This window comes from Cynara cardunculus, assembly GCF_001531365.2.
Source record: "Cynara cardunculus var. scolymus isolate 2C chromosome LG 9, CcrdV1, whole genome shotgun sequence".
In the NCBI taxonomy this organism is placed as follows: Eukaryota; Viridiplantae; Streptophyta; class Magnoliopsida; order Asterales; family Asteraceae; genus Cynara; species Cynara cardunculus.
Genome location: NC_037536.1, coordinates 14,673,892 through 14,736,585, shown reverse-complemented (window position 1 = coordinate 14,736,585; position 62,694 = coordinate 14,673,892). Strand labels below are relative to the sequence as shown.

The 62,694-nt window shown below is 32.8% G+C and overlaps 4 protein-coding genes across 6 annotated transcripts; 1 reads left to right on the top strand and 3 right to left on the bottom strand.

Moving 5' to 3' along the window:
- Positions 1-3,288: 3,288 nt before the first annotated feature.
- On the bottom strand, positions 3,289-19,562 carry LOC112518466 (histone acetyltransferase GCN5). 2 transcript variants are annotated; one of them, XM_025126167.1, is made up of 14 exons: positions 18,892-19,562; positions 18,683-18,747; positions 17,623-17,703; positions 16,457-16,528; positions 15,215-15,383; positions 14,336-14,379; positions 14,167-14,229; positions 11,213-11,312; positions 10,835-10,903; positions 8,823-8,877; positions 7,868-7,983; positions 5,977-6,070; positions 4,492-4,633; positions 3,289-3,654 (listed from the first exon to the last, which is right to left on the bottom strand). In XM_025126167.1, exons 1-14 carry the CDS (start codon positions 19,459-19,461, stop codon positions 3,588-3,590), a joined length of 1,707 nt encoding a protein of 568 aa, XP_024981935.1. In that variant the 5' UTR covers positions 19,462-19,562; the 3' UTR covers positions 3,289-3,587. The 2 variants fall into 2 exon arrangements, with proteins under 2 accessions (XP_024981935.1, XP_024981936.1); XM_025126168.1 differs by lacking the exon at positions 14,167-14,229.
- A 2,869-nt stretch (positions 19,563-22,431) lies between these two features.
- LOC112517822 (protein ELC-like) lies at positions 22,432-32,291 on the bottom strand. The gene is made up of 3 exons (XM_025125194.1): positions 32,127-32,291; positions 28,473-28,606; positions 22,432-23,717 (listed from the first exon to the last, which is right to left on the bottom strand). The coding sequence occupies exons 1-3, from the start codon at positions 32,289-32,291 to the stop codon at positions 22,646-22,648; spliced, it is 1,371 nt and encodes a 456-aa protein (XP_024980962.1). The 3' UTR covers positions 22,432-22,645.
- A 7,575-nt stretch (positions 32,292-39,866) lies between these two features.
- LOC112518628 lies at positions 39,867-42,775 on the bottom strand. Its single transcript, XM_025126395.1, has 3 exons — positions 41,717-42,775; positions 41,425-41,617; positions 39,867-41,044 (listed from the first exon to the last, which is right to left on the bottom strand). The coding sequence occupies exons 1-3, from the start codon at positions 42,140-42,142 to the stop codon at positions 40,542-40,544; spliced, it is 1,122 nt and encodes a 373-aa protein (XP_024982163.1). The 5' UTR covers positions 42,143-42,775; the 3' UTR covers positions 39,867-40,541.
- A 14,011-nt stretch (positions 42,776-56,786) lies between these two features.
- On the top strand, positions 56,787-60,990 carry LOC112518117 (probable histone H2A variant 3). Of its 2 annotated transcripts, none has more exons than XM_025125694.1 (3): positions 56,787-56,905; positions 57,313-57,440; positions 60,576-60,990. In XM_025125694.1, the coding sequence occupies exons 2-3, from the start codon at positions 57,321-57,323 to the stop codon at positions 60,870-60,872; spliced, it is 417 nt and encodes a 138-aa protein (XP_024981462.1). In that variant the 5' UTR covers positions 56,787-56,905; positions 57,313-57,320; the 3' UTR covers positions 60,873-60,990. The 2 variants fall into 2 exon arrangements, with proteins under 2 accessions (XP_024981462.1, XP_024981463.1); XM_025125695.1 differs by lacking the exon at positions 56,787-56,905 and adding an exon at positions 57,006-57,030.
- Positions 60,991-62,694: the final 1,704 nt, after the last annotated feature.

Below are 62,694 nucleotides of genomic sequence, written 5' to 3'. Positions count from 1 at the left end.
GGTGGTTTGCACGGTTTACACAAATGAGGGCGGTTTTCATATGATCACTCTTATATATATATATATATATATATATATATATATATATATATATAAGAGTGGGTTCACGTGAGACTAACATGTTTTCATGAGACAATTTTTTTTATACTTAAAACTTCACAACTAAAAGCTGTGAAGGTAAAAAGAAGTCGAACATTCATAGCAAAGTTTCAAGTATAAAAAAATGGTCTTACAGGTCACATAAAAACAGACTGGTTTCACGTGATCCCAAGTCTCTTTTTATGTATAAATATAAATTTATTGAATGATTAGATTTGTATTTAATTACCGATCTATATATAAATTTTATGATTTGATACTTGATCATTCATATGTGCATACATAAATGATCATTGAATAAAAGAAAAGGCAGCTTTTGCAATTTAACAATAATTTAATTTAAAATATTTAAATCATTATTTATTTATTTTTGTTTTAAATAAATTATGAATAATAGAAAAAGAAAACTACATTTCACTAAAAAAAATGAATTTGAAAACAAAAATAATTGCTTTAACTTTTTACCAAACTTATCTGAAATTGATTTATTCTTGTAAAATTTCCAAATATTATTTTTGTAATTTCATAGATGTTTAGTTCGAACCCAGACGTTATCAAAGCTCTTATATCTGTGCAGGTTCACTTGCGAGAACTTCAGGTCATTCGTGATCGCCTCAAGAATTGGTCGATGCACATAAGCTATCCCGAAAGCCTATAATTATCCAGAGAAAATCCGGTTAAATATTATATTTCAGTGTTTTTGTTTTTTAACTGCTACAATAATTCCATCCAAATAAAAACGATAAATACGATAATTAGAAGAAAAAAAACTCGCTTTATATGACAAGTGTACTCAATTAAGTTGAACCCAATTCAAGTTTTATATGATATGTTCCCATATATAATTTGATACGTATTTTCAATGTTTATTCCTGAAAAGACAGTATGGGTTTTCTTTATAAAAGTCGTGTCCAACTTGTTACAAAAGTCGTCAAAGGTGTTTGTTTTTCAATTCAGATATGAAAGAAAGCATTATTATTAGATTTTGTATGATTACATATGTTTTGTCTTGTTTTGGATTAGAAAGATTCAAACAATTACGAAACTCGTGCATCAAAAAGACTAATTTCGGATTTGATGACAACGATGCAATACCCTCAAAGAACAATACCAGAGCTTATTTAGCCGGAAAACGATCAAAGCCTTCCACAATTTTGATTTGGATATTCCTAATGATAACAAAAAAAACCCAGAACAGACGTATAGAAGTATTACATCGTACTTTAGAAAATTTGGTTAAGTTATTTTTACAGATTCCAGGGGAAGTTTATTTTTCTATTTATGGTATAAATCAGAATCTATAAGAGCATTTGCAACATATTCTCTGCAACGTAGAAAATCAAGATTTCAGTATTTTTATCTTCAACAAATTCTTTTAAATCTTCTCCAAAATAGAGAAAATATGAGAGAATAAAATTTTCAAATTTATATAAACTAAACATTCAAGAAAGAAGAGAGATCACTTTTTTATTGTTCCCATCAGTGAGATTAAATGTATCATCATTTTTATATAAAATTTTGTTTAATATTAAATATATGTTTGGTTGTTAACAATTATTATAAGATCTTGATAAAAATTAAGAGACTGTTTACCAAATACTTATTCGGGTAAGTACTTATTTGTAAAATTTAACTCTGTTACTTATTTATCGGGTAAGATTTTAGTCCACCAAAATGGTATTGTATGCAACAATTTAACTATAAACGCTAACCATGGTAAGAGTAATCGTCCTCACTTACCGGGTAAGACTCTCGTCTTTGCCTTCGCTCTTACTGGGTAAGATTTTTGGTCCTTGTCATATTTATCCAGTAAGGTAATGCCACTTGATAAACGCTTACCCGGATAAGTGTTTTGGTAAAAGTCCCCTGCTTTACAAGTATTCTCAATTTCTTCAAGGAAAAAAAGACAGTTTCTAGAATTTAATAATCAATTTAAAGACATTTTATCAAGATACATGACAAAATAAAATATTTCAATTTTATAAACTAAAGGAAATAGTATTTTTATACCAAGTCTTGATATCTCGTATCTGTCCGAGCCTTCCAGGTCCGTTTTTCATTAAACATAAAGGGCCCCCTTTCAACCCCAAAGGTGGTTAGGGCCCGAAAAAGGCCCGACTTTTTTTTGCTTACTCAGGTCAGGTAGAGCTTTTTGGTTTGTTTATGCCGGATTTAAACGGGCCTTGAGAAAAGGTTGGCATGAACGGGCTTGTCGATCATACCAAGGCTCAAGCTTACTAGTCTCGGGCTTTTTCAGGTCGGGGCTGGACTAAGCATCAGGCTTGGGCTTCTTTTTTATGTCTACCCAAATCCCATCTCCGGGTGGAATATACAGGGCTCATGTGGTTTGGCTTGTGACGGGAAACGCACAAAAATCTCGAAGCCCAAGTTCAAGCCAAGATCAAGACCAAAAGCTTGATCGGGCCAAATTTTTTCATAATCCTAGAAAAGCCAAACATGAAAAGCCCGATTACGCCTATTCTCATACTCAAAACTCATCAAAACCAGGCTCTTTATTTTCTTTACTGAAAATGGATTTGGAAGGCCTAATATAGGTCTGAAGAATCTCAGGTCTTATGCATCTCTATTCCTAACACGAGGTTCATAACAAAATGGCATTTTTCATACGGACATGATCGTTTAAAAACCAAGAGAACCAATTATTCATAATGAATACCACGATAAATATTTATGACATGAATATTCATGAATGAAAAAACAAAAAACTCGTGATAAATAACATTTTTAAATATTTAAATATATTCATCATGAATAGACAGTTCTCATGATTCACGAAATGAATTTTCCCTTTTATCACATAAACCGGCCAAAAATACGGGGTTTATATAAATACGACGGTTATAAACGTTCAACCTTCACATAATTCAATTCTTTTTTAGCCTAGCCGTTTACTAAATACTTATTGGGAAAATGCTTACCAATGTCACTTACCTTACCGATTGAAACATGGCAACTACCAGAAATCTTACCCGTTAAGTGAAGGAAAAGACTCTTATCCAATAAGCACTTGTTAGGTTTAAGACGCTTACCAACGATCCATTTTGATGGCCAAGAATGTTACACGATGACGTAAGTGCGGGTGATGTTTCTTGCCGGTAAGCGCTTTCCCAATAAGCGTTTGGTAAACGGCAAAACGAAACTAAAAGTACAATACGATGACTAGAAAACAGATCCAATTTCTGTCTTTTTAAGTACTAGAAAATTATGGGGTAGGAGTTACCTGGTTTCGACCAACATACCGTACACACCCGGTTAATAAAAAACTGATCTGGACCAACAGGTCTACTGGTCAACCTAAACCCGATCTTTTGTGCATTTCTAAACCTAAACCAGTCTACCCTCACAAGGACCAATCTTTCTCTCTGCATTTATAGTTATGTTCTTTATCTAATACATTGCAAGATAACAGAAACATACCAGAAACACGATATTGTAATTGGACCAATGGATCTTTCGATTTCCGCTTGTTATTGCTGAATTTTCAGAAAGGATTGCAGACCTGACTGAACTCTAGTCGAGAAGAAGGCTTCTAGCCTGCATAATATGTTTCAACTCTTTTTAAGCGATGTTGGAATGAACGATATGCTGGAAAAGATGTATAAACATGTCTCGTGTGTGTGTAAAACACACTCGCACAGATGTCACAAGCAGAGATACACGAGGCCTGGGATTTTCCGGACCTGGGTCAGGCCTTCTAAGTTCCATGCCCATTTTCTGTAAGCAAAACAACAGAGCCCGGGATTTTTTGGGCCTAGGCTTTGAGTATGAAAATAGGCCTAATTGAGTTTTTCAGGCCGGGCATTTCCAGGATTTTGAAAGAAAAAAGAACTTGGCCCGATCAAGCTTTTAGGCCTGGGGTTCGGGCTTTTTGTTAATCTTTAGTCACAAACCAAACCACATGAGCCCAATATATCCCCGCCCGGACGTAGTTGGGTAGAGATGCACAAAAAGGCCCAAGCCCGAACCCGCTCCAGCCTGAAAAATCCCGGGCCTAGTTTCGAGTGTATTCTTGGATAGTTGTAGCGCCCCCATAGGTGCAAGATGTACCTTGCTGCTCAAACTACAGCGAAAATGCTATTCGTACAGTGTAAGCCCGGGCCTACTTTTTTCCAAAACCTGGTTAATGCCGAATAAGCCCAAAAGGCGCGGCCTGAAAAAGCCAATTGGGCCCTCTTTCAACCCCAAAAGCCTGGCTGAGGTTGCTTACTGAAATATGGGCTTGGAAGCCTCAGGCCTTGTACATCTCTAGATCCGAGGGTGGAAGGTATCCAGAATTGTCCTTTACCCCAAAGAGTAGAGTGGATGTTTCCCGTGAAGACCCACACACATCTTACAAACAACAAATAGAAAGATCTGAAATGAAATGAATACCTGGTGGAACATTTGAAGTAAATAGTTTCCGGCGAATTATAGGTTCGAGCATTGGCAAACATCCTCCTTGCATCAGCCAGGAACATCTCGAGTGTTACGTAATATTGCTCGGACTCCACCCGTCTCGACATGGTTTTGAGATCTATGATCAGTTAAACATCCATTAATCATTCCAAGGTTGTTAAATTGATGTTTGATTTGCAAAAACAGTAAGCCAAAGCTTCAAAACCAGCAGAATAATGGCTTTCTCACCACTTGGAATCAGTGATTTCTATGAAGATTAAAGTTATCAAATGACGATTTTTTTTGTAACGGTTGGACTGCCACATCAGCTAGACACGGTCAATCTAATCTCTATATATGTTGGATCATCCCTTTTCTCTATAATAAAGAGAATTTTTAGGGGTTCCACATATTCTAAAATGGTATCAGTCAGTGTTTAGTACTTCCCGGATCCCAAAACTCTCAACCGAGCCTCCGCTCAAGCAAACGTCTCCATTGCAGGAAGCGTCTCCGCTCAAGGGGGTGTCTAGCCTCCGTTTGAGGGGGCTTGTTGGAGTCCTACATCGACTAGACACAATCCATCTAAGGTTTCCCCATATCTTAATAATAACATGAAAAAACTTGAGTAAAATAACGTTACTCTCTCAGTGGTAATAAAAATCCACTTAGAGCATGTTTGTTAGCAGCTTAATGAGCTTCATGGGACTCACAACTTATTCGATCAGCTATACATGACTGTTTGGTAGTGACTTAATGATATATAAAGTGGCTTATTCAGTAAGTTTCTAGGAGGAGCTTTATGCAGAAAGCCAAGATTTTCCAAACTTGTCCCTCCCACTTACAGAACATACTCATTCCATCTATGAGAAAACTCCTCCAAACAAAAACCTTCGCAATCTATACAGACAGATTAATCCACAACATCCATACAGAACTTAATTGAAAACCAACCAAACAACCCCTTAGGCAATTAAATAGAGACTATTGGTTAATTAAATATCTAGAATACTCTTTTGTAGAAACTAGAATCTTGTGGACACGCATCAAAAACACCAAATTAGATGACCAAGATATTGATCCTATAAATAACTTTTATATTAAAAATTCCAAGAAAAGAGATGTTGCAATTTTCATAAAATATCCTCATAAGGAAAATGTTGCAATCTTCAAGGGACCCGCAGGGATATACTAATTTGTGGATACTATTACCCTGGATGAGTAATGTAATGTCAAATGTGTCTAAAGAAAGCAAGCAGAATGTTTTTATAGTAAATAATATTTATAATGGTAAATACTCACACACACTCTTCATCCTTAACCTCCTAAAAGGTTGGACCTCTACTGGTAACCCGGGAACCGTTGGGCTAATGACCCTTTGGTAGCAAGCAGAATTTGCAAAAGAAACAAATTTAGGGACCAGAATCAGAATATACAAATAAAATGTGTGGTTGAAATGTAAAACTTGGATAGAATAGAAATTACCCATTGGATCTCTAATGATGTCATAATAGTCTGGAACGTCCCGAACATCAACGGGTTCTTTAAAAGGCCACGCATCACCGTGGTCATGCATTGCCTGCTCATAACAAATTCTCTTGATCAGATTAGAAAAACACTTGTCACATGAATGAATTAGAAGAGCAACAAAAAATTTGGATGTTCAATACAGGGGTGTTAAAAAACCTGGAAAATCAGGAAACCGTGCCAAACCGTTTACGAAAAAACAATAACTGAAAAATCCAAAAATAGAAAAAACCAGGTACTCATGGTCAGTTTCGGTTTTGGATTTTAGGTCCCACGGTTACCCAAACCGAACCGGATATAATTTATATATAATTTTTAATATTTGTACTATTACTTACTTATTTATTAACCTAAAGGTAAATGAGTAAAAGTTTTTTACGTTTTATTGTCAAACGTTAGAGTGGATGATAAATTTGGCGGTATGAAGTCATGATGGACTCGGCATTCACCGAAAAATGGATGTTTTAAACAATTAAACTTATTTCAATTTGAAGCGTTTTGATTATTTTTATTTATTTGTTATGTAATTGTTTTGAATGTTAGATTTCGGAACCATTTTTATATTGTAAATGATATTTCTTTTATAAATTCAGGTAACCGTGAACCAAACAGCGATAACCGCTTATTTCTGTTCGGTTCAACCTACAGTTTGGTTTAGGTCCGGGTAATCGGGTATCTGCCTCATGCGGTGCGTTCACAATTTTCCTTATTAACCGAACTAAACCGAACCGTGAACACCCCTAGTTCAATATCTCTAAACTCCACATTAAATCACACGAAATTTTGAAAAAAAAGAAGTCCAAACTTGAGGAATTCCTTGGGTTTGTCCTGCCTACTTATTTTTATCAAAGAAGATGATCAATTGATTGTGAAGTACAAAAATGAAGTGCTGATGTATGAATAGCATTCAGAAGAGACACATTGACACACAGCAAGAATGATGTTAAAGATCAGTCTCTTGCACCACCACAACAGCCTCAAGAAGTCAAGATGGCAGTGGCTGATCAAGATCTTTCCCTACTACTCCTTCCATTCCAAAATAAATGTCTACGATGAAAAAGGCATAAAGCTTTAGTAGTGTATAATTCTTACATTTTTTAATTAACTAAATGACAATTTTACCCTGACTTGAAATCATGTGAGAATAACAGTTATGGCGAGAATGGTGAGAACAATTATGAGCCTTTGGATAAGTTACTTTTTGACCTAACTTCATTTACCTTCAACTATCTTCAACTACCTTTATGGATTTATCTTCCCTTTTAGTCACTTTCACAAAAAATATTAATAATTGGAAGGGTGTCCCATGCTCTGCCTGGACTAATCCCGGAAAATTGTAACTGTAAGAAATCAGCCCTGATAAACTCAGTAGCCACAATTGTTGTGTACGCCTGGAATCGGACCCTGGGCAAATGAGATATTCCACCAGATCCTCCAGGACCTCAACCACTACCACAACCCTTGTGGTTACCTTTCACAAATTTTTACATACATGTAATCACTTTCACGTGCATGAATTTGTTAAAGTTTCGGTCATGATGATAAAGATAGGTAAATAAAGGTAGTTAAAGGTATATAAATGTATATGAAGGTTTTGTTCCCACGTTCTCACCATAACTCGTATTTTCACCAAAACCCAACCCATTTTACCCTTAATAATAAAGGGAATGAATGCCTACATCCCGTAATTAAGAATAGAATCGAAAAGTGGACACTTTTGAAAGTTGACACTTATCTTGGGACAAACTAAAATAGAAATATGGACATTCATTTGGGGATGGCGGGACTAACACTTTAGAAATTGCTTTCAAATAATATAGAGAAGGAAACTTTCTATTTGAGAACTTGCCTTTAGAATTGATCGCATGAAACCCGTCAATTTTTGATTTGAGGTACCGTCTGGAGAAGCATTCACAATTTTAAAGCGAGAATGTCCCCATTGATCAGGAGTCCACCCAGCTTCCCCTGCAATCCGACTTCAGTTAGTAATTCTTAGAAAGCAAAAAGAAAAGGGAAAAAAATAAACTCCACTCAAAATAACATTTAGAAATCTGATTACCGCATAAAGTGCAACGGCATGAGAGCTACAAGATGTACAATATTCAAATTCAGAAAGATAAATGGCATCTAAGGGCCTGTTTGTTAGCAGCTTAATAAGCTTAATGGAACTCGCAACTTATTCGGTCAGCTATACATGACTGTTTGGTAGTGGCTTAATGATATAGAGTAGCTTATTTAGTAAGCTTCTAAAGGGAAGCTTTATGCAGAAAACCAAGTTTTTTCCAAACCTGCCCTTCCCAATTAAAAAACATGCTCATTCCATCTATGAAAAAACCCTTCAAAACAAAAACCTTCCCATTCTATACAGACAGATTAATCCACACAGACAACTTTATCCATACAAAACTTAATGGAAAACCAACCAGACAGCCCCTAATTCTTGTATCTTAAGAGGGTTATCCTTTAGACCAAAAAACATAATTCTTCATGTGTTGATTGTCAATATCAAAACTTTGGTTACAGATGCACAAACATTGCTATTTGACATTTTCAAATGACCCTCTATATTCCATCAATTAAAAAATCCTAAAATAAATAATAAGAAAATAGATGTATAAAAGGAAAATTAACAAAAATTAAGAAATTTCAATAACAAAGCATTTTTGTTCATGTCTACAAGATACCCAGAAATGCAAAAGAGTAAACTCAATTCAATCTAAAAGATCAAGAAACTTCATGGCTAACAAAAACGTTATGACACACATTAAATGAACTGTTAAAACAGCAGGGGCTAAAGAACTTACTAAAACCAGGAATATCTTCAAGTTTCAAGATCCTTTTTGGAATTCCAGCTTCTTTCTGGAAAGCAAGTTGCAAATCAGGTAGGGAGATGAGAGGATATCATGAACACAATATGCAGCATATGAAGAAGATTACTACCTAAACCGTCAGCAAAATTCATTTTGACACAAGTACAGCCACTATTTTATCATTCGTTAGGTGGACATGGTGTACTAGGATTTGTACACTCAAGTAGCTAAATAATATAGATTTTATTTGCATCATTGGTAAGAATCACAGTTGTTAAAAGCGTGCCACTTAGGCTCTGAGGCTCATAAGACTCAAGATCTTGGGCTTTTTTAAAGTACAAGCTAGGCGTATTCACGAGACTTGCTAAGGCCCATGCGCCTTGCCCGAGGCGCCTTATGGGCCTAGGCGCGCCTCATAAAGAGTTATACCAAGTCAAACCCCAATACTAAATAAGTTTTCTCATCTTCTTATCTCCCGGGCTTCTTAAAAAAAGGGGTTATTAAATAGATGATATAAGTCAAACCTAATATTAGGTACCCAGTTCTTATAACTTCAAGCCTCTTTCTCTATAAGTACCAAAACCCTTAAAACTACTCCCTCATGTCTCACGCTATGAACCCTTCTCCCTTCTGGTTGTTGCACTAGAGTACTTGCTAGATATTTGAGTTGTTATAATTGTATGTGTGTATATATATGCTATTTTTTATAAGATGCGCCTCACATTCCTGAGGCCCGCTCCTCACGCCTAGTCCCCGGGACCCCTTTGCGCCTAAGTGGGCCTTGAGCCTTTAACAACTTTGGTAAGAATACAGTGTGATTTAGTTCTGATCTTAAGACAGACAATAATCTCTAATGTCATGCACCTCCTTAATAAATATATGAACGTGTGGAACTTTGAAGGCACCTTGCACCTTACATTTCCTCTTTGCCTTCTTATGGGTAGTAGACTTGTCTTGACAAATGAAAAGATTGAATGCATTTAAATCATTTAACTTATTTTTTCAATGGCATCGATAGTATAGATAAAACACAAAAAAAAATGGAAGCTAAAGCATGCAATGTGGATGAACATCAACTTTCCTAAAGTAATCAATTCTTGAAGAATTTAAGGTGGATATTATAATGATAAGCTCAACATGGAGGATATTGTTATGATATAGAGGTATAGTTGGTAAGCCATGAAATGAATAACTAGACATGTTTGGGGGTACCTACAGGCCAAATGACAAATATAGGTAAGTCATATACATTTATAAGGATCCATGTTTTAAAAAAAAAGAATCCTGCTTGGATGAGTCACCATCCAGCAACTAATGTAGATTGTATGAAAAGGGCTGCTTCTTTTAGGGTCTGTTTGTTAACGGCTTAATGAGCTACATGAGACTCGCAGCTTATTCAGTCAGTTATACATGATTGTTTGGTAGTGGCTTAATGATATAGGAAGTTGCTTATTCAATAAGCTTTTAGAGGGGATCTTTATGCAGAAAGCCAAGTTTTTTCCAAACCTGTTTCTCCCAATTAAAAAACACGTTTCTTCCATCTATGAAAAACCCTCCCAAACAAAAACCTTCCCAATCTATACAAACAAATTAATCCATACAGACAGCTTTATCCATACAAGACTTAATAAAAAACCAACCAGACATCCCCTTAGTGGTATATAACTTAACCATACAAGTCAGGAATACACACACACAAACATCCTACAGTCAGAAGTCAGAACCAATGGGGATTCAGAATATTTGATTTCTGGCAATTTATTCATCACTTGATAATGGTGAAGGAATCTAGCGCTTAACTTTTATCAAGAAAACTGAAGTGCACAGAAGAGCAAATGGGTTCAATTATATGACCAGCAGACCAGGTCAACCATCAAACCAAAAGAAAACATGATATCAATTCTTTACATACATACACGCATCTATATCCATAAGAAAGTTATGACTGCTTCCTAGAAATAAATATGGCTTCTGATGGTAAAGTGGCAAGTGACTATCAAGTGTACCTTTTGGAAATCAATTCCAGGGTAGACAATGTGACAATTTGAGAGCTCTCTTATTTTCTCATCAATTGCCTGAAAGACAAAATGCAACCGAAGATTCTTAAAGATAACTATACGTACTGGCGAGCTATTAAAAGATCATTCATTAATGAACTCATCAATATGTTTTTCTGTTGTCTTGTGTTCCTTTAACTACATTCATTCACCGTATTAATTAAGAAAAAATTTAAAGATATTAACAAAATTCTGGGTAAACCCAGAATGGGATAGACATGGGACCCCCAAAATTTTGAAGAATAAGATTTATGAACCAAACTGCCACCGGGATGTTTCCTACAGAGGTAACGTACAGCAGCCCAGTTCACATTCAATGACTTTTACCTGCCTCTGCCGGTGGATCATGGTTGACAAATCAGTATATGGAAGCTTTGGATCGATTTTACATTCCATAAGGATCCCTCCATCATAATCTTTTATATACCTAAAAACAAGAAGATTGTCACTAACGTCATGAAGTAAAGAAGAGAATATGAAAACAGATCTAGAGAACTATTACGGGCAGATATAATGTTACAAGTTTCAACTTACAACACTCTGATTTCAGTATTTCAGTAATGAGAAGAATGATGTTCTAAGCATGGTGATTAAGTTACAAGTAGGTAGCTTACAGCTAACAGGCCAGTAGCTTACAAGTTACAAAGCAACTTTTACCTCCATATAAATAGCAAACAACATAGTATTTTTAACCATCATCAGAAGTAGAAAACCTCCAAAATAAAAGTTAGGATTGAGGAGGTAAGTGATGCTAGTTGAAGGTGCCAAGTTGATATACAAGTAGGATGTAAAAAGGAAAGTAAGCAAGTTCAAGTTAAATAAACAAGGTGAATACGTTATGTTGTTATCTGATTTATTGGAATACATTTGTGCTATATAAATGTTTTTATGCATGATGGATAGTTTGGAATGATGTTTTGACATGTTGCCTATATGTTTATATAGCAAAAGAAAATATTTTTGATGCATTCATGATAACGGCATGTGTTATACATGTGACCTATGAAAGTTATTGTGCGTGTGAAAGGGTGGTTATGTTAAATCCCTGATGGAATATAGTGATGGAGGCTATCATACAAAAGGACCTAAGAGGGAAGACCTTTCGCATAACCCTAGGGATCTAGGATCCTATTGATGAAAGTTTGGCATACCTGCACATACGAGATCTCGTACTGAGTATAATGTTTGATGTTACTTATGTTTTACTTACGTTTTATGAAAGATGTTCTGTTCATGAAACCATAACTGCTCACTAAGCTTCAAGCTTACGTATTCCATGTATGTATCTCAAGTATATCAGAGTAAGGCATGAAAATGACAAGCATGAAGAGTTATAGTTCTTTTGATAGTTGTCATATATATGTGAGGCTATTTGAACTAATGTTAGAATGCTTCCGCATATGTAATTTTATGATGTTACTGCATTGAACTACAACGAAATGAAAGTAAGGGGTTGTTTGGAAAAGCCTTAATGAGCTTAATGGGACCTCTAGCTTATTCAGTCAGCCATGTTGAAATGTTTGGAAGTGACTTAATGATTTTCACAAAGAGCTTATTCACTCAGCAAAAAAGATGAACTCCTCTGCTTTCAGCCATTAAATGAGTCATTTCTTCCCCTATTGCCCTTCTCCCTTTTTCATCAAATCCCATCCCTCTCGATAAAGTGTTTGCTCCTCTCGATCAAGATAATCATTAACCAACAGGCCAGAAGCATTCTTGACAAAGAATGCAAGCATTCTTGTCGGTGGCATCCCGGTAATGGGGTTTTCTGAAAAGATAAGAAGACCGTAATAGATGAAGTGAAGAAGATGAAAATTGTCAAGAGATTGGGTTGAAGAGCAGGGAAGAAGATGAAAGTGAAAGGTTTGTTGGTAACTGAAGAGGTGAAGTGAAGACGAAAATTGTTTGAAGATTAGGTTGAACAGGTGAAGAGCAAAGAAGAAATAATGAGTCTTCACTCACGATTTATTCTTGAGGTTTTGTGGCCCATGTTTATCATTAGCATTTTTAATCCTTCTTATTTAATATTATTGCTCCCTTTCTAACTGAGGTTGGTCACTGAATATGGAACCGACGGTGATGTTTATGTGTCAAAAAACCCAGTAAGGTTTTTGTTGAGTTGTTAGTATGCATAAACATGAAACCAAATTGATGTTAATTGTTCAAGAAATTCACCTCTACGTTCTTTTGGTTTTGGGTTATGTTATTAGTGGTTTTTTGGTTTTGGGTTATGTTATTAGTATCTTTTTTGGTTTTTGTTTATGTTATTAGTGTTTTTTTTGGTTTTGGGCTATGTCATTAGCGTTTTTTTTTTGTTTTGGGCAAAGTTGTTAAAGGCTCAAGCCGCACTTAGGCGCAAAGGGGTCTCGGGGCCTAGGCGCGAGGAGGCGCGGGCCTCAGGAATGCAAGGCACATCTTATCAGTATACACACACACACAATTACACACAAGAAGTCTCCAACGCAGCAACCACAGTAGTTCGATAGAGGTGAAGGGTTTAAAAAACGTGAGCCATGAAGGAGAAGTTTTAAGATCCGGGTATTTATAAGGGAGGCTTCAAGTTCTAAGGACCGAGTATTTAATAACACTCTTTTTAAGAAATCTAGGAGATGAGAAGATGAGAAAACTTATTTAATCTTAGGGTTTAACTAGGTATTTAATAACTTTTTATGAGGCGCACCTAGGGCCACAAGGCGCCTCAGCCAAGGCGCAATGCCTTTGTGAGCCTTGTGAATACGCTGAGCCTCGACTTGGAAAAAGCCCAAGACCTTGAGCCTTACAAGCCTCAGAGCCTAGGCGCGCCTCAGGCCCGCTTTTAACAACTATGGTTTTGGGTTATGTTATTAGTGTTGTTTGGTTTTGGGTTATGTTATTAGTGTTTCTTTGGCATTGGGTTATGTTATTAGTGTTTCTTTGGCATTGGGTTATGTTATTAGTGTTTTTATGTTGTCTGATTTCTTTTCGTTCCGAGTTGAGTTGTTAGTATACATTGAATGCACATACGATGTTTGATAAAATGTCGGTTATACAGGTTTAATGAAAAACAAAAAACAAATAATAAAGGGTAAATCGGTCAATTATATCATCCAGACAGTTCATTCAGCATAACAAACAAACAACCATTTAATTTAATTCACACGGACAACTTAATTCATATAGATAACTTAATCCATAAAGGACTAAATGAAAAACCATCCAAACTGCCCCTAAGAAGTTGTAGGTTATGAAATTTTGAGTTAGCATACAAGTCATAGGAAGAAATTAAAGATAGTTGACGATACCTAGGGAACGAGGCTTGACATATAAACTGTATTGTAAGTGAAAAACTGTTATCTTTTCTGTATCTGAGATAGATATGAAGCACTACATACTTTAGATAAAGAGACAACATATGAACTTTAAGACAGCCAATAAAGTAGGCGAGCCTTCTAAATTTTCACATATACTTACCCATGCCACCGTTCTTTCTCCAAGAAAATATCTTTTGTAAAGCCCTACAAATGGATAAACAGACTTTTTAATTAGTTCACTAAAATGATACTTCCAGACTAAGTTAAAGGTGACCCACAAAATAAAGTTCAGAGGTCAAGAAAGAGTAAAACGTCAAGCAGAGAGACCAACATATGATGCAAATTATCAGAAGTGAAGAAACTAATTAGCTCCACAGAAGCCTGAAGATGAAAATCTTTAGGGTAAGGTGTGTTTGGTACATTGGACAGGACATCACAGAATAGGGATCATTGTTCCACGTTTGGTAGGACTTCTATGTGGAACAGACAGGAACAAAGTGGAACAGGCATGTTCCACCCCCACCCCATGGAACAAGCTGGAACAGATTTACGTTACCAATATAACCTCAACATAAAACTTAATTCTCTTCTAAAACGTCATTACGCCTTCCTCTTTATATTTTGGTGTTATTTTAATTGTCTTGACGAAGACTTTCTAATTATATATTTTGTTATAAAACATATTTATATTATTATAACTTAATAAAATTATATAACTAATCAAAATATATAAACAATTCATTAGGAGTAAATTGGTCATTTTATCTGTTTTGTCCTGTCCAAATTCTATATACCAAACGCTGAACAATAGTTTTGCCCCGTTCTATCATGTCTGGATACCAAATGCACCCAAGGTTAGCATGCTACACCTACAGGGCAGAAAGAGAACATTATGCAACATTTGTTCTTGTCTTTAAAACAATTCAATGCAAAAAGGGTCTGGTGGAAGAAAGTAATAGGCACGCAAGGAACATATTAATTGAACAGACATGTCTGCTTAGGAAAGAAGAATACGTCAAAGCAGCTAAAAATGTCTAACCTGTTTATTAAAATAACCAACAGCATTATTGTCAGCATATGTCAGAAAATGCGTAAGCCCGTCCACATCTCGTGCATGTTGCTTTAAATGATTCATCAGTCTAGTGCCATAACCCTTTACTTGCTCATCCGAGGTGATTGCACAAAAAGCTATCTCTCCAAACCTTTGACTAACATGTCACATAGACAATAAAGAACAAAGTCAAAGAGAGTAAAAGCAAAATCAGACAGTAAATAAATGCACGTCATTTGATCTCTAGTGGGAGATATGCCAACTTGATATCTAAACCTCAGAAATACACCACTACAACTTATCGAAGTACCATATTACACTCACAACTAAAGCACAGAGGGATATTGCACGAACTTATGGCAGGAGAGAAGAAGAATCGATTGAATTATGAAAAGAATTCAATGAGATATAAGGAAATTTTACTATGAAGACAATATAAGAATATAACTTGCAAAATTGGCTGGACTAAAGTTGTTAAAGGGTTGAGGCACACTTAGGCGCAAAAGGGTCCCGGGCCCAGGCGTGAGGCGCGTATTATAAAAAAGTGTATATATGTATACACAAACACACACACACAGTTACACACAACTCAAATATGTGGCAAGTACAAGCCTCCAGTGCAACAACCAACAGTACTTGGATAAAGGGAGAAGGGTTTAAAGCGTGAACCGTGAGGGAGAAGTTTTAAGGTCTGGGTATTCATAGAGAAAGAGGCTTGAAGTTTTAAAAAACTGGATATTTACTATTAGGGTTATCTTATCATCTATTTAATTCCTTTTTCAGAATCCTAGGAGATAAGAAGATGAGAAAACTTATTTAATATTAGGGTTTTGACTAGCTATTTAATAACTCTTTATGAGACGTGCCTAGGCCCACAAGGTGCCTCAGCCAAGACACAGGGCCTTCCTGAGCCTCATGAATACGCCTAACCTCGACTTTAAAAGCCGAAGACCTCCAGCTTTATGAGCCTCAGAGCCTAGGGGCGCCTCAAGTACGCTTTTAACAACTTATAGCCTCAAAAAGAAGAAAGAAAAATCTTATCGGTGGAAACAAGTAGTTTACCTTTCATAGCCCATTACTATATATACAGATGACAGAAGAATATACAACCAATAAAGACTAGGTACATAAGCAACCAAAAAGGAATCTAACCAACAAAATATCTTTCCAGGATGTGATCCTTCCAAGTAGAAAACAAAGTAAATCATGTCAGACATATAGCGTTTCTACCTGACATAAGGGCGGTATGTAATGCCACCAACAACTGTATTGCGCCTGACGACCATTACGGATTTGTGGCCTCTGCATCATATGTAATTTTGATTGTTATTTAGGGTACACCCTGAGTTCAAATATTACTACAAATAAAATGAAAAGCAATCATGTTAGAACCACACAAAGCTCAGACAGACAAAATCCAGCAGCTTAGAATGATTTAGCTTATGAGTCAAATATAACAAACAAACCCTTGGAGAATATTTTCTGTTTTATTAAGATAATCAGTTTATATGTATTCCCTTAAACTCCCATGAGTCCCATCATGTTCAATAAAACACAAAACAGGTACATTAAAGTCTAAATGCAAAACGAAGCCCCAGTTTTCAACACCTAACACCTTTCTGTTTTATTTGTAATCTTACACAAGCATTTCTTCTAATCAGTCAGCACCAACCAAGTTTACGATTTTCGGTTTGGAATTGTCTCCCTCCATAAGGGTGCATTTAGTACACTGGACAAGACAGGATAGACTGAACAAGGATCATTGTTCCATGTTTGGCAGGACTTTTAAGTGGAACAGGTGTGTTCTATCCCCACCCCATGGAACAAGGTGGAACAGACTTAAACTTTACCAATATAAACTCAAAATAATACCTAATTCTCTTCTAAAACATCAAATACGTCTCCCACTTTACATATTATTCATTTTTTAAATTTTATTTATCGTATTTTATGCTATTTAAACTTTCACCTTACTGTCCTCAAAATATTGTTTTTATATGCCTTCTATATTTTTGGTTAATTTATGTAATTTATCAAATATTAACAATAATAAAATAATGTAGAAAATGTATAATATAAAAATAGGAAACTACATTCACTTTTTATTTTGGTGTCATTTTGATCGTCTTGACAAAAGTTTCCTAATTATATATTTTGTTATAAAATATTTATTTTATTATGTTTAATAAATTACATAAATTAATCAAAATATATAAAAGATATAAACAACTCATTAGGGGTAAATTGGCCATATTATTTGTTATGTCGTGTCCAATTCTGTCTTACCAAATGTTGAACATTTGTTTAATCCTGGATACCAAAAGCACCCTATATGTAACTCAAGTTACCACACTTATTTCCTAAGAAGAAAACATAATGCATTGCTTACAGCATACCTATCCATCACAAGACGAACAATGTATTCCTTAGGCATGTTAGGTAGTTGCCTCGCAAATATATTTTTCAGTCCAATTAACCTGCCAGAAACACAATAGATGTACAATTAAAACAATATTTGTTTCTCAATCTTTTACTAGTTTACAGAGCACACTACATATATTAGAAGGTCTTTTATTTGAATGAGTACATTCCTACATGCATTATTTCACAATTTACATACAGAACCATTGACCACTAGTTAAAGATTCAGAGAGGCATCGCATGATTGAACTCCGTACTCACTATCTCAACCTCAGTAATTAATATATCTTCTCTAGTAAAATTCAAACAATCTGGGTATCCCGCAAATATCTCTATCATTTCATTAAAAGGATTGAGTGTCACACTGTGATCATGCTCCAGTGCACACTACCTCTTCTAGAATGGAATCTCATTCCTGATTTCCTATCACAACATAGTTGCAGGTGATTGTTTGGATTTCTTGAGTTCATGACATACAATGGAACATGCAGCAAAAGATGCTCCACTTTGTCATGCATGGCTTTATTCAAGATGGTTCCCACTTCCCTGCTAGCCCTTCTATGTGAGCTAACTAGACATCTCTCTCGTGAATAACAGATGACCAATCAACTTCCTGAAAATTTGGAGGACTTATGGGTACACTTGATGATTTGAATAAGGTTTCATACTATTTCTTCAGGCTCTGTGTCAACCGGTTGGTCTGGTGAATTGGCTATCTAGAGAAATGGCAGAGGAGATCAGTGCAAATTATCTATTTTACAAAACAAGGCATTGTACTTCTTTAGTCGTACCATCAAGCTTTCCTTGTGTAAATATAATCTTGAAAGATTGGAAAAGCTTGCCAGTGCTATGAACTTGCATAGTTGACGAGCTTGGATTAGGGTCCAATCCCACAAATGGCAGGCATCATATTAGTACTTTAATGTTATGAACTAGCTTCAGGAGGTTGGAGTATCTGGTTTAGCTATATTAAAGGTACTTGCCCTAACAATGGGAAAAAAGTTACAGTATGCAAGTAAGGGGAGAAATGTATACCAAATCATATGTTGATCGTTACCATCATTTGATACACATACAAACTTGAGTTTGTCCGCTTCCTCCTGCATATATCAAAAACTTGCTAACTAAATCTACAACTATAAGATATATCAAAAGCAAAAGGTATTGATAATTCATTGTCTGGCGAGGTGGTTAGAAGTAACATTCCACTTGTACAGAAATCAGAACTTCAGAATTGTATTTACCTCTCTTTTTAAACTCTCTTCTCTCGCACAATAAGCTCCGCTGGTCTGCAAATTCTCCGTAAATATACTTTTGACTGTATCCTCCTTCACCACAATTCCCGGAACCGAAGCTGGAGTTGAAGCAGCCGCCGATCCAACCGCCCCAGCGACACCGTCTTTCCCTACTTCACTAGGTTCAACCTTCACCGGATTTTCCGTCTTTGGCTTCGTGTTTCGCCCCGCGGGTCCCACATTATTCTCCAAACGGGAGGCAGTAAAGTTCCTCATCGAAGAATCGTCGTATTCTTCCTCGTCATCATCAACGACGTCCTCGAATTCTTCAGAGTCATCGGAGTCAGCACCGCCGCGCGCACTGATGCTCTCGAGATCGTCATTGGAGGTAAGCGCGCCATCGCGAGTGTCGGAGAAGGAGGAAGGGAATGGAGGCGCGTGGTCTTCAGGCGCGCTAAGCTTCCGTTTGTGGATGGAAGAGGTGGCGGAAGCAGAAGCGGATGCGGAGTGCGACGGCGACGGAGACTGTGAGCTACGTGATCGGAGCGGTGCCGTTAAGTGAGACGAATGTGCATCCATGGCTGTTCAAAATTCAAATCCTTCAACTCACTGCACAGTTGTACAAGAAAGACGATATAATTCAATTATGGTTGGATTTATCGATTAGGGTTTTGCAAGAACATCAGGGCTAATTTCAATCAGAAGTGATTGAATTCAAATTTGGTGGGATTTATCGATCAGGGTTTTGAAAGAAAATTAGGGCTAATTTCAACAGATATACGAAGATTCAGAGAATCCATGGCTGAAACATCTGCCTACGATTTTCGAATTAATTACGAATTTGGTACCAATCGACGGTTGGAACAAAATTTTTGAAACTGATTTTCAAATTCTTCACAATATTCAATAAATATATTAGATTAAATTTATAATGTTTAAATGATAAAAATATTAAAAATAAAAATACAATCTTGTAATAGAATTTGATGATATCATAATAAAGTAATTTTGAAAATACAATGCTATAATAATAAATGTTATGTTAGCATTATCATACATGTGGACAATCTATGTGGACGATGAGGTGGTAAAAAAACATGTTATAACGGGTAAATTTAATTTAAAAGATTACCTAATGCTATAACAGGTAAATTTTTGAAAGTACGATACCCTAATAAAAAATATTTTGAAAATACATTGCGGTAATAATAAAAACCGAAAGTAATAGCTATACTAAAAAAAATTGTAAAAATAGGTTGTTATTTCACGCATTTTGCTCTTATTTTTATTTAGTTTACATAAATATTTAAATATTTGTTGGTTTCGATATTCCTACATCCAGTGACCGATCCAAAACTGTCAGCAAGGTTGCTGGCACGATTGGTTAGGGAAGGAATTTTCTTTTTCTGTTAGGGTCGAGTCGGAAACCCCTTATTTAAAAGATCTGTCACTGTCCACTGCCTGCATATTTGGTTCCTTCGGAACCATATCACATCCCAAATCTGATAAAATAGGATGAATTGATACAGTATTTTATAAATACGTAATTATTAAATAGACTTGTCATTTCTGACCTCTCGGTAGGATTCGAACCCAAATGAAATTATGTCCATCTGTCATTTTTGTAGGATTCCCAAAAAATTGTCGATTTCTTACGAAATCATCTACTTTCTCATATTCCGTGAATAGTCGGGTCAACCACCACAACAAACTTCATTGTTATACCCTTATATTAACGTTAATGTAAATATTCGTTTTTGTCAACTTCTTCCTTTGTTTCGATGTCGTCGCGTTGACACTCACACCCACAACAAGCGATTTCATCAATTTCTCGTTGTCAATGAACTGATTTATGCTTCCTCCGTCATGATACCTGTTTCGTCCTTGAATTTCATTGGATGGTAAACAGCTGTCATTGTAGACGGAACTGTTTCACCATGATCTTAAAATACAGTGTTAAAGTATTAACTTTCGAACATTAAATTTAAATGAATTTAATTTTGTATATATTTTTTCAATTTAGGTTGATTTTAATGTATAAATTAAATTTTTTTTTTCTTACAAGCTTTGACTTTAATTTTATTGATTTAATTATAAGTCAAAATTATCCATTTAAGATATATGTCTCGGTTATCTATTTCCTCGTGAACGAGTTCGAACAAATACAGATCTTTAGATTGGTTTAAACGAACATCAATCGAGCATACAACTTGACGTATTTATATTAACTAGAAGGGTACTCGCACAATGCAGCGAGATACATCTTGATTTTATTTTTTTATCTCAATCGATGTTATAATATGGTCTCATGATTTTGAAAAAGTGATGATGTTTTTATTTTTGAATAAAATATATATTTGTGTAATTTTTTAATTTTAATTTAATTTAAGTTCAATAACGAAATAATTTATATTTGGTTTAGTAATATAATTTTTTTATAAAGATAATAGTTAATTATGTTGTTAGAACTCGATAATTATCCTAATTATATTTTAGATTTTTTATATTTTAAAATGAGATGTTTATCCTCTATTAGATTATTTTTATCCATAGTTAGTTACATGAATACTAACATGGAGCGTTAATAAGTTGTACTAATGCATAATTTACTAGTAATCTTGAATTTTAAGTAATATGCATCAATATACAGTACTCCGTGCATAAAAAATGGTTTTTAAGAGTTTTTGTCAAATGCTTTATAATATAGTATAGATTAGTATCGGTTTCTATATTTTTTTTTAATTAAAAATTAAACAAGTCAAACATACTTATCACCTGTTCCGATTGTTATGGCTAATTATGACATAAATGTTAAGATTTTGCGTCAAAATATAAAATCTAGTTACAGTTGATATGCTAGCGCAATGCACTTAGGAGCTGTGTTGTCCGTTGTTAAATGGTTTGATACAAAATGATTAAGAGACTCTCATGATATAATGGGAAATGAAATATAATTGTTTACAACGAAATTAGTGCGTTGAATGGTTAAGGTAGGCTCATGATAAAAAATCATTCAGAGGGTTTTAGAACCATTAAAAAACGGGCTTTCTTTTGCCAAACAAAATTCACTTCTTAACGATTCAGATATTGTTTCTTGATGTAACTATTAAGAGGTAAACAAACAAGCTCTTAATTTTATATTCTCATTCTATTGTGTTTAGTGTCAAGTGGGTCACGAGTCATATCGTTGTATCTTTAAAAATGTATTTGAGTTCTATTGATTATTATACAGTTAATTAAAATAAGTAGCTTTCATTTAAAACCAATTTAGAAATGGCATATTTGTTTATAAAATCCGTCTTTAAGTTACGAAGAAAAGGTCAATATACTAAGCGAACCCCTGTAGAAAGTGAAGACGATTCTTGAACTCTAAGTAACCAAGTAGAGTAATAACTTGTAACTAATTTAACCTTACATGTATCTGTTAAACTTTATCAACAGATAAGGGGTAGAGTTTTCAGAATAAGGCCTTGGGTTCAAATACAGACCCATCCACCCTGCCCTGTGACACCACGATTTACCTCGCCCATGATGGTTCTGAGATCGATACAGTGAGATGCTCAGACAGTTAGGTTATGCAAATCCACGAGAATTTTACATTACTTGGAAAAGTATGTGTCTAACATAACGATTATAGATACATAAAAAAGCTCAATCCCAACCCAAAAAAAGAACATGAGCTATTTGTTAGCATACTGAAAACGGATATGGAAGGCCATGGCTCAGTCCTAAAAACGTCCGGGCCTTTTGCATCTCTAATAGATTAATAGAGAAACTTGAACACTTGAGGACCCTTTAACTTCACGAGTTTGGCTCTGGTTAAGAACTGGTCTCTTGCCAAGCTCCGAACTTGTCTAAAATAAGCTTCGGAGGCCACAACCCCATCGTCAAGAGCCTTATCGAGTGCATACATCGAATCCTCCAAAGCTTTGTCTTCAGCCAACAATTCCAACGCCCATTTCGAGTCATCATCCACACATTCAAACGCATCCTCGAGTTTTCCCCCCATCGCCACACTTAAATTTACCTTATTGACTGCCAACCAACTTATTAGCACGTCAGTCTCATCCGTCATTTCTTTTACTATTTGCTTTAGATCAGTTTTTTCATGGTCCAATCCAATGATCATGTCGGTCGTGATGTTGACACGCACCTTCATTTCAGCTTGAAGCGTAGTAAGATTCTGTACCTCGTCGTTTATGCTTTCCCTCAACGCGATCATGTCATAGTGAAGCATCCACCAAAGTCGATCCATGCCCTCCATTTTGGACACGTAAGAGGGGTGAGATATGCTCGGGGAACTAACAAAATGAAATGGATGATCTAATGAAAATAATTTTACCAAATTATATGCAAGACCTAACAAGTCGTACCCAGATGGACCCCACATGTAGAGATATGACGAGGTGGTAACACCTGAAGGATCTACAAATGGGTGGTTCGAACGAATTGGGATAGTTGGGTCTGATGTCACCTGAACCATGGGGGCGACATGAGGATAATATTCATGGACCCAAATGGTTACATGAACCAAAGGCAACAGGTGAGAGACATTAAGGTAACCCTCGGCTTTCAATAGGTGCACCATGGTTCCATCATTGTGGATAAACGTACCGACTTTAGGATACAACGACGAAAATTCTTGATGAAGAGAAAGTAAGTGTTTCCGTATTAGCCATTTTTGATCTGAATCAGTATATGCTAATGCATATACAGTGTTGCAAAATATCGCTTTATCGATGATATCAACTAGAGATGGCGATACCATGTTGAAAAGATTTGAAATCTTGATCCCTGAATTCTCAGAGTCACGATCATTATACAACAAGAATAGACTATTTATAATATACGATAATTTAGAAAAATACTTGAAAAAAGACTTTTCAAAGTCAACAGTACCTTTAATGTTAAAAATATGCTTGGAAATTTCCTCGGACATACCGAAACAGTACCAACTTTATTAATTAGCCGTTTTGAGTTGGACACCAAAATTTGACATTTTTCAACATCAGTCTTTTTTTTCTTATCTTATATCAGTTAGACAGTTATAAATCAATGTTTTTTCCTGTAGTTGATTGGTTTTTGTTGACATTCACACTAAAACTGTATTACAGTGCCAACCGTCAAAAGTCGACTCTGGGTCGATAAAAAATTAGTATTTTTTGTTCGATATACGCTATACTTATTTAACGATTTTTTTTGTTACTTTTGGTTCAAATTTAGGGATAGTCTCAGATAGACAGTTTTTATCGGGCGTAGGTCTCTTGGTGAATGACTGTCGTAACTGTAATAGTCCTGAGGTAATGAAATTATTTGTCGGGTAAATTCCGAATATTGGCTCGAAGCATTTTCTTTACCCCTTCTTACCGCGAAAAAACATGGGTAAATTTGGAAATCACAATTAAATGTTGGGTTGCAAGTTTCCAATACAACCCTTAGTTTACTTGTGATGTGCAAATTTAAAATATGCCAATTTGGGATTATAAAATCTTAATGTCATTTTCCTCAATTTTATTAAAATCATGTTTTATTATATGGTTGAATTTTCTCACCCAATCTAATATATATATATATATATATATATATATATATTAATTTTTTTTCTCAATAAAGATAAGTACAAACATATACATACAGATAGTATTATTATTATTATAAAGCATCTGTAAAAAAAAATTAACAAAATTAGATAACATTAAGGGGTTGTTTGACAGTTGTTGAATGGTTTCGTACAGAACGATTAAGTAACGAGAATGATTAAAAGACTCTCATAATATTATAAAAAATGAAATATAATTGTTTATAGTAAAATTATGGTGCTGAATGGTTAAGGGATACACATGATACAAAATCATTCAGATGATTTTAGAATCATTAAGAGACAAAAAAAATTTGTCAAACAAGATTCACTTCTTAACGATTCAAATGTTGCCTCTTAATTGAACTATTAAGAGTTAAACAAAGAACCTCTAATTATCGTTTATTTATATATTTTACAGCTTATTTCTGCATACGTATTTACGTATAACTTTTTAAAATTCCACATTTGAATATTATAAAACCAACCAATAATAATATTTAAATGAAGAATAAATGTTGGGTCCTACTACAAGGTGGAATAATTCAAACATTTCGTATTTTTTTTAATAAGGAATTGCATTAATTTTCAGTTATTAATATATGATCACTGGTGGATTCATGCTTTACCGAGCAGATGCATCTTTACGATGGATCAAAKGTCCGTAAAGTTGTCTGATGTGTTTTTAGCTGAATTCCATTGTTTCAAGAGATTTTTTAAGTTTTTTGGCTGATATCGAGGTACTTTTTTGTTTTTTTTTTTGTCGATGTTACTTATATTTTCTAATATCCAAAGTATCTTCAAGGTTTAACAGGTACACCTTTCATACCTCAAAAAATTCCTACTTGCGAAAGTAAGTTGAGCGTGTGCAGAATCCCGCTCGAACATATATGGGTCCACCCCTGTATACGATAAAAGTTACATCTTGTTATATTGCACGGATACACGACTAGTGTGTGTGTCTGGAGTTTCAAATACAAATTACTGAATTTTTGTTTTTAAAAAAATATTCGAATTTTTATAAACCATAAAAACCAATCTTAATCGTCTATCTAACCTAATGAACATCTGGTTCCACAAATATTCAATTGTTTCATAAACTAACAATGTATTCTCGAAACTTTTTTTACGAAATAAATGAAAGGAAAGGGAGGAAAGTAGAAACAGAACAGGGACGGAAAATTATGTTTCAACTAGTTACCCGGATACTTAAATGTTTAAAACTTTACATTCTATGTACCAAAATGGAAGTTTTAAAAGTACGTTACCCAAAATAAAAATCAAGTTAAAATCCGTTACTTTTTCATGTCATTTGCCTTTTAGAAAATTTTCTAAAACTTCAAGTTTTTTTTTAATATTATTTACTTCAAAAAACAATATAAAACAAAAATAAATAACAGTCTCTATCTTTTTTGGTTTAAAAAATTTATTAGGAAGATTGGATTGCTCGTTCAGTCGTCTGTACGGCACATGGTAATGGGCTGATACCATTAAGCCCGTCAAGGAAGCCCAGTTAAGACGTTATATTTAAGAATAAAAGCCCAATTTCAATTTATATGATATTTTAATTATTTTATCAATAATTATATATTATCGTATTACTAAAAACATACAAAATAGTTTTTAGACAAAGGTGTAAGTGTATGTTATCTTTAGTGCCAGTGTACATGGTCACATAAGATATAGGATCAAATGGGAGTCATAAAAATTATAAATAACCATAATAACCAATATTGATTGTAACGTTCTAAATCAACCGTATCCGTTATTATTCGTTCTGTTCACACATTTTGACTCACGGGTTTAAAACACGTCTGATAGAGAATGTATCTAGTCTTTTATAAAACAATTTTAGTTTCCTACTCAACCGATGTGGGATCTTACAATTCACCCCTTTGGGAACCCAGTGTGTTCGCTGGCACACCACTCCGGTTCCTGCTGATACCATTTGTGACATTTCAGGCCAACCATACTAGATATGGATTACGGAACTGAGTTGGATTCACGTGAGACCAACATGTTTTCGTAAGACCCATGAGACCACTATTTTACACTTACAAAAAAAAGTAGTAAAACGCTGTGAAGGTAAAAAAAAAAACCGAACCTTCACACCAAAAACACTGTGAAAGTTACCTTCACAATGTTTTGCTGTGAAATTTCAAGTGTAAAAAAGTGGTCTCATGAATCTCACGAAAACAAACTAGTCTCACATGATCCCGAGTCTTATGGAAACATTAGTAAAACATTATTTTTGTTATGATTCCTGGATATCATTTTTGTAGACTTTGTATATTTTTTTTTATCAAATTATCACTGCATGATCCTTCTTTTGTTTATAGTTTTATAAAATTGAATTTATTAATTATCAGAGTTCAGCATACTGAAATACACAGATATGTGTATATACATATTTGACGCTATAAGTCACACCTTGAAAAACGTCATTGCCCCGTCATGTTATTTATAACAGTGCTGAAAACATACTTGGAAAGACTGAAAATCCCGGGCCTCGTGCATTGATAATATTATTCATATGTGTGTTTCATATATAAATACATACGTTTTCTTTTATATACAAAACACAAATTTCTATTTCATATATGAAACAAACACTGTATGTTTCACATCTATAACAATAATGTGAAACCAATTTCTACGATTCTCAACGTTTTCTCAGTTCAAATTTGATCTGCCCTTGTATATAAGACGAATGCTGTGATCTTCTGTAACAAACGTGATATGGGAAAACTGCAGTATTTCAAATACGACAACACCATATTCTAGTCTATTCATGTTGCGGTATGAAAAGTCAAAAAAGAACAAAAAAGAAAAAGGAGATAAAGAATTTTATCAGAAACCAACATCCAGAAGAAAAAAGAAGACGATAAAATGTAAACAGATGCCTATCATTATCAGTTTAACATGGTTTGTAAAAAACATACGGATTTGATCCATTTCTTTAATAGCTGTTAAAAAAATTCATTAAATGGGGAGTATTTTCAACTTTTCTTTTGTCATTTAATCAATAAAAAACCACAAGTACCAAATAATAAAATAAACTTTGATCGGGTAAAAGACAAAAATATCAATAAAAGGACGCAAATGCCCCTTATTTAAAGGAAATCTTTAACAATCATTAGATTGAAGGACTAAATTCGAATGTTTTTACAAACCATGATAACCGTTTAGTAATTCAAAATTACAGGGATAAATAGTGTTATTTTTTGACAAACCATAGTGATCAAATTTATAGTTTACCCGTATTCTTATTTATAAGCATGTGAAATAAATAAATGTATATATATATATATATATATATATATATGGGTAAAAAATTGTTAACCAAGAATATGGTGTTAAGTTTATAAGCTTATTGAACAAATAATATTAATTATTTAGTACAGATTACTTCAAATGTTTGATTTAATGATGAAGGACAAATAGATAATTTTTATGTGGAAGATAATTTTATGGTATTTTAATAAGATGTTACAAAATTTTATTCGTGAGTTACTTCTAGGTGTTTATATAGACATGAGATCATGTGAGACCAATGGTTTTTCGTGAGACCCGTAAGACCAATTATCAACCCATGAATTAGATCTATAATCTAACATTCATAATCATAAAATTGCCACGAGACTTCTCAATAATCACAAAATTGTCACTGTACAACCTTAGATCATTAGATCATTAGCTTATTAAGTTGATAAATGAACATAAATTAGTCTCACGGGTCTCATGAAAAACCCTTGATCTCACGTGAATCCAACCATACATATATATATATATATATATATATATAGGGGCCTAATCAAATGAGAACTAGATAGTTTGTGGTAACTGTGAGGTCCAATATGAGTCAATCATTTTAGATAATTAATGTTATTTACTAAAAAAACAAAGGGTAAAATAGTAAAATTGTGTTGATTATTCAATTTACTTCAATTAGTTTAATATTCCAATTTACTTTAATTAGTTTAATTATTTTAATATATGTATATACACACACACAAGGACCAAATCCGGTGTCCTTTTCCGGCACCCACCACCACTCCGGTGACCTTCTCCAGTTATCTTGTCTGACCAAGACTCCGTCTCCGATGATCGACCACTAAACACCCAACCTGTGAGCATTACCGACACCTGGTATCACAATGGTACCACAGTTGGTATCACACCATTTCTCAAAGTTTACTTGGGGTGTTTTGGGTATCACAGTGTATGCATTTTGGATATCACATTGTGAATCTTGGTGTTTTAGGTATCACATTGTATACATTTTGAGTATCACATTATATGTATTTTGAGTATCACATTGTGAATCTTGGTGTATTTGGGTATCACATAGTGTTTCTCGGAGGCTAGAGGTAAGAGAGAGAGAGAGAGAGAAAAAGAGGAGAGATAAAAATTTAAAATACCTAAAATGCCCTTTAATTATAATTTTAAGTCAAATTACCAAAAATATTAATTTCCTAGTTTATCCATTGATTTGTGATTGAGATTCAGTTATCACAAACTAATCAGTTCTTTCTTGAATTGACCTATATATATATATATATATATACACTTGAGATCATGTGAGACCAATGGTTTTTCGTGAGACCCGTAAGACCAATTCTCAACCCTTGGATTAGATTTACAATCGTCAGATCTGAACATTTATAAACGCCACGAGACTTCTCACTAATTACGAAATTGCCGCCTTGCAACTTTGCAACCATTAGATCATTAATTCATAAATTTGATCAATGAACATAAATTGGTCTTAAGGATCTCACGAAAAACCTTTGGTCTCACGTGAACCCAACCCTATATATATATATATATATATATAAAGTTGTGTTGTGTTGTTTCCTTTGGTATGATAATATATATATATATATATATATATATATATATATATATATAAAGTAAAGTTGTATTGTTTCTTTTGGTATGATAATTTGGAGGTAACTTGTTAGTAAAGAAGTTTGGTAAAGGGGCAATATTTGAAAAATGATTCCTTACCCAACTAATAAAGAAAGCACAACTTCTCCCTTCTTCCTTTTCTTTTTTTTCTCTTCAAAGTCATCATTATTTTTCACTACTTTTTCATTCTTTACATTTTGGTCCTTTTTCTTTTCACCATTCATCAATTTGGACCATTACTTGTACCCTATGCATTCATTTGTTGCACTCTATTCATAAATGAATTTGCATTTGTTACAATTTTTAAAAATTATAAATAATCACATCTATTGTCACACCAAAATGATGATATTTGAAGATGACTGTAAACTTATGTATTTTAACTGCCTGAGTCGGTTCGACTGTCTAGTTTTTTCATATATAAATCATTAAAAAAATCTACATGTAAATGCATATACGAACAAGTGTTAGAAATTATTTATATTAATTCACATATGCATATTCAAATGAATTTTTTTAATTATTCACATATGAATCTTCATTTCTTATATTTCTCATGATATTTAACTTTGTTGTTTTAACTTTACACTATACAAGTATTTAGTATCAAGTCTGATTATTTAAGTCGTGAAATTTATTTTGAAAATAATTATTAAATAAAATAATTATTTAAAATCATGCGTTAAAACACATTGGGAAAAACCCTATTTTCTATGATGTTATAAAGCATAACCATCATTACACTTAAAGAACTTGTATAAATTCTAATAATATTTTATTTTTTCACGTGATATATATATATATATAGAGAGAGAGAGAGAGAGAGATGTGTATATAGAGAGAGATTTGAGATCACGTAAAGCCAACTTATTTAAGAGACTCGTAAGATCAATTTTTTACACTTGAAACTTCACAGCAAAACGTTGTGAAAGTAACTTTCAAAATATTTTTGCTGTGAAGGTTCCTTTTTTTTCACCTTCACAACATTTTGCTGTGAAGTTTCAAATGTAAAAAAATGATCTTACAGATCTTACATAAACTCAACTCTCTCTATCTATATATATATATATATGTGTGTGTGTGTGTGTGTGTATATATATATATATATATATATATATATAGAAAAAGAGAGAGAGAGTTCGTTTCAAATGCAACCTATCGCATTTGTATAACCAATGCAACCCAATAAATTGAGATATTTATGAACATGATAAGAGTTCATTTATTATGATTTGAATATTTATGGAAGATGAATATAGTTTATTAATTATGATCAATACTTTATATTAGGAAACAATCAAAACTTCTATGAAATCACATATTAATCAAATTAAATGGACGATTGAGATTGAGTTGTATTGGTTGTACAAATGTAAATGATTGTATGATAACTCACCCCCCTCTCTCTCTCTCTCTCTCTCTATATATATATATATATATATATTTTTTTTTTTTTGTGTGTCGGCATATTCATTATAGTATATGGTTAATAATGAATTAAAAAAAAGCAGATTAATTATATTTAAATTATAAAAAAAAAGTAAAAGATTAAAAAGACAAAAATGGCGACTTGGGGAACCGACACATGACCACTTTGACCAATGACATTGGAAGGTAATGTAAATTATTATTCAAATACTCGCTTTTAACACCATAGATTCTCCGCGTAACCTTGCTTTTATTATATATATATATATATATATATATATATATATATATATATATGGCCAAATCAAATGAGAACTAATTAGTTTATGATAACTGTGAAAACCAATATTAACCACAAATCAATAGATAAATTAGGAAATTTATAATTTTGGTAATTTTGAATTAAAATATTAATGCAATGATATTTTTGGTATTTTAAAACTTTCCTCCTTCCTCTCTTCTCTCTCCGGCCACTGTCCTCCAGTGATACTACAATGTATCACAATGCATCATATATGTGCTTGGGTATCACATTGATGTCGTTTATGTGGTCGATCGAAGATGTAACACAGTGGTATCACTATGCATCTTATATATGATTAGATATCACAATGTATCTTTTGTTTAACAGAGTCAATATTTTTAGGTATCACAGTGATATCACCGGAGGACGGTGGCCGGAGGCCGGAGAATGGTGGCCGGAGAGAGAAGAGAGGAGAGTTTTAAATACCAAAAATATCCTTACATTAAAATTTTAATTTAAAATTACCAAATTTATAAATTTCCTAATTTATCTATTGATTTGTGGTTAATATTGGTTCTCACAGTTACCACAAACAACTCAGTTTTCCCTTGAATATTCCCTATATATATATATATATATATATATATACACACACACACACACACACACCATATACGAAGTGTCATGTTAGAAAGAACGTTATCACGAGAAACGTAAGAAAACATTTGAACCCTTAATCACTTTAGGGGCTGTTTACCAAATTTTCTATTAAGTCCTGTATGGATAAATTTGTCTGTCTGGATAAATTTGGCTGTCTGGATAAATTTGGGTTGCTGTTTACTTTTCTACCTGAATCAACAGTCTGAATAACATAAATGACCAATTTACCACTGAGTATTAACTATGGGCTGTTTAGAGAGCCATAACTTCTGGAATTTGGATTTAAGCCATAACTTTCCATTTCTTCAATAAGATTACCAGATTGACAATACTGGTTGATCATAAAATTGAAAGTGCTGCAACTGGGATTCAACCCGTGGGATTTCATTTTTTCCATTGTCAAGAGGGCCATTTCTGTGTCACCACATCCCTCTCAAGCATTTCATCGAACAGCTTTCGTGCATCCATCACCCTCTTCTCTTTACACATCCCACCGATCAAAACATTATACACAAACTTACTAACGCTCATCCTACCATTATTCTTCATGCAATCCATCAATTCCATACCCCGTCTCAAGTTCCCCATCTTAACCGCTGATTGCACAGTACGTGAAGTTTTCTGAGTTGTTCGTCGGTATCATGAGATTCTACACCACCATTGTTTGAGTTGGAAGAAACGAACTTTGGACTAGAGATTGAAGAGGGAGAAGAAAGTGCGCCTCTGAGGTTGGGAAGGAGAGCGAGCCTTCTCTTCGCCATTGATTCTTCCAACTTCCAAGAGAGGAGCTGAAATTGTCTCCCGGATCCTTTCATTTTTTACAAGGGTTTTGGAGGAGAAGAGCAAACCTGTCGAAGGAGAAAAGAGAGCGTGGGTTTAACAAGGGTAGGCAGGTCTTTTTTGTAGGCTTAATGTGGACAAGTGATGATATTGGTCTGTGCAAATAAGCCCCTGTCTGGGCGAATAAGCTCGAAGTAAACAGCCTAAAATGGCTGTGCAAATAAGCTCGTTTATCTGGTAAGCTCATTAAGCCACAAGTAAACAGACCCTTAATCTCATATCCATCAATGACTTGCGCTTTAAAAAGAAAATTGATCGGGTGCACCTCATTAGTGCTGACATTCAATTAGAATTGATCAAAATTTAAAGATCTTTTCTTAAGTTTCTCGTATAACTTTCTTTCTCACGAAACCTAACCTTATATATATATATATATGATAATCAAATGAGAATCACAAAAATGATACAAACACGTGGGAACCGATATAATATATATTTTTACATGATTTTTTTTATCAAATACTATTATTTTAGCTATAATTTTCACAAATTTTTGTGTTCATATGGTGAAAAAAATCCATGTGAAACTTTTTTTTTTCCCGATTCACTTAATGAAACGAAAAATTTACAAAAAAGAGTTTCACAACGTGAAACAAATGCATGTGAAACTATGATATTATGAAACAAGTATATGTAAACAATATCTTAATATCTAACGTTTGATGGAAAAAAAATCATGCAAAAAAATAAATTTTAACCGATTGTCACGGGTTTATAGCATTTTTGTGATTTTCATTTGATTTCACCCCTATAACTTCTACCCTCACATGATCTTTCGTCTTTCATGAGTTGAGTCCCGATGATAATAGAAGTTATGATGAGAACGATAAGAAACAGTCTCCACCATTTGATCAATCATAATTGAATATCAACAATAATATGATGCACTTTGATCAATTCCCGTATCAAACGCAACTCATGGGGTGGGGTGAGATTAAAAGTGATAAAGGGTTCAAATCTCTTTATACTTCTCACTTTTACTCTTATTCTCACACGATATTTCATCTGAACTTTATATTCTACCGTGTTTTCCTAAATAAACTATTTTCTTAATCTTTATTGTTATTTTGAATATATATATATATATATATATATATATATATATATATTTAAATCAAGGGTATTTTTGATCCAATCGAAAACTGACAGAGATATGGTTTTGTTTGTATAAGAATCGATGTAAATTATAGTAACTCGATGAAAAAGGATTTACCTCTTTTCGCCCATTTCACCTTTAATTTATATTACTACTAGGAGTGCTAAAAAACTCGATCAACCCGATCAATCCAACCTAACTCAACGTAAAATAATTCAATCCGAAGTAACCCGATGTTTAATCGAGTTGTAAATTATCGGGTTAGTATTATTTGAACCCAATCTAACCTAGTGAACTTGATATTCTTTTATTTATTGTATTTAATATGATTGTTGAGTTTATATTAATATACAGATTAATTACATTATCATGTACGCTCGTCATATATACATATTTTCAATCTATTATCCATCTCTATATAACTTATTCGTATATACGTTCAATAACTGTAAACATATATATGTAAATTGAGAAAATTAATTGAATGTGAGTAGATAAATAATATATTAAAGGTTAAAGTTGTATTTTAATGTACCAAAATATCAAACTGATCAACCCGTACGGTTTGGTTTGGGTTGCACTTTGATTTGAGTTGGATTGGGTTAAGATTTTTAAAACCGCAAGAATTAGATTGAGTTGTTCAAATATCTTCAACTCGATCAACCCAACCCATGAACACCCCTATTCACTACAACCCGTAAATCCATTTAACTATGATTTTTTACAAATGTTTTCCGGACCAACTTGTGCATACCTCAACTAATTCAGAGAACAATCATAAAAATCTCGAATAGCCTTACAGAATTTGAACCGGTGACCTCTACCTAAAGACCCAAGATTTATTGCTAGTTGAGCTAACGCAATAATGTTTGTGTAAGCATCTCCAACAAATTTTACAAAATGGAGAATAAAAAGTTAAAATCTCTATAAAAAAATGATAATTTGGTTTCATATTTAACAGTTTATTCATTTTGGAGATTATAATAATAATTATATTATTAAAAATTTAAACACAATTCATAAAATAAAACGTTTAATTTGCAGGAATCTTATTAATAAAAATGATTTTTATAAAAATAATTAAAAAAAAAATCATTTTTAGAGAGTTTTTCAAATTTAGCGAATTTCACCATCCCTCTCATTCATTCTTCAAATTCCAATGCTTTTAACTCGATTAACCAAATCGTGTTCACCCTTATATGTCAAAGAGACAGAAATTATGAACCATAAGAGTAGTACTCGATTGGTTTAAACTTGGGCTCAAAAGGTCAAAAGTGCCTGGAGGTCTAAGGTTCAAATCCAAGGAGGAATAAAAATATTCTTGTGACCACGGAGGTTCAAATACGGTAACTCCAGATTAACCGTAAAACAGATGGTCGTCATAGTTTAGTCGGTTCACATAACGAGTTAAATACCCAAGTAATAAAAAAAGATGGAATTTATGTCGAGTTTGCTTTTTTATAATATTTTATAGAGATTACTTTTAGAAATAATAATAATAAAAGGGAGAGATTATTTTGTTAAGCACGAGAGAAACACAAATACGTGGATTAAGATCACGTTATTATTATTATTATTATTTATTTTTATAGTATATATATATATATATATATATATATATATATAATTAAAGTACAAGAGAGCTAAGCACGTGAGTATGCTTTTGAGAACCGATTAAAGCGATAGATGTTGTAACCCCCGAATTCATGTGGCACGTGAGGGTCATGGACTCGGAGCCCTACAAAATAAAGTTAACTTATTTGGACCAATATAAATTATTATTTTTATCTAAATCATATATATATATATATATATATATATATATATATAGATGAGAAGTTTGTGTCATAGCATTTGTACAACCAATACAACCCAATATATTGAGATATTTATAGAAATGATAAAAGTTCATTTATTATGATTTGAATATTTATGAAAGATGAATATGGTTCATTAATTATGATCGATACTTTATATTAAGAAACAATAAAAACTTCTATGAATCACATATTAATCAAATAAAACGGACGGTTGAGATTGGGTTGTATAATAACCAACCTCTATAGATGAGTTATTATGTAATATTTTACATTTGTACAACTAATACAATTTAATATTAATCATTCATTTAATTTGATGAATATGTGATTTCATAAAAGTTTTGATTGTTTCTTAATATAAAATATTGATCATAATTAATAAACTCTATTCATCTTCCATAAATATTCAAATCATAATAAATGAACTTTCATCATTTCCATAAATACATCAATTGATTGAGTTGCATTAGTTGTACAAATGTGATGATTGCATTTAAAACTCTCTCTCTCTCTCTCTATATATATATATATACACACACACACACACATGTGGGATCATGTGAGATCAACTTATTTTCGTGAGAATTGTAAGACCACTTTTTTACACATGAAACTTCATACCAAAACGCTGTGAAGGTAACCTTCACAGTGTTTTTGCTCCGAATGTTTGGCTTTTTTTACCTTCACAACGTTTTACTGTAAAATTTCAAGTGTAAAAATGTGGTCCCACGGATCTTACGAAAACATGTTGGTCTCATATGAATCTAACCCTATATATATATATACATGTATATGTAGAGAGAGAAAGGAAAGTTCAGGGAAACCCCCCTAAAAACAAAAACCGAGGAACACCTCGATAATCGTTCATCTAAATGATATGCATATGTGTATACAAGTAATTAAAATTGTTTTTTGGTTTTTATGCACGTGTGCATACCAAACAAATATATCTTCCAGAGTGTTTCAGCTATTATTTTTTTACAATTTTTCGTTAAACCTGACCCTATGTATATAGTTAGATTCATACAAGAATTACTATCAAATAAGATAATAAGAAAACAATAAAGTCACATCTGATTCACACAACTTTAAGTGCGAACTGAGGTGGCATGCGATGTCGCCCGCAAATCGTTAGTGTAAAATCACACATGATTTAATCGTTTTCATGTTATATTATATAATTTACTCTTGTACGTTTATTTATTTTTTTCCCAATTTTATATTTATATATCATTTTATTGTAACATGTATGTGAATGTTCAATAGTTATTTATTTAAAGATATTTTTATGTTTAAATAATTAAAAAATAATTAATTTCTTAAATAAATTTAATACGTCAAAAATAAAATTTATAATAATAAGTTAGTTTAAGCATAATAACCAAAATATTAATTATAATTATAAAAGCTAAATTTTAATAAATATTAATGTAAAAAAGTCCATTTTATACGAAAAATAGTTCAAACATTAATTGACATAAATAAATAATAGAACGTCAAATTTGGTACCATATTATTTACAACACCAGTATAATATAAGAATCGAGGGTTGGGTTTATGGAAGACCAGTCTGTTTTCATAAAACCCGTGGCATCACTTTTTTACACTAAAATTTTGCGGTAAAACATTGTGAAGGTAAAAAAAACTGAACTTTTACCGCAAAAATACTGTGAAGGTTCCCTTCACAAGTTTTTGCCATGAAGTTTTAAGTGTAAAAAAAATGGTTTCGCGAAAACAGATTGGTCTAACATGATTCTAGATCTAAGAATCGATGTTGGATTTAAAGTCAAAAACGGTAATCAAATGAGAATAACAAAAATGTTAATAATTTTAAGAATCAATTTCAACTATTTAATCACTTTAATCTATCAACCTTGATTAATGTTTCATTCATAATTAAAGAAGGATATGATGGTAATTTTTTATTTTCTTATTTTTTTTCACTTCTCCCTTTTATTGATATTAAAATTTATAATAAATAACCACAAGTGGTGTCTGATTGGTTTGATCTTGGCTCAAAGGGTCAAAAGTACCAGGAGGTCACAGATGTCAAATCTAAGGAGAAATAAAAATTCTCTTGTAGCCAACGAGATTCAAATACGGTGACTCCGCGCTATCTACAAAACAGGTGGTCGTCATGGGATTAGTCGGCTCGTATAGCGGGTTGGATATCCAGGTTAATAAAAAAAATTATAGTAATTTTTTTTAATTATATCTTGTGTGATGTAATTTATATGTAATAATAAGATATTGTAATTTTCATTAAGTCATAATAATCTTTTAAATTTTATTAGCTTATTATATTATTAATTTAATTTTCACTCATTTACTTTTTCATATATACATTATTTACTGATAATGTATAATAATAAATATATTTTATAAAATAAATCAGACTATTTTAAATAATAATAACATCACATGAGAAAACAAAATATGGAAAATATAAAAAAGAGTGTAACTAAAACATCACTGGAAAACACCAGAGGTTTACTTCACGAAATGAAACTAAAGTTTTAAGCTTCATTTGAAGCTTTAGACCTTTGCTATCAAGGAGAGCTGCAACTCTGCGTCGATTATGTAATTTAATGTTAGATTAAGGATGCCTTTTTTTTGCAACCATGAGTTTTAAGATCAGTTTGTACACACCAACTAATCCCCTGAACGACTATGTATAGACGAGAGTCATCACAATTGAACCTTCACAACCACAAGGGTTTTGGCAACGTCTGGATATAAATATGGGGTAGATGAGGTTTTCCACGACATACCACAAAACTTAACAAGTGCAACACGAAGTTTGTTGAAGATGCTCTTATGGGTTCATTTATTTTGTTTTGTAATGATATAATCACTTTTGCATTTAATCTTTTTGCTAGGGTTGTTTGATTGTCAACAAGATTTGGACCTCTAGAACTACTCTCTATAGATCATTAGTTCGTATTTGTTTCTAGTTGTTCTCCGATACCCCTACAGGATTAGTCAATGTGCTCACAAGTTAGCCTCGACGGCTACGGTTACAAGAAAAATAACTTTTTGCTATGTCATGATCTCAAGACCATTAGACAATGACTCCTCCACCCACAACTTTTGCCAACCACCAAACACGAGAAAGTTGCACAAAGTGATCTATAAAACACAGCTTCTCTCTGTATCGAAAATTCACGTGTTCATTAACAGATCCGAAAACCCACTTATGCACCACGAGAAGTCCATGTACACATCCTCGTATCCGACACAGAGTGGTGCAGAGACCCTGTTCGTTTAAGGGAGAGAAAAACATGATATCAATGTCCCTTAAAGTATATGCAATTGATTCGGAAATGGTATATTTACGCATATGATAACGTTACTTCTAAGATATAGCTCAGATCTATATACATCTCACCCAAATCAAGATTTGTGTACATTTCATCCCAAATGTCATAACTATGTACATGTCACCTAAGGACTCTACTTCAGATGTATATAGATGTAGATTTGTGTACATCTCATCCCATACTCTATTTAAGAGTTGTTTGATTGGTTTTTCATTGTTTTGTATAGATTAAACTATCTGTATGGATTAATCTTATATGTATAGATTTGAAAGACTTTTTTTTTTTGGAAGGATTTCTTCATAGACGGAAGCAAGTGTGTTTTTTTTTTAATTAGAAGGAGCATGTTCAGAAAGAAACTTGACTTCTGCATAAAGCTCTTCTTAGAAACTTACTATCTATATCATTAAGTTACTATCAAACAATCATGTATAGTTAACCAAATAAACTTCGAACGTTATTAAGCTCACTAAGTTGCTAACAAAGAAACCCCTACTTTCGAGTGGGATAAACCACGTCGGGTTGTTTTGGTTTTGGTAATGATAATTTCCAACCATAAGTAGATGGAAATAGTCTATCCCAATTAGGTAAGAAGGGGATGGTGGACCACAAGAATAACACCCCACATCTAGCCTCATATTAGTTTGTAGCCATCTCTATTCAAGATCACCAACATATTCAATACATGGGGACCCCTTTTTTTGTTATCCATTCCTTCAAGATTCAAATAGAAAACCTTACCCAAAAACCAAGATCCAAACTTTTGCCAACTACTCATTAACCCGACTCCGTTTTCAGGCTCGATAATCTTGATAATCAACCCAAGATTAAAAAGACTCGTTTTAGATTAAAAAGACTCGTTTTTTCACCGATCTACCATCAACAAGCATTAGGTGTGATCTATACACATGGAAATCCTTTTGCCGGTTTGTTAACAGCTTAATAAGCTATACATAATTGTTTGGTAATGGCTCATTTTCAAGATTCAAGGTTTTTCAAAACCTGTCTCTCCCGGTTAAAGAACATACTCATTTCATCAATGAATAAACTCAAACAAACAACAATCTACACAGAGTTTTCCCGATAAAAAACATGACCTTTAAAGAAAGAATACGCTCAATGACCGTCATCTGATCCGACTTTCATCTCATCTACCCTTGTTTCAAACTTAGATATACACTAGAGGGTCATCTTGCAAAACCATCTTCGATCTAGCACACATGGGCCATGGCAACTCACTTCTACTTCGATCTAAGCATCGATCTTCAAGATTAAGGTCGATATACAGCTATACATTACAAACCGGCATAAAAACCGAAAACCCCACAAGCAGAAACACTTTTTATACAAAAATGTAACAGAAAACATGGGAATCAGGTAGAAATACTGAAAACCATAGAATATTCAATTTATTTGATTATTTATTCATCATTATTATATCCAAAGTAGTTAGTAAAGATGGACCCTTACACCCAAAAAAACACCAAGGGGACTTCAGTCTACCCATCTCATCTTCTCCAGTATATATTCTTTTTTTTTTTTCTTTTCTTCTCCGGTGCCAAAAAGACCAGAAAAAACACTAAAAAACCCAAAAACAAGCAAGTCAAAATACCAAAAACTTTTAGGGTCCTGTTAGTCTAAATAATCCCCATATCCAACATTTCTGTTATGTGGGTTCCATTTTCTTGATTTAAAGATGGAAAATCAAGAAAACCACATTTTGAAATGGGTTTTAGACGAATCGAACCTCTTTCATATGTAAGTATTATTTGCCTTCAATCACAGAAGCTAGACCACTAATGACTTTACCTCCAGTCTTTAGTACCTTGGGTTTGATCTCCAATGGCTCCCACTGTTTAAAAGCTTCCGCGGATGGATCTTCATCTGTAGTTGCCAACACTTCGAATTCTTCCATCAAGATATGGTCTTTAGGGTCAGATTTGATTGGGTTCTCATTGGGGGATTGATCATCCGTGGGAGTAATGATGATTCTAGTGCAAGGAGATAGCCATTTGGCTTTAACATATTCAGCTCTTCTCCATGGGGGCAAAGGCATTCCTTTCTTCTTTAAGCTCTGTTTTGCAGCATCCGAAACTATGTTGATGATTTTCTGGAGACGATCGGCTTTACCCACGAAGATATGAGGAAGCATTTGAAGAACAGCTTTGTAGCTTTTGGTGGATCTTGCTATCTCGAACTCTGATCGGAAGTCTATGTCGATTATCAAACGATCCCCTTCAATTAGAGCATCAATATACTCGTATTCCCCTGTTTACACCCAAATCCCCAAAAATGTTATCAAAATTTGATTGAAAGTTTCAAACCCGTCGTGAAAAATCAGAGATCGGAGCCATAAATGTTCTTCAGCACAGTATTTCAGAAGATATATTTCAAAAATAGACCATATTAGTTGCGAACCATCAAAATTTGATTGAAACCCATCGTGAATTAAAAAAAATAAAAATAGACACAGAAATGTTCTTCATCATACTAATTTCAGAAAATTGATGTGAACAATCAAATATTGGAGCCAGAAATGTTCTCAAACATAGTAACTTCAGAAAATTGATGTAAAAAATCGACCAAATTAGTTGTAAACCAAAAAGAATCATCAAGTGACTAAAGGATTTGGGGAAATTCTGGCTTACCTGCTGGATATGTCGAAGTTTTTTCCCAACGGGACTTGCAGATAGAAACAGCGTATCCGGTAGCTAAGAGGCCATCGGAAACGATTTTCCGACTGATTTCATCTTTCCGTTTACAGATCTTGTTCTTATCCACGACTTTTGCAGCATCCGCCAACAAATTCCTTTCAGAAACTGTTTCGCAAAGCACCAAACTCTGTATAATAAAATCAACCCAACAACAAATGTTAAGACTCTCCAAAGCAGATAATTTTCATCGGATAACGATATACGACTAAGGAAAATGGATTATCACCTTAAGAGGATCACACGAGTCGGTGGACGAACTGTGGTTGTTAGAGTTGCCAAAACAATTGAACGAGTCAAACTCATCTTCGGAACCATCGCTGCTACAGAAATTGGTGCCGTTAACGCAATTGCACTGTTGGTGGTTATGCCGGCCACACTTGTTCGCTGTTGCAACATACTGCTTCTCGTTGCTTTCTTCTATGAAATTCTGGACCATTTTGTCTAAACAGACGGAGCTCGGCTCGAATTCGTCTGAACAATCTTTGCCGCATTGCGGTTCCCCGGCGACGGACCTATCCGCCACCGCCGATCCTCTCAAAAAGCTAGAGAAGTCGAAGAGACGTCTCAATCGAGACTTTGGCACAATCTTCACCGGCTCAAAACATTCCGGTGTGGTTGAATCGATTGGTTGTATCTTCATCGTCAAAGGCATACCAAAAACTTCTTCCTCGATTATCAATTTTTTTTTTTCTCTTATTAAACGAAAGAAAATCAGAAAACCCTAAAACCTAAAAAACTAGTTATCGCAAAACCTCAATTTTCCGATAACACCTGATCAAAAACAATACTAGAGATCCATAACAAAACTCCAATGGCTGTAATAGTAAAAACACAGCACATGAACTAGTCTCTCATCATCGGATCACCAAATCAATCGGCACAAAAACCAAGAAATCCTCCTATATCTTTCAAAAAACCTGCAAAACTGATTCCTTTATCTTATAGATTAGCATTACAATACATATATTTTATTGGATTCTTTATTTTAATACCGATTTGTGAAACAAAACAAGGAATAACTTCTAATCTCTGCTACGTAACGCTCGCTTTCGCGTAGGGTTTTCAGCTACTGTTAGGTTTTTAGGCTAGGTAAGTACGTCACCTACAGAAATTAACACATCACCGCTGCGTAAATCCAGGAATCGACGGACGGCTGCCGGAATATCCATCTCCGGCGATATCATTTCAAAATTATACAATCAGAAATCGCCGGCGACGGCCAAAAAGGCGACGATCGGAGTAAAACAACAAAATTTTCAAGAGGTTTAATGCTTTGTGGTTTCTTTGGGGTAAAAAACAAAAGGAGTCCATGGTTAAGGCATTCTATATATAAGTGGTTCGTCTAGCCTGCTGACGTGGATATTGTTTTGCCTACGTGGATGAACACGTGGCAGCACACACTATGTTTCTGTTCGCCGTTATAACGGCCGTTATAATCCCGGATGCACACACAAGTTTTCACGGCCCAACTCAATTGAAATGACTAATTTACCCATGTTTTTAGGGGAAATGGCATGTTTTGAATTCAAAAAAATATTTTTAAATTTTAAATGGAATATTTTAAGTATATTCTTTATTTTTAATTTGTCCTGGTATTTTATTTTATTAATTATTTATCTGAGATATTTAAAAACCCTTTTGTGTTATTTTATATAATTTTTTTATTTATAATTATAATTTAATATAATGATAAACATATTTTCATTTTATATTTATTTCGACTGATAAATTGAACATTTTTGACATGTTAATAAAATATACATGTAAAAAAATTTCACATTGTAACAAAATATATATCTGCTCATCAATATCAGACATTATACTTAGATGTAAAAAATATGTAAAACAAAACCTTAATATATAAGTTATCACAGATATCACAAATTTAGGAGTTTTTAAATGATTAACCTCTTTTTAACAGTTATTCTATAATTTCTCTTTTTTATAAAATTCAAAAAAAAAATTCCATATATTCTTTTTTTTTAGTGTTTTAAATAAGAATTTAAGATAGTCATCGCAACATAGTTTTCATAAAAATTTAAAATAATGTAGTTAGTTGCAAATGTTTATTACCTTTGTTGAAGCATGTTCAATGGATTTCTAAAAATAGAACTAGGAGTACCTTTAAAAATTAATAGAAGGGTACTCACTTAATACAACGAGATATATCTCGATTTTAATGTTTCATTTTTTTTTGTCTCTATTAATGTTATGATACGGTTTTGTGTGGTTTTGAGAAAACAATAATATTTTTTTTAATAAAATATAAATATAAATATATCATAAGAAATTGGAAAAAAAATATTTATATTAATACGAAACTAACTATTTTGTTTTTTTGTGTATTTTAATTTATTTTTTATAAGAATAATAATTAAATATTTTGTTAGAAATAAAAAATTATCATAATTATTTTTCAGATTTTTTATATTTAAAATGAGATGTTTATATTCTATTTTATTATGTTTATCTACAGTTAGTTATACGAATTCAAAAATGAAACTTTATTAAGTTGTATTTATGTACAATTTACTTATAATCTTAAATTTTAAGTAATATGCATCAATAAATAGTACTTCATGCATTAAAAATGGTTTGTAAGAGTTTTATCAAATATTTTATAATATAATATAGATAAGGTATTTTTTATTCCGACAAATTTTCAAAGCTTCAATCTAAAATAAAAGAATATTAATAAATAAATAAAAATTATTATTTACCTTTTTTTACCTCGTACAATAAATATGTTATTATATTTAAAATTATGAAATTGCATTAAATAAGTTATAGAAGAATAGTAATAAGTTTTATTTTATATTATAAATTTAATATAATATTAACAAAAATATTATTAGAATCAAATAAAAATATAGGACGGATTTTATTTGATAACCTATAAAATTGTGATGAATTCAAAAACTCTTGATCATTTTTAACCACAAAGATGGTGTTTGATTGGTTTGAGTGTGAGCTCCAAAGTTCAAAAGTGTCTCGAACTCCAGATTCAAATCCAAAAATAAATAAATAAAACCCCTTGTGTCTACGTATATTCAAATACGGTGACTCCTGGCCACCCGCAAAGCAGGTCTGCACCTTGTGATTAGTCGGAGTTGGATATCCAGGTTAAAACTGGTAAATCATTTGTCATTTTATATAAAAAAAAATTGCATCAACGGTTTTTATTGATGTCTTGATTATTATGTGTTTATTTCACGCAAACTGTAAACATTTTTTATATACTTAAAATAAAAAATACAACAAAAAAGTTTTATATTGTGAACCGAATACATATATTAAAGAGAAAAAGAGGTTCAAGGGATAATTTCAAAAAAGTTTAAAACTGGAAAACATTTCATCAACCGTTAATCCAATTGATGTGATTAAATCTACAGCTACAACTTTAATTTTAAATAAAAAATCTCTCACATCCAATTTTTTAAATTGAAAAACTACGAAATATGAACAAAATAAATTATATTAAAAAACAATAATATTTTTTCTCGTTAATTTGACATTTATATTCATATATATCTTTTTCATCAGCTTTTTCGTCTTTTTTCATTTATTTATCGTTTTCCAATGAATCTGAACTGTATAAATATATTGTGAAACAAATATATGTTAATTAATGTATTAAATTTGATCTGTTCTCAAATATAATTATAAATAAAATCATATTTTATTTATTTTTAATAATTATTACATACCTAAATAATAATAATAAAATGATTAATAGAGGTCGTGGGTTCGTCGGCCCTCGTGATACGGAGAAAAAGACCATTTGAGCGGACGGCTTCACGTTCGTGGCATGGTCTGCCTTTCAAAAGCAAAACCACAATTGCGTGACTTTTTCTTTACCATTCTACCCCTTCTAATATCCACCAATATTTCTCCATCACAAGGGCAAGATTGGAAACTATTTCCATTGGGTAGTTTGGTCATTTGGCAAGAAGCAAGTCTTTGGTGTTGGGTCTGTTTGACTGGTTGTACCTGTGTATTAGAGTGGGGGGGGTAATGATGTAATTTTCTACTAGTTAAAGTAGTTTTTGAGTACACAGAAGTCGATGCTAGACGATGTCGTTTGGGTTCAAAAAGAGAAGGGGTGAAAATGTAATTTGGGTTTGTTACACGTGGGTCCCACATATCTCTCCATAGTCCTTGCGTTCGAGGAGGTTCCGCTTTCGCTTTCTGCAGGAATTTACTCTTTTGGAGCTGTTCGTTGAATTACATGAATCACCCTTGAAGTTTATTCAGATATTCAATATTCGTCCCTACAGAATGTTATTTGTTATTTTAGCACTTGAATTAAGTAACCATGAGTCCATGATCCTATTTCACAAAAACTTTGAACATAAAATATACTCTCTGATAAAATGTTATTAACAGTATCGTTTACCAAACACTTTCGGGCAAACGTTTACTGACAATAGTCACCACATTCACTTACCTTAGCATGTAACATTCTCGAACATCAACATGTATTGATGATAAGTGTTTATCATGTAAGAGGTTGTTTGTTTATCTCTTAATAGTTTTATTAAGAGACAGCCTCAAAATCGTTGAAAGATGAATCTTGTTTGGTAAAAAAAAAAAATTGTCTCTTAATGGTTCTAAAACCCTCTGAATGATTTTGAATCATGGGCTTCCCTTAACCATTAAGCTCCTTAATTTCATTGTAAACAATTACCAAACAATTATATTTCATTTTGCACTATATCATGAGAGTCTCTTAATCATTCTGACAACTTAATCATTCTGCATCAAACCATTCAGCAACTGCCAAACAGTCTCTAAAAGTCTTCTCTCTCACTTACTATGTAATATTCTCGATTCTATCTATGTCTCTTATCAAGTAAAATTCTCGATCATTGTCATTCCCATATAATAAGGTAACTGACATCTGATAAAAGTTTGGTAAATGGCTCATAAATCTTTGAAATATTTAAACAGCTGTCTTTTCTGACACAATATGGGTGTTACGAATTCAAAACTCATATTGGCATACATCATGATTTGTCGATGTTTGCATCGAAATGGGTAGACAAAATGTTCATGTACAGTCAATGTGAATCACAAACCTTCTTGACAAGATAAAAACTGTTAAAAATATGACTGATATAGATATTATCGAGCTCAAGTTTATAAACGTGTTAATCAATCATGAATTCGAACCCATAAATGAGCATCGAGCTCGGGCTCGATGACTCAAAAAATATGAAAAGAAGTATAATTACGCTTTCTTGTTTCATTGGTCGGTTTCAACTCGCAAAATGGATGAATAACCGGTCAAAATTCTTAATAAGGACTAAAAGTGCAAAAATTTCGAATTAAAGGAGTAGATATTTTGCATGATAATTTATATTCCAATTTCGATGGACGATTTTGGTAAATTAGTTTCTTTATGTGGGTCCCAACCAGTCGAAGGCTATATTTGGAATTTTGCGCTCCGGTGAAGCGGTGAATGACGTCATTTACGTACGACACGCGGCAAAAGCGCTTTGATAGGTGGACGATGCAGATGGCTCCACGAGTCAGTGTCTTGTGCTGCGATTAATAACCACGTGTCCCTGCCTATGTATAGTCTCATACCATCCTTTAAACTTGAATTACTGTCGTGTTATAATATTTAAATACATATAAAAAATAAATGTAGAATATTTATATGTAGTAATTCTTTTGTCAGAATCCATTTCAATACGACGACGTACATAAAAATAAAAAAATGAATTATATATATTATTTATTTTTTCTGTAAGTCGTTTTCTTGTCGTCACATATACTTTTTATATTATTTAATTAAGAGAAGAAATTAATTGCACCTTTGTATATTGCTAAATGTATTTTTATATACTATTTTTTTGAAATATATATAATATTTATATACAATAAGAAGCCAAAGATACATACCGCTGTGCAAAAGACCTTTTAGGGTGCGTTTGGTATGTAGACTACATGGGACAAGACGAGACAAAAAAATAGTCTCATGTTTGGCATGCTATAGACAAAAAAAACATGGGACAAGGTGAGACTATTTTTAATTTTAGTGTGACAAATCTTGATATTTTTTGTTCCACCAAAAAAGATGGAACAACATGGGACTAAATTTAAAATGACAATATTTTGATTGATTTGTTGTCATTTTACAATCATTATATGATATAAAATAACATTGAACAACATTTAGGGGTAATATGGTCATTTTAATAGTTTTGTCTTGTCATGTTCTAGTCGTACCAAATATAGGACATACAATTAGTCTTGTCTCGTCCCGTCCTGTCATGTCCCGTACCATCCCGTTCCGTCCCATCCTGTCTCATCCAGTCTGCGTATCAAACACTACCTTAGTTCTACATAGTACTTTCCTCTTCATATACGTCAACATCAAAACTCACTTTTTACATTTTTTAATTAATGACTTAACCAGTTATGACATTAAAAGGGTGTAAATAGCAATCACTTAATTAAAGCATCTTCAACAGATTATTTATAAAAAAAACATATAGATTTTCAGGATTTTGGGCATGTTTTTTTATTCATTTGTTTCTCAAAAAAGTTTCTCTAAACCGGAGAAAATATAAAATATAGTGTAAAAATTTATAAATTTAAAGAACACCCCAAAAATGATTTATATTATTTAGGGGGTGTTTGAGATTGCTTATTTGAAAGAACTTATGTTTTTCTATAAAAACACTTATCAACTTATTATAAGTCAGAAGGGTTTAACTTTTTCAAAAACTTCTTATCAATGGTTTGGCACCGGTATAAGTTGTTTATCCAAACACTCAAAAGTGCTTATTTTCGGTGTCACACCGGGATAAGTCAATAAGTTGTTTTTATAAGCAATCCCAAACACCCCCTTAATATCTTTCCACTAATAATAAACTTTAAAAACAAATTTTTTGAAAAAATAACTAATATTTTATTAGATAAAATGAATATTTTAATAATATAATCAATATTGTAATCTATAAAAATGAATAATCAGTTGGAATTAAATGTATTTTTGTTTTACAGTTTTATTCTCTATTTTTTGAAAAATATTTGAAAAATCTGTTATAAATGCCCTTGGAGCATTAGCATTTAGATCAACTGTGAAATGTACGTGATGATTTTGCCTAAATATAAGATATGTTCGGGTTCCAATCCTAGACCCTCTTACTTACGAATGTCAAATTTGTATCATGATAAATCAATTAATTCTCGTATCAACTGTACCAATTTAATTTTTACCTATTCGGTTGCTACCAATCTAATTGGTTGGCAGTACCATACCAACTCTCTAGACATTGTTGGTACGTGATACTAGAAGTCGTGTACCACGGTTAATCAAATCAGTTACCCAACTCTCAAACAGTTCGAGTGGGTTACCCAGCTTCTGTAACTTTTGACATCCCTAATTATAAGTCAGCCACTCGTTGCTAATTAATTATGTTTGGTAAATACAGATATAGCTATAAACTACGGTAAATGCATATCAGGTCAGTTACTTACCATGTGAGCAACTTATAATCTTACATAGCAAGAGATATATGACGAGGACATATATTTTTATCTGATTAGTGACAGTTATGACTTATACCATCTTAGCGTTTATCAGGTAAGAAATTTTTACCAACAATTTTACATGTCATCTTGAAAGCCAATAAGTTTACCCGGTAAAATAACTGAGAGTAGTTACCCCTATCCACTAAACTAAACGGGTCCCTTAAGCCCTTCATCCCCGCAATTTTTCTCAACGTTACTTCTTTTTCTAATTATGATTTAAGAAAAACATACTGGTCATATTGATTAAGGGGATGTTTGAAAGTTACAGAATAATTTGATCCAAAGTAAATAAGTGGTCAAAATTATTAAGAGACTCTCGTGATGTAGTGGAAAATGAAATATAATTGTTTGGTAATTGCTTACAATGGAATTAGGACGCTAAATGGTCAAGGGATGTCCTGAATACAAAATCATTCGGAAGGTTTTAAAACCATTACGAGACAATTTTTTTTGCCAAACAATATTCACCTATTAACGATTTAGATGTTGCTTCTTAATAGAACTATTAAAAGATAAACAAACAACCCCTAACATTTATAAACAAATCAGTATTTTATGGTTGTTAAACATTATCTAATACATAGGGAATGCGTCTCAAAAACACCAATGTGAAAAAGTATTTATTAGCTCACTCAGCAGTTGAGGCTAGCCAATACCAGAGAAGAACAAATCGGACACTTGTCTTGTATTTGGACAAAATCACCCCACCTATTTGTTAACTAAACTACACGTCAGAGCCATGTTCAAGTAATATCTATCCAGATATTAGAAAAAAAAAAACAAATCTTAAATATCAAACAACTCATGCAATTAATTTCACTAACAACATATACATGGTCAAAGACCTTCCAGCCTAGTGGTAAAGGCCTGGGCATGGCATAGTCATGAACCCGAGTTCGAGCTCTGGAAGGGGGGTGTTGGCGACATTTAAGTGGGGCCATGTTTAACCTCCAAAATTGCCAGGGATTAGTCGGGCTTTGACCCGGACACCCTTAAAAAAAAACATATAGTACATGGTCAAATATTTGACCAAGAAAAAGGAGCCAAAAACATATGACAAATTCAAAGACTTTGAAGATTCAAACCTGAAATGGTCAATGAATTCACCACATTTACATATGTAAAACAAACAACTGTTTCAATTAATTCAAAGGGGTAAAAATGTTTTGTTAGCAAATTCACACATGAGTTTCTGTTTGGCAGTTGCTAAATTATTAAATGGTCAAAATGATAAAGAGACTCTTATGATATAGTTCAAAATAAAATATAAATTGTTTGGTAATTGTTTACATTGAAATCAGGGTGTTGAATGGTTAAGGGGGGCTTAAGATACAAAATCATTCAGAGGGTTTTATAACCATTAAGAGGCAGACTATTTTTTTGTTAAACAATATTTATCTCTTAATGATTCATATGTTGTCTCTTAATGAAACTATTAAGATGTAAACAAACAACCCATAAGTTCCTCTTAACCTTTGGGATTAGACACTTGCGAACCCATTACCATTTCCTGCTGTTCATTCACAAACCAATAGTTATTTAAATTAAGTATTACGTTATTAACTAGCAACTTATATTTAATTAATAAATTGGGTATTGGTCCGGTAGTACCATGATATAAGACTTCTCGTAATGCGCAACAACCAGCTTTACATACTTAGTACAATATGACTAACCGACTTAAACTAGTAACAGTGTAATTGGTATGGTTGGTTTGATTTTGTACAAATTGTCCATAAAACACATTGTGTCACGCCTCTGATACGTAGCTTAGTTGTCAAATGAGCGAGATGACTTTGCCCAAATACAAAACAAGTTCATGAGTTGATCTTGGACCCCCTGGCTAGCATCAGCCCCTAGTTGAGCCAAAAAAAAATGTCCCCTCACACTTAGGGGGTGCTAAAAAACCAGACCAACTACGTCGACCCAACCCGACGAGAAATAACTCAGTCTAGAGCAATCAGATGTCTGATAAAGTTGTAAAATCTTTAAACAGTAGGCATTTGATTGATATCAGGTTATTTTTATTTGAAATCAACCCAATTTTATGAACCCGATATCTTTTTATTTTATTGGATTTAATATGATTTTTGAGTATATGTTAATATGTACAAACAGACAATTGTACCATCATGTACCCTCTTCATATACATATATTTTCAATCTATTTTTCATATATATATATATGAAAATTGAGAAAAATTAATTGAATATAATATACCCAGGTTTTAAGAATTGTGAATAAGTTGTACCAAATGGTTGATGATGGAAGGAAAATTATTAGTAGACTAAAGAAAACAACATACTCAATGTTAGAAAAACATTTTGGTGTACCAAAGTATCAATCCGACCAATTCGTACTGTTTGGGTTGGATTGGGTTCCACCTTTTGGTTTGAGTTGGATTGAGTTGATATTTTTCAAACCATAAGCATTGAATTGAATTGTTCAGATGTCTTCAACCCGATCAATCTAACTCACGAACATCACTAATCACATTGATATCCCTTTTTCAGACAAAATTCTATATTGAACTTTTGTCAAACACTCGTTTCAAACAAAAATTTCAAGTTATTCAAATGCTTCAATGATTTAACGTTTATTTTATTCGATTTTACGAAACATTTGGATAATGATTTTAATTTTGATGGGTTGGTTGGGGGACCCAAAAAGTAGTGAATGAAAGTCTTGGTTCCCATCATCAACAATTGTTTGCTTCGTGACAAAGATTCAAGAAAAAGGTTCAAAGTGTCTTCTTTTTTATCAATTTCAATGATATTTATTGTTCGTATTAAATGATTTATTTCAAATTTTAAATATGAACATATTGCATGAAAAAATAATGTATTTTAATTTGATTCATATTTTAAGTAACATACTTTCACAACATTTTATATCGTATCGTATGTAATCCAATGTCTTATGTTTAATTTAGGTCTATCAATTTCAAAATAATAAAAAATAAAATTATATATATTTATTAAAAAATAATACAATTTTATATTTAAAAAAAACAATTTTGAATATTGTATTTACAATTTAATATTTAAAAATTGCGAAAATTGTTTAGCATTTAATAGGGTTTTTTTACTAAAATTTAATCAAGTATAATAAATAATTTTTTTTTTAATAAAATAAAGTGATAATTTGAAGGAAAAAAAAAGGAAAAGCAAAGCAATCCAAAGAAAGGAAAAGGATGTTCACTCTAACTATTAGACTTTGGGCAAAGGCAAATAGAAAAAACAAAAGAGCATAGTTCACTTTTGGTCCCTGATGTTTGTTAATTTTAATGGTTTTTGTCCCTTGGTTTTATTTTAACAGATTTGTTCTTCACATTTGATATATTGTAACGGGTTACATTCCTCATCCTAACGGTCGTTAATTTTTCTTGTTAAGTCCAGTTTATTACTTTACTCTGTCATGACATATCTTAATCTTCATCAACAACGTAAACTGCATTATCGTCTTCTTCGTTTTTCCCTAAACCCTAGCCGTTGCTTTATCTCTCGCTTTCGATTTGCTCTAGCCGACGTTCTCTCACTCTCGATATGCTCCTAGACTCTCTCTCTCTCTCTCTCTCTCTCAATTTGTTCACCCAACTCTGACCAGATCTTTCAGTGCCAGTCCACCCACCGTGCACGACAACACTCAGTCGAGTTCTAATCCACTTTGACGACCACCAAGATCACAAATCTTTTTCCTAGTCGGTTCACATCGGTAAGTAGATAAAAGAATGGTTGAGTTGAAAGGGATATGACTGTAATATGTTTCTACTTTTATTTTAGTCATGTTTTAAACATGTTCTGCTTTTAGTTTTGTATACGAATGAGATTGTTCTAGAGCTTTAACTTTATAAATGACATACAGTTTTTTGATTTTTTTTTGTTTTGTATCAAGTTTCTTTTTAGTGAAACTGTTCATTAATCTGGTTAAACGTTCTTGATGTGTATTGTCTGGTTTGAAAAACATATTATTATTTATTAGAGTTTTGATTTTAGGTTCAGGGTTTTCATGATGTTTTTAGGATTTTATATGCTTTTCATTTGCGTTGATGATCTTTATCAGTTCATGTTCTTTAATTATTTTTTTATATGGATTGATACGTAACAGGTTCCTGAAGTTTGATAAGTTTCGTAAAAACAAGAACAAATAAAGAAAACTGGTCAATTTACTAAATACCCATCATTAAATTTGACCGAACGAAAAAAGGTTAACAGTTAGGGTGAGGGATAAAAATCAATGCAAGGTGTCAAACGTGAGAAACAAATACGTTAAGATACAATTGAGGGATGAAAATCGTTGAAATTAACAAACTTACGGACTAAAAGTGAACTTTACTCAAAATAAAACCCACTTTAATATTATTTATATTTAAAAATACCAAAGTTTTCCATTCTTTAAGAAAATGAACCAATTAGCTAATGGCACGTGGGAGTTCGAAATCCAACTTTAATTTCTCATTTTCAAATCCGATTCTTTGCTTTTTATTGAAATTTACGAATTAATGGTTGAATTTCGGAGAAAACAAATATTACAGTGATGAAGGTAAGAAGAGAACTCTATTATCAGATTAATTTTGTTGAAAGATCAACATTAATGAGATATACCAGATCAAAAATTTCAACTGTTATTCATGGGGTGTGGTGAGATTAAAATTGATCAAAGGTCCAGATTATTTTTACTTTTTTTAACTCATATTCTCACATGATATTTCATATATGAACTAATTGGTCAGATGTTGAGTCGATGATTATATAAAATCATTTATCTCGCATTTAGTTTATTGGATTTGATTATATTCGGATGGTTGAATTTCATTCATTCTTGTAGTTAAAAACGTACGTGTTTCTCTATAAATATCACTGTATAAAAATAGTTTAAAATATAAAGCAATCAAAATTGGGCATGACAACGGGACGGGGATGGGGCGGGTTTTGTAACCCCCGGGCCCGGTTACCAACGGTTACGGGGATTAACATCTCGTCCCCGATCAAACCCCTGTCAAACCCCATGAAGAATATCCGTTCGTTTGAGTCTACCGGAGATCCCCGACCCTAATCCCGGTTTGAGTAACAACCCTCGTGCCCGGCCCCGGCCTCGGTTTGAGTCTACCGGGGATCCCCGGGACCCGTTTTAGGGGGGAATCCTTGTCCCCGTTTCGCTCTGTGAGTCGGGTTTCCTACCGGGTCGAGACAAATCACCACCCTTAATCGAAACGGAGGGATACGTTACATGATTCGATGACATATACGAGATTAGTACAACACCTTGTGGCATGTCGAATATCAAGATACGAAATCAAAACATGAAAATAAAACATATATTTTTACCGACAATAAAAAACTAAACTACAAATATGTAAAATTCCAGTCTTTAAAAATACCTGGTAACTGTTTTTTTCTTAATTATAGATGTTGATAACTCGATATGTATAGTTCTTAGAATCGTAAAAAGAAAAAACACCATTACCAACTGATGAGAATACGTATTGTCCATAAGAAGATTCGTGAAGCTACCACGAGATCACTCGGACATATGAAATAAGTGGGCCACGTTAACTGTTATAAATAAATTATTTTACTGATCCAAATGAACATAACAATGAATGAAAACATAAGAGTTTAATCAGATAAATATCAAATATCACAAATACTGAAAAATATTGTTTGAAAAATTATCTACAAAATATTGATCGTAACTGAAACAAGATGAGTTAACTTTTCTAAATAACTTACAGATCATGAATTCAAATAGCAGAGGATAGTTTTATCAGAAAGTTTAAAATACTGAAATTCAAGCAAATATTATTTATGACTGGTTTGGTTAGACAAAATATTTTTGAGGAATTCAGATTTCTTGTAAAGATTTGAAGTATTTGAGGTGTTTAGTTAAAACAGATCTTATAAAACCCAATGAAATACCAATTATCCCATAGAATTTTAAAATATAATGGCTGTGGGGTTTTAATCTGGACAGATTGCGTGAAAAAATAACGTATTTTAGCTTTATTCTTATTTTGGGTAACGTATTTTAAACTTTCATTTTGATATATAAGATGTAAAATTTTAAAAATTTAAATACATGGGTAACCGGTTGAAAACTAATTTTAAATAAAAAAATATTAATTTTAGATTAAAAAAAATTATGTCACTAATCATGTCAACAAACAATACTGAGTTGGATACCACATTACTGGCCACATTAACATGATAACCGGTTAATACTTCAACCAGTTACTTAGATACTTAAATTTTTAAAACTTTATTTCTTAAGTACCAAAATTGAAGTTTTAAAAGTACGTTACACAAAAATAGGAGTCAAGTTAAAGTACGTTGTTTTTTATACAATATGCCCTTTCAATTTTAAATTTCTTATAAATTAAACGTGGGATTAAAAAAATGAAATTTAATTTCAAATCCATCGAAATCTTGCAAACTAGAGCTGCACATGAGTTGAGTTGGGTTAAAAACATTTGAACAATCCAAACAAATATTTTCGGTATGAAAAATCTCAACTCAACCGAAACAAAAATAGAACCCAACAATTTGGGGTTATCAGGGTTGAATATTGATATATCATTTTTACAACACAGCTAAGTGATTATGAAGATTTTCTAGCTCGATTAAGACACTGTTTGGCAAACATAAACTAACTTATTTTTTGAGTACATGTTTTGGGAGTTTATTGTCGGTTTTTCAATTATAACCATCATTAATATTAATATTACTCATTATTATTAATTATAAATAAATATTAATAAAAATCATTATTATTAATTTTGATAAAAATTAATTAAATGTAGCTAGACATTATACTTGATATAGAATTATTAACAGTTACAATAATTATTAATTTGTATTGATTATTTTTATATTATTATTTTTAGTCATTATTCATTACATTTGTAATAGTTATTTAAAATCAGAAATTAATAGATATTTTTAAAATTTATTTTTAACAAATCCAAAATTTATAATATATCTAATAACAATTTTGAAATTTCTTTAATTAACATATTATATTTTTTAATTTTTATTTAATATACAGTTTGTATTAATTAACATATTATATTATTAGAAATTTGTTTTAACTATATTATAAAATATTATAATTAACTGATTTTTCAAGATGTTCTTTTTGATAATTTTACATGCTTATCAATTAGTTTTTATCAAACATGTTTTGTTCATCAGCTAGCTTATTAGTTATCAGCTAGTTTGCCGAACATAACCTAGATATTGTGTTGCTTTATGTTGGGTTATTTCAGATTGATCGGGTCAATGGGTGTTTGAGATTGTTTATAAAACAACTTATTGACTTATTATAATGTGATATCAATAATAAACATTTTTAAGTGTTCGGATAAATAGCTTATACCGGTAATAAGAAGTTTTTGAAGAAGTTAAACCATTATAACTTATAATAAGTTGATAAAAAACTTTTGTAAAAAACATAAGTTATTTCAGATAAGCAATCCCAAACCATATATTGTAATCCAAATTGTTCTTTAATAAATTATAAAAAATAATAAAAATAAAAATATCAGAAATGAGATAAGAATATGGGCTAGATTGGGCAGTGGGCTTTTAAATGGAGTAATGGACTATGTTCTTGATCTTGATTGGGGTGTTAATGGCGAATTGGGGGATTATTCTTCAAATTCAGCGAAAATGGGAGGAAAATTTTGAAATGGCGATTTCCCACCACAAGATTTAGCCGCCAAATCGCGTGGATCTCAAAAAACTTTGAATCGAAAAGCAAATCTGCTCAATTGTCAGGAGTCATAAATAGTGTCACCAGAAACGCCATTCCCCAATTTTAAATTCTTCTTCCTCGAGCTTTCATCTCTTCTCCAGTCTTCAATTTTGTCAGGTAAACAACAATTGTTGATGTGTATTAAAACAAATAATCATCTTCTGAACAAATATTCATGAGGATTTTATCTGGTTTAATTTCAGTTTTTCCATAATTCGATGTTATTATCTTCATAATTTCAGGTTTTTAGGTTCAAATCATGATTTAATTTGTGTTTCATGTTAAGCAGATGTATCGTGCACCCAGATCTTCGTTTTAGGGTTCTATCTAGATTGTTTTACACTTTAGCTTACTAGAATGACTTACTCCCCCCTCTTCAAAGTCCACCAATCAGATCTGTGTCGAAATTCAGATCCTATGATTACTGCATCAAGTGATTATAACTACAACGAAAACGTTGATTTGTATGTTGAATATTAAGATTCATAAACATTTTTCTTCTTCTAAAGTGTGTGTGTGTGTAGGTGTGAAAATGGCGGGAAAGGGTGGGAAAGGTCTATTGGCCGGAAAAACACCTGCAACTGCAGCTGCAGCTAACAAGGACAAAGATAAGAAGAGGCCGACTTCAAGGTCTTCTAGAGCTGGTCTTCAGGTTTGGACATAAACCAACAACTTTTCCTGTTTAATGTGTGTGACATTAGGTTAAAAATTTCCTATTTCATAACCATTTTTGTCTAAAACATGTTATCTATAACATGTGATAATGTGGATGTTAAGTTTATCTCTGTATACATTTTGTAAATGGATATCTATGTAATCATGTCTTACAAAATTAGTAAGTTATCGGTTAAAATGGGTACAAAATAGGAAATCTTGTTACATTGAATATGAACTAAATCAAACTTTGATTCATTTTGGTCTTTTATTAGAGTTTAGGGTTTAGGCCCTTGAAGAGTTGATAATCTATGTGAGATTTGTGAGTTTTATACATTAGGCCAATCCTTTGGTGTTTAATGCGAACTATGTTCTTTTGAGCTTGTGTTTGCTTATTTTTTTTGATTAAATTGGATATCCAAACTGTTATGCAAGCCGACTAATCTTAGGGCGACCACCTGTTTTGTAGATAGCCTGGAGTTACTGCATTTGAACCTTCGTGACCACAAGGGGATTTTTATTCCTCCTTGGATTTGAACCTCGAACCTTTTGGTATTTATGACTTTTGGAACCAAGCTCAAACCAATCAGGCACTACACTTGTGGTTGTTTGCTATTTTTGATTTTAATGAATTTGGGTTCTTGAAATACAAGTTGGTTGGAAATTTGAAAGGACCAAATTTCTTTGGTGTTTGAATCATTGGTCTATACCTCCAGTATCCTCTAATACTTTATTAGTTGGGGTCTTTAAGGAATTGAAGCATTCCAGTTGCTTCAATTAGAACCCGTAATTGAACTAAATTTTCATGAACTACAAGCTTATTATCGAACACTAATTGGGTAAGATTCTAGGCCATTAAAATGACATATAATAAAATTGTAAGCATCTCTTACTTGCTCATTAGGTAAGAGTCACCACCTTCTCATATTGTGTTGGTCTTTGCCATGTCCACTTGGTAAGGTAAGTGACTGGATAAGCATGTACTTAGGGCATGTTTGGTACTGGCTTAAGGAGCTTAATAGAGGCTTCGGTTTATTCACTCAGCCATATAAGGGTGTTTGGTAGTGGCTTAATCAAATGGAAGATGACTTATTTGCTCAGCTTTAGGGAAGAACATTTATGGAGATAGAGATGTTATTTCGATCAATACCCCTCCCAGGAAAATGCTTGCTCAGCCAAGAAATACTCTCTTGTTCCTAAAACCCTAGCCATTTCCACGAAAGCCTCATGTTTCCTCTTGCATTAGAGCTGCTTGACTGTCGATTTGAAGCTGCTCGGCGGTAATTTGAAGCTTGCTACCGAAATCTCTGCATTCCTTTTCCTCCGTTGTGAGGTATCCTTTTTGTATAGTCCTCCCTGGTCCACCCTGTCGTCGCCTTGCCCCCTCCTCCCTGCTGCCGCTCTGCCTCCCCCCCTCTCCGTCGACAGACCCATGTTTTCTTCCTTGCTGTCGTGGCTCTGGGTTTGGGAGGTAAACCGAAAGGGATGGGTTTTGTGATTATTCATTTTTCGACTTGTTTGAGAGTAAATTGATGATGGATCGAGTGATTTTTTAGGGTTCTACAGTTGTCGGATTTAGAATTGAATGTTTTTGAAATTGGCTGCAGAGAGGATGATGCAGAGTAAACTGAAAGGGACTTTGGGTTTAGATTTGAGTCTCTTAAATCTTATCCCTCAATCCTTTTCTGTTGGTTCTTCACTTCGTAGTTGTTGTAATATTTTGAAAGAGATGGGTTTTTGTGATTGTTCATTTTTGGGATTGGTTTTCTAGAAAATCCAAAGGGATGCATGGTCATTTTTATCATTCAGACAGATTATTCAGTTTAGCAAACAAACAACAATTTTATTAATCTATACAAACAACTTTATCAATATTGCTAACTTTATATATACAAGACTTGATAGAAAACCAAAGGCTTTTTTTACGTTTTAGTCCTCACAGGTTTATGTGAACTAAAATTAATGTTACTTCATAGGTCTTGGATGAATCGATTGTGTTTCATTTGAGTGGCTTGCTTAATCTCCCTTTTGGCAATTAATTATTGAATGACCAATGAACCTACGTTTGTAAAAGAATGTTGGTGATTAAGTATTTTGTGATCCTTAAGCCCATGAGCTTGTTTAATGCTTTTATTTTTGTTAGCTTTAAGTTCTCTTGTAGTTCGCTTCTTGTGAATTGTGATTAGTATGGGACTGCTTATTTGTTTTTTTTTAATTATGAAAATGAACCAAAGTTCAATTGACTAAGCAAGATCAGTACAACCATAGCAGTAACTAATGGTTGCAAAAGCGTAACTAAAATTAACATAACTTGTAAGAAACTGGCAATTACAATATTAAAACGAAGACTTCATACAGAGAGATTGATTTAATGCTAAAAACAAAGCTACATTAAAGAGTCCACTTATGGGTATGCCTACGGGTACACATCGTATGAGTGAGGTTTTGGGTTCAAACCCAACACCAGTCCTTTGCCAATAGGATTTATGTGTTGATATGCTTGTCCCATATGACTCTAGGACCGGTACAGTGAGGACGCCTTAGAGGGTGGTGTCTACCCCTTTTTATAAGGGTACACGTCAAAGAGGAAGAGTCTTGAATCTTGATGGCACACAAACAAAATGACATGATTATTGGGTTTTATTGTTGTTTGTACTTCAAACTCCACTTAATGAATTCAAACTTAGGGGCCATTTATTAAATACTTACCTTGGTAAACGCTTACTGGTTTAACTATCTTACCGCGTGAACATAACAAGAACCAAAAATCTTATCCAGTAAGAGGGAAGACAATGATTGAGAGTCTTACCAGGTAAAGGAGGGTGACGACTCTTACTCGGTAAGCGCCTATCGGTTATTAACACTTAATTGATGGCAAAGAATGTTAGCCCATAAGGTAAGCGAGACTGGTGAGTCTTGGTGGTAGACACTTAACCAATAAGTGGTTGGTAAACGACACCTTATTATATACATTTGACTTGTTCAAATAAAGCTACAATTACCTAGTGTTAAGAAAAGAGGGTTTACATCACCGGTGACAGATGTAGAAAACCAAAACATTGTACTTGTTGATTGCATTATGCTTCTAGAATTACAGCCGGATGAATGAATTCTCTTTGTTATTGGAATTCAGTTTCCTGTAGGGAGGATCCATCGTCATCTAAAAACAAGAACTTCTGCAAACGGTCGAGTTGGAGCAACGGCTGCTGTTTACTCTGCTGCGATTCTTGAATACTTAACAGCGGAAGTGCTCGAGTTGGCTGGAAACGCTAGCAAAGATTTGAAGGTGAAAAGAATAACTCCAAGGCATTTGCAACTAGCGATTCGTGGTGACGAGGAGCTCGACACATTGATCAAAGGTACGATTGCGGGAGGTGGTGTTATTCCTCATATTCACAAGTCTCTTATCAACAAAACCACAAAGGAATGAGTCTTTTTTCCTTTTTAATAAGGTTCATTTTATTTGTTGGTCTTTTAGAGAATGTGTTTTCATGATGATTTACTGGTTTTATATTTGGAATGTAACTTGTGATTTGATTCCTTTTTAAGTAAAATAGGTTTGTAGGATTGATGTAAATGTGGCTTAGAATTTGGTAACTTTTGGTTACCTTTTTAATTCATGATTGTTGGGTTGTTTTTTGTTTTGGATTTTATATCTTGCTCTATCATCAATCATTTTGGAAGTTCAAGAGTTGTTTTAGGGTGTGTTTTGATATACATGAACAGAGTGGAACAAGCGTCACACACCTTTTTTTTACATTTTATTCATTTTTTAAATTTTAATTTTTTCTGTCTTATTATTTTTAAAATTTTATTTTATCGTCTTTGAAATATTATTTTTATATTTTGGTTAACTTGTTTAATTTATTAAATCTTAATAATAAGATAGAAAAGGTATAAAAAATTGAAATCTATGTGAATTTTTTTGTTTTTGTTTTATTTTAATTGTGTTGATGAAAACTATCTAATGATGTATTTTATTATAAAAAATATTAGTTTTACTATAATTTATTAAATAATCAAAATATATAAAGAATATAAACAATTTAATTGATCATTTTATTTATTTTGTTATGTCTAGTTTTGTTTAACAAACATAGAACAACTTTTTTTTTTCTTGTTCTGTCATGTCTAATAATGTCTTTATTCAAATGCATTTTTATAAATACAGATTGGGTAAATGATAACGGTATAAGAGTGTAAGTGGAGTCAACGCTAATCATTGACCTAGTAAGAGTCCACACCAACATATCTTTGACTAGGTAAATGCCTCTTATATAATAAATGAGTGTTTGATTGATTTTCTATTAAGTCTGATATGGATAAAATTGTCTGTATGAATTAAATGTCTATATAGATTGAGAAAGTTTTTTTCAAGGAGTTTTTTCATGGACGGAAAGGAGTATGTTTATTAATTGGGAGAGATACATTTAGAAAACAACTTGTCTTTCTATATAAAACTCCTCTAGAAACTTACTAAATAAGCCACTTTTGTATTATTAAGCCACTACCAAACAATCAAGTATAACTTACCAGATAAGTCATGAATTTCATTAAGCTGCTAATAAACAAATTCTAAGATACGTTAAAAGAGGTTGTAAACAACCCTTTGATAAATTTGTTTTATGGGGTTTCTACCATCCCAAAAAACTTGGATCTTTTGTAACTGGGCCTACCTGGTTTTTGGGTTTTGCAATTGGTTTTGTGTGACATCGGGATTCTTGAAATGTGATTTAGTTTTAAAAGACTCTTTACAAAACGCTTACAGGGCAGAGTCACCATCCTAAATTATTAACATGTAACATTTTGGCTATCAAAATAGATTGTCAGCAAATTTCACACGATTAGCACTTATCGGGTAAAATCTTCTCCCTTACTCAGAAGGCAATATTCTCGGTCTTAACTATGTTTCTTACCAGATAAGATCATACTAGATAAGATTCTCGGTCCTAAACATATCTCTTATTTATAGTCACACTTGTAAACACTTATCGAATAAGAGTCAGATAAACGACCCCTTATTTGCTATAGAGTTGAGTTCCTAATACATGATCCATTTATCAAGAAGAGTTTGTTCGGTCATGTGTATTATATGATATGCTACTCTCATAAAGTATTAATTTTTTAGAGTTCTCTTGGAAATTTATGAGGAAGAAATTCCTTCTGAAATTTCAATGGACCGTGGAAAATAAAGAAAACGATGCTTACACAACTGAAGTATTACAAAAAATAGCAGTGATCCTTCAATAGCA

Coding starts and splice junctions, on each gene's coding strand:
- LOC112518466 (XM_025126167.1), bottom strand. CDS start 19,461: ATGGATGCACATTCGTCTCACTTAACGGCACCGCTCCGATCACGTAGC. Junction 17,704..18,682: donor AACGATCAACATATGATTTG/GTATACATTTCT, acceptor TGTTTCTGGCAG/GTTAATTGGACTGAAAAATA. Junction 10,904..11,212: donor TGATCCACCGGCAGAGGCAG/GTAAAAGTCATT, acceptor TTTGTCTTTCAG/GCAATTGATGAGAAAATAAG.
- LOC112517822 (XM_025125194.1), bottom strand. CDS start 32,291: ATGGGGAACTTGAGACGGGGTATGGAATTGATGGATTGCATGAAGAAT. Junction 28,607..32,126: donor AAATGCTTGAGAGGGATGTG/GTGACACAGAAA, acceptor TTGTGATACCAG/GTGTCGGTAATGCTCACAGG. Junction 23,718..28,472: donor ACACCGGATTTGGTCCTTGT/GTGTGTGTATAT, acceptor TATTATAAATAG/TCTATTCTTGTTGTATAATG.
- LOC112518628 (XM_025126395.1), bottom strand. CDS start 42,142: ATGCCTTTGACGATGAAGATACAACCAATCGATTCAACCACACCGGAA. Junction 41,618..41,716: donor ACTCGTGTGATCCTCTTAAG/GTGATAATCCAT, acceptor TTTATTATACAG/AGTTTGGTGCTTTGCGAAAC. Junction 41,045..41,424: donor AACTTCGACATATCCAGCAG/GTAAGCCAGAAT, acceptor GGGTGTAAACAG/GGGAATACGAGTATATTGAT.
- LOC112518117 (XM_025125694.1), top strand. CDS start 57,321: ATGGCGGGAAAGGGTGGGAAAGGTCTATTGGCCGGAAAAACACCTGCA. Junction 57,441..60,575: donor CTTCTAGAGCTGGTCTTCAG/GTTTGGACATAA, acceptor ATTGGAATTCAG/TTTCCTGTAGGGAGGATCCA.